The following is a 72,089-nucleotide window of genomic DNA, read 5'->3' as shown; positions in this document are numbered from 1 at the left end:
GCCGGCGGCAGAAAAGGAAAAAGATCACACAAACAGGGTATCCCTGTTTGAGGCCGAACCGGCACCTCGCCGGCTTCCCAAAAACACCGATGACCGGAGAATAAAAAGGAGAAGAGGAATACCTTATTCCGCCGTCCAAAGAAAGCTCCGACGACCCCCTTTCTTCTGATCAACCACCCACGGTAACCTTTGAGAAAATTTCTCAAATACCTCGATTTTCCTCAAAATTTTTGTTGTAATTTCCTAAGAGAGGACGGGGGATCTTTATACTGGAGGTTTCCTACCCTAGCCGGACTCTTTGAGTCCGATTTTGCCGGAATCGTGAAGGAAGAAGACTCCGGCTAGGAGTCTTCCTCCTCTGTTTTTTTTTTTTTTTTTATTGGCTGTGGCTGATTCTGGACCGGGGTGTTACATTCTCCCCCCCTTCAAATAATTTCGTCCTCGAAATTAAGTTATGTTGTTTGAGATACCTATTTCAAAGTATACATTCTTCATGTTATTCTCAAACTTACGATAATGTCATATATATTATTTATTTCTCATGATCTTGTTATAACAAAAATTATTTAAAATCTCAAACTCATCCCTTCTTATTGATTTCTTAACTTTTTGAAGAACTGTAATATTTTGGACTTGTATTAATATACTACCATTATTTGTCTAATATATTTCACTCGAAATTCATAATTATCTCAGACTACCCTTGATAGAAAGTAAATAAAGAAAGGTCGAACATTGGACACTCTTCACGATTATCGATTTCTTTCTTCTCTTGACCTTCCAATAAATTTTATATGTAGACTCTCATCTTAAGGGAAATCTCAATCTTCTATATTAGTTCAAGTAACAATATTAGATTTAAAAAAAATATGAGATCTATGTCAGGACATTCTAAGTTTGAACTAATATCAGAACTATCAAGTTATTAATAAACTTGAGATATCTAGACTTTCTTGGCATTATCTATAATGAAGCAACCTACTAACAAAAATTATCCGACTATGATCAGATAAAAAAATTATTTTTTATTAACAACTAATGTATTCCATAATATCTTCAGAATCAAAGAATTAATATTTCTAATCAATTTAACCCACCATGCTTTTGCTGCGCACTTTGATCTTAATTTATCAATTTATATAATTATATCAAAGATAAAAATATCTTTATATGTTAGATCAATCCAGAATAGATCCAACCTTCAAATTTCATATAAGACTTAGGGCAAAATTTTAAGTTTCTTTATCTTTACTACCTTTGAGTATATCATATAAAAATTAAATCTTGATCCACTTTCTATGTTTGAAATCATTGCATAAGTTTCATCACTCTTCAAGAATCTAACATATCTAGAATCAGTTGGAGTTAACCTTAGATTTATCTTACAATCATTTAGATAATTTCTAAATCAATCTTCCTTTTTAAAAGAATTAATTCTAACTTGACAAACTAGAAGAACTCAAGCCAGCATCCTTAAGTAGAATTAACTTGATTATTTCTTATAGAACTTCCTTCATCACAACCCTTAATATTAATCAATAAATCTATACAAAATCTTATCCCTTGTATAAGTCATTCAAAATTTAACATTAGCAAGATGTCTTAATTTAATTTAAAAATTCAAACTTTGACTTGAATAATTAATACACTTCACCATCTTCAATAATCACAAAAAAAATCTAATCCAAAGATAGTAATATGAATTATTAAAAAATTTCATCATAACCTGTATATCATTCTTTGACACAATAAATTTTCTTCTTTAATTTAACAATAATATCAAAATACTTTTGAACCACTTAGAAAAGTAAGTTTTTGACTTGAAATTCAATGCAACTTGAAAGATCAAAGAATCATATTCAGAATATGATATTTGAGTAACCAAATATTTCACCAAGTTGTGTATCTCATATTCTCATAATAAAATTCAAGTATATTTTTCATTTAAAAATTGAGTTTCATATATGACCTCTTATGGGTTCAGTGTTCAAAAATATTTCTCTCTCATATGATGTAATTTCTTCTTAGACCATACCCTAATTAACTCTCTTTGATAAGTCCAGAATTCATAATGCTAAGACAATTATCATCGAAATTAAAAAAATTTTCATGATCTTCAATCATATAAACTTTTACATTCCAAAATCCTCTAGTATACTCAACATAACTTATCAATACCTCCCACTTTATTCCAAGGTCAATTCCTTTCATACTTAGGTCAACCTTACTAATTGAAATCTAAGATATAACTCATCAATTCTATTATAGATATCATATGCCACTTATACATAAATTTTATCTTAATATCTATTGATTCGAAATCTAAATACTGAATCTTCTCTATCATGTTCCTCATGATCATAACCTAAGTTAAAATATCACTAAAGTCATAATTTCAAATAATTATAATCTTAAGCTTAAATACCGCTTAAATCATATTCTCTAATGATCATAACCTAAACTCTAATATCATTCTATCATACTTTTAATGATCAAAATCTTAAACTCCGATATTATCAATCATACTCTAGTGATTATAATCTCAAAGTTTTGATATCACTTATATGACAATCCCTAGTGACCTTAAACTTGGGCTCTAGTATTGTTCTGTCATATCCTAATCACTTGTATCATTGTCTCCGAATAAACGTAACCTAAGCTCTAAGCTCAAATGCCACTCTGTCACATCCTACTGATCTTATATAAAGTTTTGATATCACTTCAAAATCTTAGTGATCTCAAACCTAAGCTTTGATATTATTCTATTACATCCTAATCATTTATATCGTAATTTCCAATGATTATAACCTAAGCTCTGATATTACTCTGTAATATTCTAATCACTCATATCATAATCCCTAACGATCATATCCTATGCTCTGATACCATTCTGTCACGTCCCGAACCCAATACCTGGGTCGGATACGTGATGGCCGCACACTCCTTAGAGCAAGCCCTAAAGAATATGCAAGGCCAAAATAAATATTACAACCTTAACATCCATAACAATTAATTTCAACAATAATTCATAAAATTTTGTATAATTACAATTAACATTCCTTCAATCCTCTGATCAAGTATCAACGGTACTCTATCTATGCATCCGCTCACTCACAAATCCATTCCATAGCCAACCATGGACATCTTGTAACTCTGAGAAGAAAAGAAAGATGAAGGGGTGTGAGCTTTACAGCCCAGTAAGAATTCTCATATCACACTGATATAGTAATATAGTCTAAAAATAAGGATAAGCAATAAAATATAAAATCTCATGTTCAATGTCCAAAATAATGCAAACATTCATAAATTTTCTGTCTTGTCAAAATAGATGCATCATCATATGTTAACAGGTAAAATACTTTTGTTCAACAATTATTTCATGTCTTATCTTTCATTTCTCCTTTCATAATCACATGATTTTTTAACAGTTTCCTTCTGGCTCTGGACTATCCAAGTCTATACCTCAGTCATCATCCGGATCGAATCCATTTAAAAAGTCTTTCAAGACTGTCCCAGGATGAGCTCCTGGCCGGCTGTCCCACGTACCAAAGCCCGTGAGAGGCTGTCCCAAGCATAAGCTCCTGGCGGGCTGTCCCAGGCATGAGCTCCTGGCCGGCTGATCCACCTGTAAGCCAGTGGGGGCTGTCCCAGGCATAAGCTCCTGGCGGGCTGTCCCAGGCATAAGCTCCTGGCCGGCTGTTCCACATGACAAGGCTAGTCCATACCATATATCTCTTTCTTTTCATTTAATCATTATGTGTTGTATTCATCAATCAATTCTGTCTTCCATTATGATCAATTCAGATATGTCATATCCATATAATCATGCCATCAATCTCTGATACATATATATTAACATAACATACTCATGCTCAAAATCAAATAACAGTATCTCAGATATAATAATTTCATCAATCTCAAATCCGACGATGCAAAACCAATAATGCAAGACCAACAGTAAAATAGCATATATATAATGGTGATCATGTACAGGGATTCTTACCTTTACCGGTGACTGATCCAAACACAGAAATCAATGTTCTTCTTTGATTTATGAATTTCTTTAACAAAATATTCCACTCGATATCATATGCAGACAATCATCTCTTCATAACCCTGATCAAATATAAAAATCATATATAGAGAAAATTATCGATAATCGATCCTAATAACACAGATCGAGGACCTCTCTTAGAATTAATCAAAATTAGGATTTGTCTATGTATCAGGATCCTCCACTGATCCATAAGACTTCTAGAGAGAGAAAATCCATGAAGAGAGAGAAAATTCTAGAGAGAGAAAGTGGAGAGAGAATCTTCGTATCTTTTCGATGAGGCAATCATGGTCGAGACCATCAGAGGTCCTATCAGGATGACTCAATATGAATCAAGTGTTATAATTTTGAATAGAATCAGACTGGAATCAGATCTACCGCACGAATTTCGGAGCAATCTCAAATCATCTTATTTTCATCCTCAAGTTTATTCTAGGGTTCATGATGCAATCAGAGAGGAAGAAAAGATCCTAGAGAGACAAAATCCGTAAAGAGAGAGAAAAGTCTAGAGAGAGAATCTAGAGAGAGAAAATGTAGAGAGAGATGGTAGAGAGAGGAGAGAGAAAAGAGAGAGAAAGGAGGGAGAGGAGAGGAGAAAATTTCTCTCTCTTCTTCTTCTTCTTTTTCTATTTTTATTTTCTTTATTTTTATTTTTCTTTTTCTCTTTTTCTTCTTTCTCTTTTTCTTTCTTTTTTTCCTTTTTCTTTTCTTTTCTTTTTCCTTTTTCTTTTCTTTTCTTTTCTTCTTCTTCTTCCTTCTTCCCGCGGTCAAAAACAGAGAACCCGCGCTCTTTCCGAGCACCTCCCCCATATCCGACCAGGTGAGCCACCTCCGGCCACCCTTTCCGGCAACATCCCGACGCCGGCGGTGCTACCCTGTCGGTGGCAGTGCCACCGTCCCTGTTGCCGGCGGCAGAAAAGGAAAAAGATCACACAAACAGGGTATCCCTGTTTGAGGCCGAACCGGCACCTCGCCGGCTTCCCAAAAACACCGATGACCGGAGAATAAAAAGGAGAAGAGGAATACCTTGTTCCGCCGTCCAAAGAAAGCTCCGACGACCCCCTTTCTTCTGATCAACCACCCACGGTAACCTTTGAGAAAATTTCTCAAATACCTCGATTTTCCTCAAAATTTTTGTTGTAATTTCCTAAGAGAGGACGGGGGATCTTTATACTGGAGGTTTCCTACCCTAGCCGGACTCTTTGAGTCCGATTTTGCCGGAATCGTGAAGGAAGAAGACTCCGGCTAGGAGTCTTCCTCCTCTGTTTTTTTTTTTTTTTTTATTGGCTGTGGCTGATTCTGGACCGGGGTGTTACATTTTTCTTTCTCCATGATTCATTTGCAACTCCTCTCCCTGACTTGTGTAATATTCTAATTCGACACCCTTTAGATGGTGAGCAGCCCTGAACAAAGGCTGTTCATCTAGCTGTAAATAGTTTTTCTTTCAACAATAAATTTTGAGTGATTTTTGCCTCACTTCTATTTAAAAAAAAAAAAAAAAACTCCTCCTCGCTTGGCCTTGACCTTGTTCCCTCTTTAAATCGACCAAGATAATGTAGTTTCATAGAATTTGATAGGCAGTTCATTATAAGTATGTAATAATAGGCTATGGATTGCTCTTTCACCAAAAAAGGAAAGGAAAAAAAAAAGATGTGGGATAGCCTCTGATAAGAAAATATTGTCTTATATTGGACATTTACTTTATAATGTATGTCAATTACTGCAAGCCCATGAACAGACGGATATTCTATCATTTTATGTAATGATCAGAAAATTAATGAAGTGTAAAGGCGCTGAACATTTTGCTGTAACATAAATACGGACATCTTTATAAGATCATAATAGGAGGATGTGCTTACCATTATATGTCCATATTAAAAGATTCAGATATAGAAGCCCGGCCAAACTTAAGTCTCATGGATCAAAAACTCCAAACAAGACCTCAACTCCTATTACAGAAATCAATGCGGCCAAAGCTCACTCGAATCTCCATCAATGGATCCTCAAAAAAGATTATAAATCTGAAAAAACGATAGATGTTGGTGACAAAATTAAGCAATGTAAAAGATAGTTTTTCCTTGCCATTATTTATTTATTTTTTTCAGTGTGAATGGTATTTCAACAAGAATATACCTGCACTTGCGTTAAGCCAATCGAGCAGTTCTTCATATCTTGCATGCTGCTCAAAACCCGGACTGTATCCAGGAAATATAAAAGAATCTATACAAAACAAATATGAACCTAGCAGCCTTTGATCCTACTGGACAAAATAATTTCTTAACGTCTGTGAACTATGGCATTGAGTTTGGAGGACATTGATGCTTAGAACAAATAAACGGTCATGATATAATCCCACTTGGAGAACAGTGAATTATAAAATAATTATTAACCGTTAATCTTAGAGAATCCTTATCAAAAACACGTTCCAGGCTCTAATAAAGAACTTGTCGTCACAAGACTTGTGATGGCCGTCTTATTAGGCCCACCCTACAAAATAATATTAGTGTACGATCCATTGACCTCCCTCTGTTTTGTTTGTATTTCTTTTGGAAGGTTAGGTTGTTGCTTTGCCAGCCACGTAACCTTCTTTTATTCGTTCTTCCTTTTTTCAGAAGGAAAAAGCAAAAAAAAAAAAAGAGGACCTCTTGGCCCCTAAGTTAGAAGGCAATTATTTTATGAGAATGTCTTTTCTAGTGCATGGCACATCTCCAAGATCTGGATTTAATTACAAAGACAGACTTTGTCAAGGATACATCAAAACACAAGTTGGATTATTGACTACTTTGTCATCAAAGTAGTTGGGCCATGAACGTTCCCAGAATCTCAGTCTCTATATGATGAAGATGCCTCTACCTGACATTAAGAAGGTTCATGAGGACCGTATGCGTTCTCTCTACGTGCCAATTTTTTTCCTCCAATAATATCCTCCTACTTGCCAATTCTTTAGCTGATTGCACCTCACACGCTCATATTCTTCAATTGAAGGCTCTTTCAGGATGGAGCCCACCATATGCTTATGCGAAACTCACAACAGATGTTCATGGCCAACTCCTGTAAATCCAAAGTAGAAACACTGCCGGAAGTTCTCAAACTTCGATGGAGGAGTGTTGCAAGATTGATGGCCAAACACAAAAGTTCTCAAACTTTGATGGTACATACAATATTTGATTCATCAACCCACACTGATGGCATAAGACTGCTAGTAGGTTAAGTTAAAATTATAATATTAAGTGATGCTTTACTAGAAATTCAAAATTTATGTTAAATTCATCAAATAATCAGAAATTATTTCCGATCCCTGTTTTTTGTGTGTTCTAAGCTAATATCTGTTTAATTAAATTTTGAACTCCAATTTAATAAAGTCCTGCCGATGAGACTGCGAATACATATCGAAGAGAAAATAATTAAGAAGGGGGAAAAAAATGTAGGAGGAGATTGTGCTTAATTGATTATTCATATTATTTTTTGTGGCAATTTTTTCTCATCAAGTTTTTTGGGACACGCCACAAAATAGCATGTTTGCATAGCAAAATCATGTCTGATACTTACTCCTTTTTACCCCTCTCCATATATTAAAGCTTCTCATTTCACAAGACAAGGTCTAATTTGAGGATTCTTAGGCTTTGATTTTATGGTCTTAGGGATTTCTCATTGTGGACCCAAAATATGCACAGAATGACTTCTACATAATTGGACAAAGAGATGCAAGGCATATTGTTTCTTCTCTTGCAAGCCGGATGCAGGAATAAAGAAAGCTAATGAAGTTAATCACATATATCTGAAGGTATGCTCTTCATCATTGCTGGGCTCTGGAGGTTAGTTTTCTAAGACCTTGCTCACCTGCTTTAACAATAAATTTCACTGGAGTATGGTTTTGCAGGGCTTGACCCTTGGCAATGGATTAGTTGAACCAACAATCTACTACAAATCAGTTGTAGACTATATGTTTGTAATAACTCAGATTTAAAAAAAAAAAAAAATGGAATGAAGAAGACTCCCGTTGGGAGTCTTCTTCCACCCAAATCACCGGTGGAGAGGTCGAATCCGAGGCGGATTCAACCTCCCCTACACCCTATAAAACCCCCTCTCCTTCCCTCTAAGTTTGGTCACGACGAGCACCGGATTTTCCTTTTTATTTTTCTAAAAATTTTTCGTTGAAGCCGCGGATGTCCTCATCGTGTTCATCTCAAATACTCACCGGAGACCTCACCGGAGTCGGAGGTAAGCCCTTCTCCTCTTTTCCCTCTTCCTTCCCCTTCTTTCCGTGGCTCGCACACCCTTGCCGGTCATCGGGATCGTCGGAAAAACTCATGAAAAAGGTAAGACCCTATTTTTTTCCCTGTTCGGTCGAGCCCTTTCCTCCATCTTCCGACCGCCGGCACCGCCGTTTGCAGCGTCTTATCCCTAGGACAACACCGCCATCCCTCTATCTCTCTTCCTTGAGAGTTCTCGACCGCCGGCAATCGGCCAATGGCCGAAAATCATGAAGAAAGGGGACGGATCCCCTGTTTTTCGAAAAAAAAAAAAGGAAGAAAGCTCGCCGGCCAAACCTAGTCGCCGGCCAGCTTGCATGGTCGGCCGCCGTTGCTGGACCTCCGGCCAAGCTACCATCTCGCCGAAGCCTGGGCCACCAAGGGAGACCTCATCGGTCTTCCCCTGTTTCGGCTTAAGGGAGGCCGCGGGAAGAAAAGGAAAAAGAAAGAAGAAAAGGAAAAAGAAAAGAAAAAAAGAAAAGGAAAAAGAAAAAGAAAAGAAAAAGGAAAAAGAAAAAGAAAAGAAAAAAAAAGAAAAAAGAGAAACAGAAAAATAAAAATAAAATAAAATAAAATAAAAAGAAGAAGAAGAGAGAAAAATTTTCTCTCTCCTCTCTCTACCTTCTCTCTCCAGTTTCTCTCTCTAGATTTTCTCCCTCTAGACTTTTTCTCTCTCTTTATGAATTTTGTCTCTCTAGAGTCTTTCTCTCTCTCTGATTTCATCACAGACCCTAGGATAAATTTGAAATAAAAATATGATGATTTGAGATTGCTCCGAAATTCATGCGGTAGATCTGATCCCAGTCCGATCCTATACGAAATTGTAACATTTGATTCATATTGAGTCACCCTGATAGGACCTTTGATGATCTCGACCATGATTTTCTCATCTGAAGGATACGAAAATTTCTCTCTCCACTTTCTCTCTCTACTTTCTCTCTCTAGAATTTTCTCTCTCTTCATAGATTTTCTCTTTCTAGAAGTCTTATGGATCAGTGGAGGGTCTAGATACTTAGATAAATCTTAATTTTGATTAGTCCTAAGAGAGGTCCTCGATCTGTATTATTAGGATCAATTATCGATAATTTTCTTCATATATGATCTTTATATTTGATCAGGGTTATAAAGAGACGATTGTCTGCACATGATATCGAGTAAAATATTTTGTTAAAAAAATTCATAAATCAAAGAAGAACATTGATTTCTGTGCTTGGATCTGTCACCGATAAAGATAAGAATCTCTGTACATGATCATCATTATATATGTTATTTTACCATTGGTTTTATCTCCTTGATTTTGCATCGTTGGATTTGAGATCGATGAATTTGTTATATCTGAGACACTGTTATTTATTTATGTGATTTTGAGCATGAGTATGTTATATCAATACATATATATCAGCGATTGATAGCATGATTATATGGGTATGACATATTTATTACATTGTAAAATTTGAATTGATTAATGAAGTCAAATATTTTAATTTCATGAAAATGAAAAGAAAGAGAAATATGGTTTGGACTGACCTTGTCATGTGGAATAGCTTGCCAGGAGCTTATGTCTGGGACAGCCCCCACAGGCTTATGTGTGGAAGAATAATATGATCCGAGAAAGATCATGAAGAATCTGATCCGAGAAAGATCATGAATGATTTGATCCGAGAAAAATCATGGCCACTTCGATCCGAGAAAGATCATGAATATTTCGATCCGAGAAAAATCACAGAAATCGATCCGAATAAAAGATCGTCGCATGATCCTGGTAGTCCAAAGCCAAAGCCAAAGCCAAAGCCAAAAAGAAAGGATTAAAGATGATGTGATAATAGAAGACAATAGAAAGATAAGACATGAAACAATCGTTGAATAAAATTGTTTCACTTATTTAACATATGATGATGCATCTCTTTTGATAAAATAGATAATCTATAAATGTTTGCAGTATTCTGGACAGTGAACATCGACTTTTATGTGTTATTGCCTATCATTATTTTCAGATTATATTATTATATTGGTGTGATATGGGAATTCTTACTGGGCTGTAAAGCTCACACCCCTTCATTTTTTTTTCCTTCTCAGAGTTACAGGATGCTTATGATTGACTATAGCTTGGATTTACGGGTGAACAGGAGGATAAATAGAGTGTCATAGTATCTGATCAGAGAATTGAAGAAATTTAATTTGTAATTATGTAAGGTTTTATGAATTATTGTTGAAATTAATTATTATGGATGTTAAGATTTAATGATTTATTTTGGCCTTGCATATTCTTTAGGGCTTGCTCTAAGGAGTGTGCGGCCATCACGTATCCGACCCGAGTGTTGGATTCGGGGCGTGACAATGTTCGATAATGCATTAATTGAAAAACCTAGATCCAATCCCCAGGCTATGTACAGAAGATGTAGATATGCAATAAAAAAATGTAATTCTCTTTCTACTTCCAGGCTTTTGTAATCCTACACTACAATTTCCTGTTTAATTATCTCTCTGAGGGTTTCTACAGAGACATTCGATAAAATTGGGACAAATCTTATGCAAATTGTATTTGAACTTTCGATCATCATGATAATTAAACATCATAATGATGTTTTGTTTGCCATGTATTTGGACTCTTTCCTTGTTGTTGCATCATTCCTTTAACTAAAGTATGGCTTAGACATGTAGCAATGGTGGACCTTGACTCATTTCATGAGAATTATTGGTCTTTTCCAAACATTATTTAAACATGAATAATTAGAGCTGTGTTCATCCAAATTCTATTACATCTCAGCATAAATGCCTATTATTAAATAGCCTATAAAAAAATGAATTATTTTGCATGTCGCTTTATGTGTGCAGTATTACAACATTTTTCATGTTTATTTCCATATCAAATTCGAATAAAAACTTTCCATGACAATAAAGAGCAGTCCAATAATATGCTCATAAGAAAGCTGAACATAAAGCCCAGATTTTTCCCGCCATTCTACCCTGTTCTCAACAACTCCACAGTGGCTCTCCAATACATCCCTCATTAATCGAAAGACCCTCTTATAGAACAAGCCCATATTTGCTTATAAATCCTGCAACACCATCCAAATCTTCAAGAGCTATTTCCACACAATCATACGGCACAGTTATGCCTAACAGCAGGAGACTGATAAAGCAACACCAAATATTTTAGTCAGGTTGACATCTAACCTAGGGCTAACAATAGATTATAAGTTATAAGTCAGATTAGCCAATATCCATATCTACTCTGTAATTAAATACCTCATATCTATATCCATCCCATACCCGCATTGGGTCTGATCAAATGAAGTAGCGGGATGGATTGGGTTGGATCGGATTGATTTAGGAAATCATCATGTAAATATTACAAAATGATTATAATTTTGAAATAGAGATTCAAACTGAGATTATATCAAATCAGATTCAGGGCAAAGTATACTATTACATGTACCTTATCCGAATCCACTTTGGTTTTTTTTTTCTAGAGCACATACTCATCCTGGGTTCTAATCAAATTTGATAAAATCTATCCGATTCAAAGCAGGTTTGATCCGATATCCAATGGATCAGCTAAAATTACTGTCCCTAACCTAACCTGACTTATAAGAAATGTAGGCTCTCTCGACTTTAATCAAATCGCGACCTCCTTTTCTACCCTTACACCATCAGGCGAACAATGAGTGAAGCTAAACTCACACAGTGACAATAGAATGAATGACTTGGAAAAAAATAGTAAGAGAATTTTGGCGAGTGCTTCTAGCGTAGAGAAATCGGCTGAGATGGACCTCGATCAACCAACCCCAGAGAGGGCTTTTGCTCCAATGGGGTCCAAAGGGTCAAATTTGTTCATGAAAGGGGTGAAGGCTTCATCTTCATAAAGCTCTCCATTGAAGAATGGTGCAAAGGATGCCGACACAAAAAAGTTTTGGTCCCAGGTGGTTCAAGGCCCCTAGCCGATGCTTTCGTTGGGAGACTTACAAGGTGACGGATGAAGAAATTGTTGAAGCTAGATTCAAGAAGGTGGTTGTGTTCTCAGCTGAGGAGATTCAAAGATCTTTCAATCAGTAGAAAGCAGTGCTTCTAAGTAAGTTCTTTGGCAAAGGGTTTCCAGTTGATTTTGTCCGGCATAAATATGCAATGGATAGAATATTGAGGGAGAGCTTCATGTTTCCATCCTTTTTGAAGGGTTGCTATTCTTCGATTTTCCTTCAGAGGATGCCAAGGACGAGGCCTTAGCACAAGAACCACGGCCTCTTAAGGGGCAATTGTTGGCCCTTGAGAGTTGGAGGCCAAACTTCAAGCCAAGAAGGATATTGTTGAGCATGCGCTAGGGTATGAGTGCATCTTTTGAACTTACTACTTGAACTCTTAGAGAAGGATAAGGACTCCTTTATTCTTGGATGAATGGATGGAGATCTCGTTAGAATGGATTCCACAAGGGTCTGTGTGTTGCTGGATACCACTAAATCCATATGCTCGGGAGCTAGGATTAGGGTAGATGATAATGTCTTATGGCTACAATTTACATATGAGGAGCTCCTAAAGATATGTTATACTTGTGGGAGGCTTGATTATATGAATGAAGAAGGGAAATGTCAAACAATCTCATCTACCAATGACACACTAATCTACAGGTCTGGATTAGGGTAGCTAGGGTTCCAATCCTAAACTCTCAATCCTCTGTCGGTGGAAGACCAACAACACCACCCATAGTTAGCCAGCAACTTGGAGGGTGGATCAACCCAAAGAAAGTATCCAAGAGATCTCCACCAAAGACGAATCCTGAAAATACAACTTCAACTGTAGAGGTGTCAAGGTCAAGGTTTGTGTCCTTAGATCAGGATATTATGGAGGAAGTCAGGGATTTACACAACATGAAAATCATGGTGGCATTTGCAGTTTCAGCTATGATGGTGGACTCTATTACAACCAAGGAGAAGAGGAAGAGATCTCCAACTAAAGCTCCAAAGCTTGCTTCTTCCCCAGGCTCTAAGTCTCCCCCACAGACCAAGATTCTTCTGAAAGTGCTGGGAACACCAATGTTGGGTCTTTGGCATCATCCTTTCGAAAGAAGGATCTAGTAGCACCTGCACAAAAGGCCGTTTGGAAACCGATTGATGGATAGCTTCTTCTGAGACTAGATTGACAGAAAGGCTTAAACATCTTTTCTCGATTTTTTATACTATATAGTGCAACAACAACAACTATTGAGGGCTTATCAACTGGGCTGTAATGGTCCATTGATTTCACATATATTTTTTACAGATGATTGTTCTTAATCACAAGGGCAACTCTTAAAGATAGCATTTGCATATTTTCTCTTATTGATGCTCACCATCTGGTGAAGCCATTAATGTTAATAAATCCCATATTACCTTTCGCCCATCAACTCCTAATGCTATAAAATCTCAAATCAAGATGCTCTTTCATATGTCGGAACATGGGGATTTGGAAGTATCTTGGTATTTTTTTTTCATCTGTGTAATTAATTTTCTTGGATTTTAATTTCTTATTGGATAAGTTGATGGCTAGAATTGAGGATTGGAAGTGGAAGGCTTTATCCCTTGCGGGGCAAGCAATCCTGCTCCAATCTATGCTGCCATCCATTCCGATTTATTGTATGACTTCAGCCCCTGTGCTTTTGGGAGTTCTTACTAAATTGAAAAAGGAATTCTGGGCTTTCTTATGGGGACATGCTTCTGATCATAGGTGGTTATATCTTTTATCCTGGGAGAGGGTGTGCATGCCTAAAAATCATGGTAGCTTGGGGTTTGTGAAGTTAACTTTTAGAAGAAAAGCCTTTCTTTGTAAGCTTGTTGTTCAAGTGGTTCCCAACCCAAACTCCTTATGGGTGAAATTGGTACATGCTAAATATAATTTTTCAAGTGACTGGCTTAGTCATAGATAACCTCCAAAATGCTCCCCCATGTGGAGGAAGATTTGTAAACATGGACCACTGGTTCAACCTCATTTTATTTGGGTTATGGGTAATAGGGCTAGTGTTAATGTGTGAAAGGATCCTTGGATCTCATCTACTCCTCTTTTATTGTGGCCTACTCCAATGAATGTGAATGAATGCCAACGAGATATCTATATGCAGGACGTTATTGACCAAGACCACTGTTGGAATCTGAACATTTTAGGGTCTTCATTCCTGACTGAAATGATGAACTAGATCCGATGCATGCCTTTAGCGCAAGGTAGCTGGTCTGACCAGTTTTGTTGGGCCCCAACCAACTTCGCCAAGTCTCCACCAAAGATATGTATCAACTAGTCAGTGACAGTACCAGGTGGTGTACATTATGATTTTAAATATATTTGGCTATTGCAAGTCCCTACAAGGGTGAAGACTTTCTGGTAGAGGTTGTCATGAATAGGTTGCCAACCAAAGACATACTGCATAGACGGGGTATCGTTAATAATAGCTCGGCCCATTGTGATCTTTGTGTATCAATCTTGGAAGATTCTAAACATGTACTACTTTGCCCTTATGTGGCATGTTGGAACCAATTGGTTCAAATTGGTACTGGGCTTTCCTCTTCCTTACCTGACTTATTCCATTATATTCTTGCTGCTCAGAATAGTGAGGCTGATAGGGCCTTGGTTGCTTGTGTTGCTTGGTCGTTATGGATGAATTATAACGACAGAATCTTCAATCAGCTCTCCCTGATGCCAGGCCAGTTGATATGGCTACATACTTAGCGAAGGATTACAGTCAGCAACATATTAACTGGACTCCATTGGGGCACTGGGGCAGTTTTCAATCTCTTCTTGCAATTCCAAAAATATTTCAGTGTCGTCGTTGCCTCCACCCTCAGGAGTCCTCAAAATCAATTTGATGCTGCAATTACTGAATTCATCGGAGCCGCTGCCTTTATTATCCGAGATCATACTTGTTGGGTTATCAGAGCAGGGGATAAACAACTGAATCTTTCATCTGTTCCTCAAGCTGAACTCACGGCAGCATGGTACACTGCTATTTATGAGCTGCAGGCAGTTAATTAAATGGATTAATAACCCTTCTCTATGCAGGACTCATTACCATCCACTTCTCAATGACATTTGGTGCTGGAAGACATCCATGCACAGACGGACCATGTACCCATGCTTACCGGGAAGCCAATCAAGCTGCAGATAGGTTATCCAAGGCAGCTTTATATACGAACATTAATATTAATTATAGAAACAATTTGCCGGCTGCTTTAGCTGATACGATAGTGGCTGATTTCAGAAGTGTGCAATTCATTAGGAAAGCATGATGCTCTACATACTCTTTCTTCAGTTGTGTGTAATTTTTAACAGGTTTGACTCTTCTCTAAATGATCAGGGGGAGTATGTCAAAGGATTGACTTTATCAGGGGGCAGTCCCAATGTAACACCCGGCCCATTTGAGCTCTGGACCAAGCCCAAAAGCCCAAAGCCCATATAAAAAAAAAAAAAAAGAACGAAGAGACTTCCGCTGGGAATCTTCTTCCACCCAAATCACCGGAGGAGAAGTCGAATCCGAGGGAGATTCGACCTCTCCTCCACTTTATAAGACCCCCTCTCCCCCTCCTCAACAACCCATGATGATCACCGGTCTCTCTCTCTCTCTTTTCTCCTTATTTTTCTCTAATTGAAGTCGAGGCCTCCCGTACCCATGCTCGCCAGAATCGAAGCCGACGATGCTGCTGAAGCTTGAGGTAAACCCTTCTTCTCCTTCCTCTCTTCCTTCCTCTCCTTTCCCATGGCTTCGTGCACCCTCACCGACCTTCGGGATCACCGAAAAATCTATGAAAAGGGTGAATCCTGTTTTGCTCTATTTCAGCCGGGCCCTTTCCTCTCTTTTTCGACCACCGGCACCGTCAGTTGTTGTCACGCCTCGAACCCAACACCCGGGTCGGATACGTGATGGCCGCATACTCCTTAGAGCAAGTCCTAAAGAATATGCAAGGCCAAATTAAATCATTACAACCTTATCAACCATAATAATTTATTTCAACAATAATTCATAAAACCTTGCATAATTACAATTTAAATTTCTTCAATTCTCTGATCAGATATTATAACACTCTTATTTATCCTTCTGCTCACCCGTAAATCCAAGCCATAGCCAATTATAAGCATCCTGTAACTCTGAGAAGAAAAGAAAGATGAAAGGGTGTGAGCTTTACAGCCCAGTAAGAATTTTCATATCACACTGATATAGTAATATAATCTGAAAATAAGAATAAACAATAAAATATAAAATTTCATGTTCAATATCCAGAATAATGCAAACATCCATAAATTTTCTGTCTTATTAAAATAGATGCATCATCATATGTTAACAGGTGAAACACTTTTATTCAACAATTATTTCAAGTCTTATCTTTCATTTCTCCTTTCATAATCACATGATTCTTAATATTTTCTTTCTGGCTCTGGACTAACCAAGTCTATACCTCAGTCATCATCCGGATCGAATCCACTTAAAAAGCCTTTCAAGACTGTCCCAGGATGAGCTCCTGACCGACTGTCCCACGTACGGAAGCCCGGAGAGGCTGTTCCAGGCATAAGCTCCTGGCGGGCTGTCTCAGGCATGAGCTCCTGGCCGGCTGATCCACCTGTAAGCCAGTGGGGGCTGTCCCAGGCATAAGCTCCTGGTAGGCTGTCCCAGGCATGAGCTCCTGACCGGCTGTTTCACATGACAAGGCTAGTCCATACCATATATCTCTTTCTTTTCATTTAATCATTATGTGTTGATTTCATCAAATCAATTCCGACTTGCATTATGATCAATTCAGATATGTCATATCCATATAATCATGCCATCAATCTCTGATACATATATATTGACATAACATACTCATGCTCAAAATCAAATAACAGTATCTCAGGTATAATAAATTCATCGATCTCAAATCCGACAATGCAAAATCAATGATGCAAGACCAACAGTAAAATAGCATATATACAATAGTGATCATGTACAGGGATTCTTACCTTTACCGATGACTGACCCAAATACAGAAATAAATGTTCTTCTTTGATTTATGAATTTCTTTAACAAAATATTTCACTCGATATCATATGCAGACAATCATCTCTTCATGACCCTGATCAATATAAGAATCGCATATAAAGAAATTATCGATAATCGATCCTGATAACATAAATCAAGGACCTCTCTTAGGATTAATCAAAATTAAGATTTATCTAAGTATCTGGATCCTCCACTGATCCATAAGACTTCTAGAGAAAAAAAATCCATGAAGAGAGAGAAAATTTTAGAGAGAAAGTAGAGAGAGAAAGTGGAGAGAGAATCTTCGTATCCTTCAGATGAGGCAATCATGGTCGAGATCATCAGAGGTCCTATCAGGGTGACTTAATATGAATCAAATGTTATAAATTTCGAATAGGATCGGACTGGGATCAGATCTATCGTACGAATTTTGGAGCAATCTCAATCATCATATTTTTATTTCAAATTTATCCTAGGGTCTGTGATGCAATCAAAGAGAGGTAGAGAAAAATCTTAGAGAGACAAAATTCATAAAAAGAGAGAAAAAAAGTCTAGAGAGAGAATCTAGAGAGAGAAAATATAGAGAGAGAAGGTAGAGAGAGGAGAGAGGAAAGAGGAAGAGAAAGGAGAGAGAGGAGAGAGAAAAAATTTCTCTCTCTTTTTTTTTCTATTTTTTATTTTTGTTTTGTTTTTTTTTTTCTTTTTCTTTTTCTCTTTTTCCTTTTCTTTTTCTTTTTCTTTTTCTTTTTCTTTTTCTTCTTCCTTCTTCTTTTCTTTTCTTCCCGCGGCCTCCCTTGGCTGAAACAGGGGAAGACCGTGAGGTCCCCCCCCTCGTCGGTGGCCAAGCGCTCAAGGGAAGAGAGAGAGATATGAGGGTTCGATCTTGGGAATGAGACGCCACAACCGACGGCGTCGGTGGCGGAAAAGAGAGAAAAAGGTTCCGACCGAATAGAGGTTTCACGTTTCATGGAATTTTTGATGATCCTGACGGCCGGCGAGAAGTCTAAAGCCATGGGAAGAAAGAGAAGAGGGAGAGGAAGAAAATTTGGAGCCTTACCTGGGCTCCGGTGACCTCTTCGACCTTTGATTTTTTATGAACACGAGAAGAGGCTGCCGCTGCTTCCACAAAGAAAAGGGGAGGAATTAAGCTTGAAGATCGTCGGTGGATGTTCTTGAGAGAGGGAGAGGCTTATTTATAGAGGTCCCTAGGGCTCCGAAGGTCCTAGGATTTCCTTTCCATCCGAGATTCATCGGAGAAGAAGACTCCTATCGGGAGTCTTCTTCCCGTTCTGTTCCTTTTTCTTTTTTTTTTTTTAATGGGTTTGGGTTTTGGGCTTGATTCTGGGCCCAATTGGGGCCGGGATGTTACATTCTCCCTCCTTCAAATAATTTCATCCTCGAAATTAAGTTATGTCGTTCGAGATACCTATTTCAAAGTATACATTCTTCATGTCATTCACAAGCTTACGAAAATATCATATATATATTATTTATTTCTCATGATCTTGTTATAACAAAAATTATTTGAAATTTCAAATTCATCCCTTTTTTTTTTTAAAGAATAGTAACATTTTGATCTTGTATTAAAAATACCTTAGTTATTTATCTAATACATTCCACTCGAAGTTCATAATTGTCTCAGACTACCTATGATGTAAAAATAAAGAAAGGTCGAATATTGGACACTCTTCACGATTATCGATTTCTTTCTTCTCTTGATCTTCCAACAAATTTTATATGTAATCTCTCATCTTAAGAAAACCTCAATCTTCTATATCAGTCCAAGTAATAATATTAAATTTTAAAAAATATGAGATCTATGTCAGGACATTCTAAGTTTGAATTAATAACAGAACTATCAAGCTGTTAATAAACTTGAGATATCTAGGATTTCTTGGCATTATCTACAATGAAGCAACCTACTAACAAAAATTATCTGACTATGATCAGATTAAAATCATTCTTTATTTACAACTAATGTATTCCATAATATCTTCGGAATCAAAGAATTAATATTTCTAATCAATTTAACCCATCATGCTTTTGCTGCGTACTTTGATCTTAATTTATCAAATTATATAATTATATCAAAGATAAAAATATCCTTATATGTTAGATCGATCCAGGATAGATCCAACCTTCAAATTTCATATAAGACTTAGGGCAAAATTTTAAGTTTCTTTATCTTTACTACCTTTGGGCATAGCATATAAAAATTAAATATTGATCTACTTCCTATATTTGAAATCATTGTATAAGTTTCATCACTTTTCAAGAATTCAATATGTCTAGAATTAATTGGAGTTAATCTTAGATTTACCTTACAATCATTTAGATAATTTCTAAATCAATCTTCCTTTTTTAAAAGAATTAATTCTAACTTGACAAACTAGAAGACTCAAGCCAACATCCTTAAGTAGAATCAACTTGATTATTTCTTATAGAGCTCTCTTCATCACAACCCTTAATATTAATCGATAAATCCATACAAAATCTTGTCCCTTGTATAAGTCATTCAAAATGTAACACTAGCAAGATATCTTAGTTCAATTTAAAAAAAATCCAAACTTGACTTGAATAATTAATACACTTCACCATCTTCAACAATCACAAGAAAAATAAAAAAATCTAATCCAAAGATAGTAATACGAATTATTATAACCTGTATATCATACTCTGACAAAATAAATTTTCTTCTTTAATTTAACAACAATATCAAAATACTTTTGACCACTCATAAAGGTAAGCTTTTGACTTGAAATTCAATACAATTTGAAAGATCAAGGAATCATATTCAGAATATGATATTTTGAGTAACCAAAGATTTCACCAAGATGTGTATCTCATATTCTCATAATAAAATTCAAATATATTTTTCATCTAAGATTGAGTTTCATATATGACCTCTTATAGGTTCAGTGTTCAAAAATATTTCTCTCTCATATGATGTAATTTCTTCTTAGACCATACCCTAATTAACTTTCTTTGATAAGTCTAAAATTCATAATGTTCAGACAATTATCATTGAAATTAAAAAAAAATCATGATCTTCAATCATATAAGTTTTATATTCCAAAATCATCTAGTATACTCAACATAACTTATCAATACCTTCCACTTCATTCCAAGGTCAACTCTTTTCATACTTAGGTCAACCTTACTAATTAAAATCTAAGATATAACTCATCAATTCTATTATAGATATCATATACCACTTATACATAAATTTCATCTTAATATCTATTGATTCAAAATTTAAATATTGAATCTTCTCTTTTATATCTATCATGTTCCTCATGATCATAACCTAAGTTTAAATATCACTAAAGTCATAATTTCAAATAATTATAATCTTAAGCTTAAATATCACTTAAATCATATTCTCTAATAATCATAACCTAAATTGTAATATCATTCTATTACATCCTTAATGATTATAACCTTAAACTCTGATATTATCTATCATACTCTATCGATTATAATCTCAAAGTTTTGATATCATTTATATGACAATCCCTAGTGACCTTAAACTTGGGCTCTAGTACTGTTCTGTCATATCCTAATCACTTGTATCATTGTCTCCAAATAAACGTAACCTAACTTCTAAGCTCAGATGCCACTCTGTCACATCCTACTGATCTTTCATAAAGTTTTAATATCTCTTTATAATCTCTAGTGATCTTAAACCTAAGCTCTGATATTATTCTATCACATCCTAATCATTTATATCATAATCTCCAATGATCATAACCTAAGCTCTGATACCATTCTGTCACACCCCGAACCCAACACCCAGGTCGGATACGTGATGGCCGCATACTCCTTAGAGCAAGCCCTAAAGAATATGCAAGGCCAAATTAAATCATTACAACCTTATCAACCATAATAATTTATTTCAACAAGAATTCATAAAACCTTGCATAATTATAATTTAAATTTCTTCAATTCTCTGATCAGATACTATAACACTCTTATTTATCCTTCTGTTCACCCGTAAATCCAAGCCATAGCCAATTATAAGCATCCTGTAACTCTGAGAAGAAAAGAAAGATGAAAGGGTGTGAGCTTTACAGCCCAGTAAGAATTTTCATATCACACTGATATAGTAATATAATATGAAAATAAGAATAGGCAATAAAATATAAAATCTCATGTTCAATATCCAGAATAATGCAAACATCTATAAATTTTCTGTTTTATTAAAATAGATGCATCATCATATGTTAACAGGTGAAATACTTTTATTCAACAATTATTTTAAGTCTTATCTTTCATTTCTCCTTTCATAATCACATGATTCTTAATATTTTCTTTCTGGCTCTGGACTAATCAAGTCTATACCTCAGTCATCATCCGGATCGAATCCACTTAAAAAGCCTTTCAAGACTGTCCCATGATGAGCTCCTAGCCGACTGTCCCACGTACGGAAGCCCGTGAGAGGCTGTCCCAGGCATAAGCTCCTGACGGGCTGTCCCAGGCATGAGCTTCTGGCCGGCTGATCCACCTGTAAGCCAGTGAGGGCTGTCCCAGGCATAAGCTCCTGGCGGGCTGTCCCAGGCATGAGCTCCTGGCTGGCTGTTCCACATGACAAGGCTAGTCCATACCATATATCTCTTTCTTTTTATTTAATCATTATGTGTTGATTTCATCAAATCAATTCCGACTTGCATTATGATCAATTCAGATATGTCATATCCATATAATCATGCTATCAATCTCTGATACATATATATTGACATAACATACTCATGCTCAAAATCAAATAACAGTATCTCAGGTATAATAAATTCATCAATCTCAAATCCGATAATGCAAAACCAATGATACAAGACCAACGGTAAAATAGCATATATACAATAGTGATCATATACAGGGATTCTTACCTTTACCGATGACTGATCCAAACACAGAAATAAATGTTCTTCTTTGATTTATGAATTTCTTTAACAAAATATTCCACTCGATATCATATGCAGACAATCATCTCTTCATGATCCTGATCAATATAAGAATCGCATATAGAGAAATTATCGATAATCGATCCTGATAACACAAATCAAGGACCTCTCTTAGGATTAATCAAAATTAGGATTTATCTAAGTATCTGGATCCTCCACTGATCCATAAGACTTCTAGAAAAGGAAAATCCATGAAGAGAGAGAAAATTTTAGAGAGAGAAAGTAGAGAGAGAAAGTGGAGAGAGAATCTTCGTATCCTTCAGATGAGGCAATCATGGTCGAGATCATCAGAGGTCCTATCAGGGTGACTTAATATGAATCAAATGTTATAAATTTTGAATAGGATCGGATTGGGATCAGATCTACCGCACGAATTTTGAAGCAATCTCAATCATCATATTTTTATTTTAAATTTATCCTAGGGTCTGTGATGCAATCAAAAAGAGAGTAGAGAAAAATTTTAGAGAGACAAAATTCATAAAAAGAAAGAAAAAAGGTCTAGAGAGAGAATCTAGAGAGAGAAAAAGTAGAGAGAGAAGAGAGAGGAGAGAGGAAAGAGGGAGAGAAAGGAGAGAGAGGAGAGAGAAAAAATTTTTCTCTCTTTTTTTTCTATTTTTCTATTTTTATTTTGTTTTGTTTTCTTTTTTTTTTCTTTTTCTTTTTCTCTTTTTTCTTTTCTTTTTCTTTTTCCTTTTCTTCTTCCTTCTTCTTTTCTTTTCTTCCCGCGGCCTCCCTTGGCTGAAACAGGGGAAGACCGTGAGGTCCCCCCCCCTCGGTGGCTCGGGCTCCGATGAGGTGGCGGCTTGGCCGAAGATCCGGCAACGACGGCCGACCAAGCGAAGCCGGTCGGCGATGGGGTTCGGTTGGTGGCTTCTTTTTTTTTTTTCGAAAAACAGGAGATTCGTCCCATTTCTTCATGAATTTCGATCATTGGCCGGTCGTCGGTAGCCAAGCGCTCAAGAGAAGAGAGAGAGATATGAGGGTCCGATCTTGGAAATGAGACGCCGCAACCGGCGGCGTCGGTGGCCGAAAAAGAGAGAAAAAGGTTCCGGCCGAATAGGGGTTTCACGTTTCATGAAATTTTCGATGATCCCGACGGCCGACGAGAAGTCTAAAGCCATGGGAAGAAAGAGAAGAGGGAGAGGAAGAAAATTTGGAGCCTTACCTGAGCTCCGGTGACCTCTTCGACCTTCGATTTCCGATGAACACGAGAAGAGGCTGCCGCTGCTTCCACGGAGAAAATGGGAGGAATTAAGCTTGAAGATCGCCGGTGGAGGTTCTTGAGAGAGGGAGAGGCTTATTTATAGAGGTCCCTAGGGCTCCGAAGGTCCTAGGATTTCTTTTCCATCCGAGATTCACCGGAGAAGAAGACTCCTATCGGGAGTCTTCTTTCCGTTCTGTTCCTTTTTCTTTTTTTTTTTTTAATGGGTTTGGGTTTTGGGCTTGATTCTGGGCCCAATTGGGGCCGAGATGTTACAGTTGTGGCATCTCATCCCTAGGATAGGACTCTTATTCCTTTATATCTCTTTCCTGAAGGTATTGACCGTCGGTGACCGGTCAATGATCGAAAAAAAAAAGAAAAAATAGCGATCCCCTATTTTTTCGATCTCTTCTTGATTTCTCACCGGTCGAACCTTGCCGCCGGCCATCCCTTGCTCCACCGCCGCCTCCACCTGCTGTCGGACCTCCAACGAAGCCGTCGCCCTTGCCGGAGCCAAGCTGGAGCCCCCTCGTCCGTCCCCTGTTTCGGCCCAAGGGAGGCCGTGGGAAGAAAAGGAAAAAAAAAAGAAAGAAGAAGAAAGAAGAAAAAGAAAAGAAAAAGAGAAAAAGAAAAAGAAAAAGAGAAAGAAAAAAATAAAAAAAAAAGAAGAGAGAAAAATTTTTTCTCTCTCCTCTCTCTCCTTTCTCTCTCTTTCCTCTTTTCTCTCTCTACATTCTCTCTATATTTTCTCTCTCTAGATCTTTCTCTCTCTTTATGGATTTTATCTCTCTAGTGTCTTTCTCTCTCTGATTTCATCATGAATCCTAGGATAAAATTGATATAAAAATATGATGACTTGAGATTGCTTCAAAATTCATGCAGTAGATTAGATTTCGATCCGATCTTTATTCGAAATTGATAATATCAATCATGGTTAATCCATATTGAGTCATCCTGATATGACCTCTGATGATCTCGATCATGATTGCCTCATCGAAAGGATACGAAGATTCTCTCTTCACTTTCTCTCTACTTTCTCTCTCTATAATTTTTTTCTCTTCATAGATTTTCTCTCTCTAGAAGTCTTATAGATCAGTGGAGGATCTAGATACTTAGACAAATTTTAATTTTGGTTAATCCTGAGAGAGGTCCTAGATTTGTGTTATTAGGATTGATTATCGGATAATTTTTTTCGTATATGATTTTTATATTTGATTAGGATTATGAAGAGATGATTGTCTGCATATGATATCGAGTGGAATATTTTGTTAAAAAAATTTATAAATCAAAGAAGAATATTGATTTTTATGCTCGGATCAGTCATCGGTAAAAGTAAGAATCCCTGTACATGATCATCATTATATATGTTATTTTGCCGTTGGTTTTATCTCATTGATTTTACATCATTGGATTTGAGATCGATGAATTTGTTATATCTGAGACACTGTTATTTATTTATGTGATTTTGAGCATGAGTATGTTATATAAATACATATGTATCAGCGATTGATGGCATGATTATATGGATATGATATATTTATTACACTACAAAAATTTGAATTGATTAATAAAGTTAAATATTATAATTTTATGAAAATAAAAAAAAATATGATTTGGACTGACCTTATCATATAGAATAGCCTGTCAGGAGCTTATTCCTGGGACAGCCCCCACAGGCTTATGTGTGGAAGAATCTAATTCGAGAAAAATCATGAATGATTTGATCCGAGAAAGATCATGACCACTTTGATCCGAGAAAGATCATGAATATTTCGATCCGAAGAAGATCACAGAAATCGATCCGAATAAAAGATCGTCGCATGATCCTGGTAGTCCAAAGTCAAAGCTAAAAAGAAAAGGATTAAAGATGATGTGATAATAGAAGAAAATAGAAAGATAAGACATGAAACAATCGTTAAATAAAATTGTTTCACTTATTAATATATGATAATGCATCGTTTTTGATAAAATAGATAATATATAAATATTTACAGTATTCTGGACAGTGAACATCAGATTTTATGTGTTATTGCTTATCTTTATTTTCAAATTATATTATTATATTGGTGTGATATAGAAATTCTTACTGTGCTGTAAAGCTCACACCCCTTCATCTTTCTTTTCTTCTCAGAGTTACAAGATGTCCATGGTTGGCTATGGTATGGATTTGTGAGTGAGCGGATACATAGATAGAGTACCGTTGATACCTGATCAGAGGATTGAAGGAATATTAATTATAATTATGCAAGTTTTATGAATTATTATTGAAATTAAATATTATGGTTGATAAGGTTGTAATGATTTAATTTGGCCTTACATATTCTTTAGGACTTGCTCTAAGGAATGTGCGGCCATCATGTATCTGATCCGGATGTTGGATTCGGGGCGTGACAAAGTGGTATCAGAGCTCAGGTTATGATCATTAAGAATTATAATATAAGTGATTTAAATATTACAGAGTAATAACAGAGTTTAGGTTATGATCATTGAGGATTATGATATAAGTGATTAGGATTTGATAAAATGATATTAGAGCTTAAGTTTAAATCACTAGGGATTATGAAGTGATATCAAAACTTTATGTATGATCAATAGGATGTGACAGAGTGATATCAGAGAATATGATAGAATAGTACTAGAGCTCAGGTTTAAGGTCACTAGGGATTATCATATAAGTGATATCAAAACTTTGGGATTATAATCAATAGAGTATGATTGATAATATCAGAGTTTAAGATTATGATCATTAAAGGTATGATAGAATGATATTAGAGTTTAGGTTATGATCACTAGAAAATATGATTTAAGTGATATTTGAGTTTAATGTTATAATTATTCAGAATTATAATTTTAGTGATATCTGAACTTAGGTTATGATCATGAGGAACATGATAGATATAAAAGAGAAGATTCAATATTTAGATTTTGAATCAATAGATATTAAGATGAAATTTATGCATAAGTGGCATATGATATCTATAATAGAATTGATGAGTTATATCTTGGATTTCAATTAGTAGGATGGCCTGAATATAAGAAGAGTTGACCCTGGAAGGAAACGGGAGGTATTGATATATTATGTTGAGTATACTCGATGATTTTGGAATGCTAAACTTATATGGAAGGAAATCATGATAATCTTTCTGATTTTGATATTGATTATCTGAGCATTACAAATTTTAAATTTATTAGAAGGAAGTTAGGATATGGTCTAAGAAGAAATTTCATCATATGAGAGAGAAATATTTTTGAGCATTGAACCTATAAGAGGATCATATATGAAACTTAATTTTAGATGAAAAAATATACTTGAATTTTATTATGAGAATATGAGATACACATCTTGATAAAATTTTTGGTTACTTAAAATATCATATTCTGAATATGATTCCTTGATCTTTCAAGTTGCATTGAATTTCAAGTCAAAAATTTACTTTTCTAAGTAGATCAAAATATTTTGATATTGTTGTTAAATTAAAGAAGAAAATTTATTTTGTCAGAGTATGATATACAGGTTATGATGAAATCTTTAATAATTCGTATTACTATTTATGTATTATTATTATTTTTTTAATTTTTCTTGTGATTGTTGAAGATGGTGAAGTGTATTAATTATTCAAGTCAAAATTTAGATTTTTTTTTAAATTGAACTAAGACATTTTGCTAGTGTTAAATTTTGAATGACTTATACAAGGGACAAGATTTTGTATGGATTTATTGATTAATATTAAGGGTTGTGATGAAGGAAGCTCTATAAGAAATAATCAAGTTGCTTCTACTTAAGGATGTTGGCTTGAGTTCTTCTAATTTGTCAAGTTAGAATTAATTCTTTTAAAAAAAAAGATTGATTTAGAAATTATCTAAATGATTGTAAGATAAATCTAAGGTTAACTCCAATTGATTCTAGATATGTTGGATTCTTGAAGAGTGATGAAACTTATGCAATGATTTCAAATATAGGAAGTGGATCAAGATTTAATTTTTATATGCTATACCCAAAGATAGTAAAGATAAAGAAACTTAAAATTTTGCCTTAAGTCTTATATGAAATTTGAAAGTTGGATCTATTCTGGATTGATCTAACATATAAGGATATTTTTATCTTTGATAGACTTATATAATTTGATAAATTAAGATCAGAGTGCGCAGCAAAAGCGTGGTGGATTAAATTGATTAGAAATATTAATCTTTTAAATCAAAAGATATTATGATGAAATACATTAGTTGCAAATAAGGAAGGATTTTATTGATAATGAAAGGATGCTATAAATTTTGATCTAATCTGATCATAGCCGGATAATTTTTGTCAGTAGATTGCTTCATTGTAGATAATACCAAGAAATTCTAAATATCTCAAGTTTATTAACAGCTTGATAGTTCTGATATTAGTTCAAACTTAGAATGTCCTGACATAGATCTCATATTTTTTTAAAAAAATTTAATATTGTTACTTGGACTGATATAGAAGATTGAGGTTTTCTTAAGATGAGAGCCTACATATAAAATTTGTTGGAAGGTCAAGAGAAGAAAGAAATCGATGATTGTGAAGAGTGCCCGATGTTTGACCTTTATTTATTTTTCTATCAAGGGTAGTCTGAGATAATTATGAATTTCGAGTGGAATATATTAGACAAATAATGGTGGTATATTAATACAAGTCCAAAATGTTACAGTTCTTCAAAAAATTGAGAAATCAATAAGAGGAGATGAATTTGAAATTTCAAATAATTTTTGTTATAACAAGATCATGAGAAATAAATAATATATAAGACATTATCGTAAGCTTGAGAATGACATGAAAAAATGTATACTTTGAAATATGTATCTCGAATGACATAACTTAATTTCGAGGACGAAATTATTTGAAGGGGGGAGAATGTAATACCCGACCCATTTGGGCCCTGGACCAAGCCCAAAAACCCAAAGCCCATATATATATAAAAAAAAATGGAACGAAGAAGACTTCCGCTGGGAGTCTTCTTCCACCCAAATCAGCGGAGGAGAAGTCGAATACGAGGGGGATTCGACCTCCCCTCCACTTTATAAGACCCCCTCTCCCCTCCTCAACAACTCATGATGATCATCGATCTCTCTCTCTCTCCTTTCTCCTTATTTTTCTCTAATTGAAGTTGAGGCCTCCCGTACCCATGCTCGTCGGAAATCGGAGCCGATGATGCTGCTGAAGCTTGAGGTAAACCCTTCTTCTCCTTCCTCTCTTCCTTCCTCTCCTTTCCCATGGCTTCGTGCACCCTCGCCGGCCTTCGGGATCACCAAAAAATCTATGAAAAGGGTGAATCCTGTTTTGCTCTGTTTCAGCCGGACCCTTTCCTCTCTTTTCCGACCACCGGCACCGTCGGTTGTGGCATCTCATCCCTAGGATAGGACCCTCATTCCTTTATATCTCTTTCCTGAAGGTATTGGCTGTCGGTGACCGGTCAATGATCGAAAAATAAAAGAAAAAATAGCGATCCCCTGTTTTTCTGATTTCTTCTTGATTTCTCACCGGTCGAACCTTGCCGTCGGTCATCCCTTGCTCCACCGCCACCTCCACCTACTGTCGGATCTCCGACGAAGCCATCGCCCTCGTCGGAGCCAAGCTGGAGCCCCCTCGTCCGTCTCCTGTTTCGGCCCAAGGGAGGCCGTGGGAAGAAAAGGAAAAAAAAAGAAAGAAGAAGAAAAAAGAAAAAGAAAAGAAAAAGAGAAAAAGAAAAATAAAGAGAAAGAGAAAAATAAAAATAAAATAAAATAAAATAAAGAAGAGAGAGAAATTTTCTCTCTCTCCTCTCCCTCCTTTTATCTCTTTCCTCTCTCCTCTCTCTACATTCTCTCTAGATTCTCTCTCTAGATTCTCTCTCTAGACCTTTCTCTCTCTTTATGGATTTTATCTCTCTAGTGTCTTTCTCTCTCTGATTTCATCACAAATCCTAGGATAAAATTGATATGAAAATATGATGACCTGAGATTGCTTCAAAATTCGTGCAGTAGATTAGATTTCGATCCGATCTTTATTTGAAATTGATAACATCAATCATGGTTAATCCATATTGAGTCACCCTGATATGATCTCTGATGATCTTGATCATAATTGCCTCATCGGAAGGATACGAAGATTCTCTCCTCACTTTCTCTCTCTACTTTCTCTCTCTAAAATTTTTTCTCTCTTCATGAATTTTCTCTCTCTAGAAGTCTTATGGATCAGTAGAGGATCCAGATACTTAGACAAATCCTAATTTTGGTTAATCTTGAGAGAGGTCCTAGATTTGTGTTATTAGGATTGATTATCGGATAATTTTCTTCATATATGATTTTTATATTTGACTAGGGTTATGAAGAGATGATTGTCTGCATATGATATCGAGTAGAATATTTTATTAAAAAAATTCATAAATCAAAGAAGAATATTGATTTCTGTGCTTGGATCAGTCACCGATAAAAGTAAAAATCTCTGTACATGATCATCATTATATATGTTATTTTACCGTTGGTTTTATCTCATTAATTTTGTATTATTGGATTTGAGATCGATGAATTTGTTATATCTGAGACACTATTATTTATTTATGTGATTTTGAGCATGAGTATGTTATATCAAAACATATGTATCAGCGATTGATGGTATGATTATATGGGTATGACATATTTATTACACTGCAAAAATTTGAATTGATTAATGAAGTCAAATATTATAATTTTATGAAAATAAAAAGAAAGAGAAATATGGTTTGGACTGACCTTATCATGTGGAATAGCCTGTCAGGAGCTTATGCCTGGGACAGCCCCCACAGGCTTATGTGTGGAAGAATCTGATCCGAGAAAGATCATAAATGATTTGATCCGAGAAAGATCATGGCCACTTTGATCCGAGAAAGATCATGAATATTTCTATCCGAGGAAGATCACAGAAATCGATCCGAATAAAAGATTGTCGCATGATCCTGGTAGTCCAAAGCCAAAGCCAAAAAGAAAATGATTAAAGACGATGTGATAATAGAAGAAAATAGAAAGATAAGACATGAAACAATCGTTGAATAAAATTGTTTCACTTATTAATATATGATAATGCATCTCTTTTGATAAAACAGATAATCTATAAATGTTTGCAATATTCTGGACGGTGAACATCAGATTTTATGTGTTATTGTTTATCTTTATTTTCAGATTATATTATTATATTGGTGTGATATGGGAATTCTTACTGGGCTGTAAAGCTCACACCCCTTCATTTTTCTTTTCTTCTCAGAGTTACAAGATGTTCATGATTGGTTATGGTATGGATTTGTGAGTGAGCGGATACATAGATAGAGTACCGTTGATACCTGATCAGAAGATTGAAGGAATGTTAATTATAATTATATAAGTTTTATGAATTATTATTGAAATTAAATATTATGGTTGATAAGGTTGTAATGATTTAATTTGGCCTTGTATATTTTTTAGAGCTTGTTCTAAGGAGTGTGTGGCCATCACATATCTGATCCGGATGTTGGGTTCGGGGCGTGACACCCAGGACAAAGGGTTGCATATTGAGGGCTGTCGGGATGTGGGCTTTTCTTGGAGCAAATCTATAAGATACTGCTGGTCATGCTCTATGGCTGCTACATCGTCTTTAACCATTTATTTCTCTCAAGATTTATCTGATTTTGTCCTCATAGCAGATACTCCTCTTAAACTCTGGAATGGAGGGTGCATTGTTGTTAACATAAGCAGCTGGGTTGTCAAGGTCAGTGCTTGGTCTATCAGAGGCTTCAACTTTCTGTCTCATAACAGGATGGGTACTATGTGTGCCACTGCCTATGTGTTTTACTATAATCAGGGATCAATGGTGCCGGGCTGTAGGACTATGTCCTATTTTTTTTATTGGCTTCTGCATGATGCTCCTGTTATCATATCTTTATAGTCTCCATCAGACTCTCCAGATGCAACCTTGTTCTATTTTACAGGTGGATGAAGCTGGACCATTGTCATATAGGCATTAGGAGGTCAGAACAAGTACAGGATGAAGATAACGTTTATCCACAAATCTGTTGGCCCAAAACCCTTCTGTTTTGCTCCAAGGATCTTATTTGGTTTATGTACGGCACAGAAGCTTGCAGCCATATTCATATCTTATTAGGTCTGAATTATAGTTGTTCCCACTCCGATGAAGGCTACAGGCTGAGGTATATGTTCTCAATTTCCGGCAGCTTTCAATGTTCTCTACCAGTTGGCCCTATGCGTTGTTGCTGGAGTCTGTTCAAGTTTTTCCCCAACTATGTTTTGCCAAGCAGCTCTTGTGCTTTATTGTTTCACCTTAGTTTTACAAGCTCAAGGGACGTGTTGTTTATTAGCCAGGGAAATTCTTTGTACACCACCTACAGTATAGAAAATTTGATGTGGAGCACACTATTTGATTCTATTGAACTACGTAGTTGCCACTTTACAATACGTATTTAATATCCATTTAATATCTATAATTTTATTTTTTTGTTTGAAATTTTAAATGACAAAAATATCAATTTCATTTCGAAAAAATTATGACATTCTGTGCAAATATTATGACATCATGCATTGAAATTATGATTTTCTGCACAGAATGTCATAATTTTTTTACAGGATATCATAATTTTTTAATAATAAAAATATTCTTTCCTTTTTATGACATTCCGTGAAAAAATTATAATATTTCATATAGAAAATCATAATTTTAACGCAGGATACCATAATATCTGCACAGAATATTATAATTTTTTTGAAAAAAAAATAACATTTTCGTCATTCAAAATTTCAAACGAAAAAAAAAAAGAATTGCAGACATCAAATGCGTATTGAAAAGCGATAATTACATGATCCAATAGACCAAAGTGGAGCACTCTACGTCGGATTTTCTACACCGCAGCCGGTTTACAAAGAATTTCTCATATTAGCTATGGTTGCAGGCTCCAGTTAAGCACTTTTTATTTTTAGTTTTATCTCTAACTCATGGGGCCCTACTTCTCTTTGTAGCTTTGTCCTGTTCCAGTTGTGCAATATATATTGTATCCTTCAAACATTTGCACTCCTTGGTTTCTCATATACAAGCGGCAACTCATGTACCAAAAAAAAAAAAAAAAAAAAGAAAGAAAGAAAGAAGAGAAGAAGCCATCAGTCACCACCAATTCCACCCAAAGAAGTGAATATCCTTAGATTACCGACCGTAAGACAATATTTCAGAATGGAGCAAATGTATCAGATTCCATATGGTGGAAAAACTAAGTTAGTTTGCCACGATGGAAACCCTCACTAATGAGCCTGATCTCCAATAGAATTCAAAGATGACATGCTATTAAAAGTTTAAAAATTCCAATTCATCTAATGGAGATATATCATCATTTGTAATGTCCCAAATCGTGGCTGCCATCCATCAAATCTGGCGAGGCCAACGGGCCAAGAACCTCCCAGATGGGCATGCGCCACGTGACCCCGGCCTCCACAATTGTGGCAGATCATCACTGGGCGCATGCAGTCCCGGCTCATATGACCAGTCGCGGCAGACCACATGGTACCCATTGCGCCGATGAAGCCCACCATACCTTTCTCCAGGTATTTGTGCCTTGGGCACTTCCTGGCCGCGCTTAGATGTTGCTCAGGATGATCCCAAAGAAGCTCAAAATAATACACCACGGTCGAGGAGTAATCTTTATACACCACGTTCGGTATAAAAAAAATATATCATCCTATTTGATTGAGTCACGTAGCCTTAACTTTTCAATACATATTTAATTACCTATAAATCTATTTTTTTGATTAAAATTTTGAATGATGAAAATATTTATTTTTAAAAAAAATTATAACATTCTATGATCATATTATGACATACTATAATCAAATTAATAATCCTTACACACACAATATCATAAAAAAAAAAAATATTTTTATCATTTAAAAATTTTATAAATTTTTAATGATGTAATTATCGTTCTCTCTTTATAAATTCTGGAAGAAAAATTATGACATCATGTGTGTAGGAAGTTATAATTTAACTATTGGTATCATAATTTTTCAGAAGAATATAGATATTTTCGTCATTCAAAATTTTAAACGAAAAAATAAAATTGTAAGTATTAAATGTGCATTGAAAAATGATGATCAATTATGCTTCAATATGATTGGATGGTATACTGAACATCAATTTTATTGCACGCGATGTATAAAGACTTTTTCTTTTTCTAAATTGAAATTCAACCAATGTACCTGTTTGTAGAAACAAACTAAAAACCTCTTATTAACTGATTACAGCCTAAAAGAGCCCAGCCCATGAACACCTTACAAAAGCCTCCACATTTTAGCACCAGAAAATTTTTTGCGCACCAAAATTTTTTTAATTCTTTTTTAAATATTTTTTAATGATGATTAGCTTATGTACGAAATCAATGAAAAAAAAAATTTTTTTTTCTCACATACTGTCCCTCGGGCCCCACAAACCCAAAAAAAAAAAAAAAACAATATCCCTTTGATCCCCATCCAAACCCAAAAAAAAAAAAAAACAATATCCCTTTGATAACAGTTATTACACGAATTATTTCAAATTTAATTTGATTTTATTATTTGATAACGAAAGATACTTTTTACATAATATTTGAATCACTTTTTTCGAAACAAAAATAGATATACAAAGTGTCTTAAGGGACATCACTATTCATTGCTCATGCCTCATTCTCAGATATCATTCAACATACGTAATGCTTCTAAGCCTAATATCTATATTATGCATGAATTGAAAATGGCCACAAAATATTAAATTTTTAATTTTATAAATTTAATAAAAATAATAAATTTTTAGCCCCGAACCAGACACGGAAAATAGAGCGGCGACGGCCCCGACGGGGCCGCAAAGTGCTATGCGTACAAATACAGAAGGCAACTTTCGCTTCGCCCTCCGCAGTCTGATCTCGTCCCATGTAACCCAGGCGAGAAGGCGGAGAGGGCTCCGATGGAGGACGACAGGTGATTCTTCGTCCCCGGATCATTCCAATGTAAAATTTATGGATTGCATCCATTCCATCCGTCCGAGCTTTGGCGGATGTTGGTTAGTAATCCTAGGGCTTGTTCTTATTACGTTTCTTGAAACATTTGAGTCACACAAAATGCTGCCTGTTTTCTCGCAGAACAATTCTTTTCGCCTCTTTTGAATGATGCCGAGAACCGTTTGTTGACAACCCAGTCTCTTGATCATTGGTTTTCATTTTTTAGGGCTTGTTACAATAGGAGTACAGAGAGCAAGAATATCAATATTCTAAAGTCAAACGATATTTTTCACTTGTTCGTGATGTTTGTATCATCATATTCTCACGTAGCATAGAAATCTTATCAAGTTTTATCATTTGTTGCTGCACTTATGCATTTGGAGGTAATAATTGTACTTAGTGTAGCAAATAATCTTTTGTCCTAGTGAAACCTTCGGGTTATAATTTTTTTTTTTTTTTACTTCCGTAGCATTCATGACATGTTATATCTTTTTAGGTTGAATTCGCCAAGCACATCAGTTGTCACACTTGAAGTTCTAGGGCATCACCTGCGTTTATCTCAGGTATAAATTTGTGATAGATGTAGCTGATCGTTGTAATTTCTTCTGGAGAATTGATATCAGAAGTTCCTATATTGCAATATATTTTGTGACAGGTTTGCAAAAATAGTTTTTACTACCATGTTTGATTCCCGTTTAACCTTTTTTTTTTCCTGGTCAAGAACATGATTGGCTCAAAGAGACCAACTTGTTTTGCAGCACAATATGCTTGTAGTATAGCAGCATGTAACTCTAATGTTGCTGATCTTTGCAGTGCATCCATTATGAGACTATTCTGTGTAACTAGATTTTATCAGGACACAGAACTGGTTGCAACAGTCCCAAATTTACTCTTATATGGGAGGTGATGACCTTCAAATATGTCATTGTTACCACCTACCTTTCCTCAAATTATTATACTTACAGGAAAATAGAAACGGTTAGAATAACTTCTTTGAAACATTGTTCCTATGTAGCATCATCTACAAGCTGCAGGTCTTCAAATTTCATTTTTATAGTTTGTGTCTGGAAGCTGACTAACGTGGTCTATTTTTCCGAATTGCTGCAAAGTTGTGGTTGTCTAATCTATGGCGCCATGGCAGGATCCCAACTCCAGGCATCTAGGTACTACAGTTTGGGATGCATCAATGGTATTCGTCAAATTTCTGGTAATGACTATAAATCTTTTACAATTCTTCGTTTTGTTGATTCTATATTTCTTTAATGTTACACCTAAGGTCATGGTAGGTCGTATTATATAAAGTAAAGAATGTACAAGGGGGAGGTCGTGGGAAGGACCTAAAGCGTGAATTTTCCAGTATCTTGACTCTTGAAGTTTCTTGAATCATGATTTCAGCTCATAACAACATTTCGACATTCCTAAAGCTGATAAATTCTTGCTTTAAATAGAACCTATGGTCAGTTAAAAGTCATTAAAGGTTTGTATTGGTCTATAAAAGTTCTTGATTTAGTAGAGGGCATAAGGGTTAAGTAGGTATGTAGTTTCTTTTTTGAATTTTTTTGGATATTTTGAGAGCTATAATGGTGTTGATTTCAAAATCTTGTTTTTCATAGGATCAATAATTCTTTTAGATTAGGTCAAGAAGTCCAAGACTGATTATGTTTTAGTTTCAAATTGATTTTACTGTTTATGCGTGAGGCTTTGTATGAACCAAAATTTTCTAAGTTCTCTCTCTCTCTCTCTCAGAGACATTATCGTGCATGTGCATGTGCATGTGCACGCACACAAACATGCTCACTCACTCTCATAAGCACTTTCTCTTTATGTTCGTGTTCTTAAGGCTACAAGTATCCACTACATGCTTATATAACAACACCCTCCCTCCCCCCTTTTGTTGTCATCTTTTCTTTCAAATGCTAGGTATTTCTTTTTTTTCCTTTTTCAATTTATTCTTTTTTCCTTGAAACCATCCCATTAGTACTGTTGAAAGGCTTTTTAAGACTGGATTTTTGAAAACCAAACCTAAACCTGTCCTTTATGTACAAAATGATTATGTACAATTGCATCAAGTGTTTTAACATGTGGTGCATAATGCTGCATATGCATATGCATTCCTTGACTGCACTGCATTGCGTATATGCAGTTACTATATGTGGCCATACTTTATATGGATAGAAAATGCAGTCTACTTAGTATCGTGTGGCCATATAAATAGCTTGCTTAGTGTTGTATGACTGCATATGTGAGCCCACTTGGCATTTTGAAGCCACATATGTAGCCCACTCTTATGTGGGACATGCCAGTGAAGCAGGTTTAAGCTGATGATTAGATTTGAGGTGGGTCACATGGGGGCTAATACGGATATAAATAATATTAAAATATTGATTAATATTATAATTATTATTATTGGGTATTAGGTACTAAGCAATATGCACCAATTCTTAGTTGTTATTGTTATTATTTATCAAAAAAATATATTGAATATATTATGTTTATTTTAAAATAGTTAAAAAGGAGTAACTACATATGCACTGCATTTGTAGCTCGCATACCACATATGCTGCAACCACCTTTTAAAACACTGATGGCATTTAAAATAACTTTCTAACAAAAAAGAGATGTTTAGAAAACTCCACTAATTTAATTCCCTAAAAACCCCAAAAGAAACCTACTTCAAACACTAGAACCATCATCCCTCCTCTATAGGTGTAAGGCCTATATTCCCTATTCACATTTCTTTAGATACCCATTATAATTCAATCTATGTATTATGTCAAGTTTCAATAGAAATTCCAGCTAATCTTAAATATCCATGTCCACTGTCCTACACTATGAAGCTGAAGTGGTTATTTCCCACTCCAATGTTACATTAATTGAGTAACAATACTACTCAGAGTCCTTTCCATGCATGACTATTATTGATGCTATTATTTTGCTCTTGATCTGATTAATATTCTTTCTTTAACAACTCTGACAAATCTTAGGCTAAAAAAGAATTAAAAATTGCCTACAGTGGCTCCACTCAAAATTTTCTAATATATCATGTAGAAGACATGGGCTAAATGATGTACGCGTTGTGGTGATCTTATTTATTGTTCTCATTTTCAGGAAAAAAACTGCAGAAAAGGAAGGTTTAGCCTAACCAAGTTGAAAGGAAAACGTGTGCTTGAACTAGGAGCTGGTTGTGGCCTAGCTGGACTGGGTTAGTTTTTTTTTTTACTAGTTTCACATTCATGACAATCATCAAAATTTTTGTCCGTCTTGTTTAGTTGAAGCAGAATAATATCTTCTTCAGGAATGGCACTCCTTGGATGTGATGTAATTTCAACAGATCAAGCTGAGGTGTTACCACTGCTCATGAGAAATGTTGAGCGCAATACTTCTTGGATCATGCAGACAAATCCTGATTCAGGTTTGGTTTGAATTTTCAGTGATAATAGTATGAGGTTTAGTTAGCTGTGATTTTTAATTCATTTATTAGAAAAAAGATATTTGACTATTTTGAAATATAATATTACACCATCATATATGATTGCATCGTTATATGCTATTATATGCTATTCCTGGTGTTTTAATTTGGGTTTTGGCTTATAATTTGTGCATAAGAGAAGGAGAGGCAAGGATATGCGAGGAGAGGCAAGGATATGCGAAAGAGCAAGGCATGCATGCTTAAGGCATGAATGATACTAGTGGAAGTCTTGAGATGTTGAAAGAATTGTTTACATAGCTAGTGCAGTCTTTTGTTCAAACATGACTTTGATTCAAGGGTGCCCAATTGACCCTTTGTAGCTGTTATTCCATCCGCTTACTATTTGTAAGACTGTACGGCTGGTATTTGGCATTTGTATGTTTGCAAAGTATAGCTGCATGCCATACAAGTCCTAATCTGCTGGTAAAGGTACTGTAGCACCGGTACCTGTTATGGTTGATCCTAACGCTTATTAGCATGCAGACTTCGTCTGACAACAATAAACACTGTAACCAGTCTGTTAGGTAGGCCCAGTATGCCTTTGCATTCTTGAGACATGTCATGTTTACTCAGTGCCAACAATGAAGTGTACTGCTTTCCATGTTATTTGATGTGAAAAGAGAGTTATATGCATTCATGCATTCAATTAATGAATTTTCCTAGCATTTCTTTTTTCTAGTTCCTAATGTACACATTATCATATGCATCTGCTAACTTACAAGCTTCATATATATTACTGAACATGATGTTACATTCTCTTGATGCATGATAAAAGTTTGCATTGATGGAGTGCATTATCCTTGGAGTGCTTGGTATAGAATAAAATCCCAAGGCTTTTTTTTTCCTTCTTATGGTTACAGTGATGTAAAGCTGTTGTCAATCTGAAAATGTTTTAGGGATTCTTCTCTCTGCATTACTTAATGTACAAAAACATGCATGTCAAACAACTGTGGTTCATTTTGTGCTTATATTTGTTGCTCCGTATTCTCGGGTCTGTAGATTGTTGGATGTATTTATTAAGGAGTAGGAGTTTAAGCTTATATGGGCAGAAAAAACAATTATATTTCTTGCAATTATTGGTAAGCTTCTCTTATGTATGTGGCTATAATTTTCTTTTTGCAGCATCATTTGGTTCCATTAAGGTTGCAGACTTGGATTGGGGAAATAAAGAACACATTAAAGCTGTTAATCCTCCATTTGATTACATTATTGGCACTGACATTGTAAGTTCTCTCGATATTGCTTTCCACTACTACAGGCAAGCTATAAGACTGTTTAGAATTAGTAGGCTTTGAATGATATTTCCTCTTGTTTTCACATAGTTTTCAAATTTTATGATTTATGATTTTTCTGCTGAAAATTTTGTATTTCTGTGACATACAGTTGCTTGATTGTCAGGAGGGGCTGACTTAGTATTTAAAGTTGCGTCCCAACTAATGGAAAAATATTTGACTGAATCATTTGTACCAGTGTAAAACTTACAGCTCTAGGAATTGGTTAACTCAGAAATATTACTCTGTCAGATAACATGACTTTCAACTGGCAGAATTAGTCTCTCAGTAGACCATTAAATTGATGTTTTAAAACTGTTCATAATGGTGTGATTTGTTCTTCAATTGGTGTCAACAAATGCTGGAAAAGCATAAGCTCATCTAGAAAAATTGGGAACTTAAAAGCTGATGTAGTTTGTTCTTGGAGGGCATAAATTTGTGAACAAGTGCAGAAAGTTTGGCTATCCAAGGACCACCTGTGATATCTCCATGGAGTTACAATTTGTATGTTAAATATGCTCAAAATGTGTAATTTTTTAATACCAAAATAATTTGCATATCTTTATTTGAAAATAGATGGACATATTCTATCAACTTTTTGAACTATGTATACCTTGCTGATTTCAACATTTATCAGCAGTAGGAGTGGTTTTAGGTTTATAGGGCCTTTTTCATGTTAGTGCTTGTCAACTATCAAGTGTAACATATAAGAATTGGATGAAGTTGGTTGCTTCAGATCCATTTGTTGCTCGATATTTGCATTGTAAATTGAGATATGACAGCTTTTTCTCTATCACTGCCATCTTAGATTTATTTAACTAATGACTTGTTTGTTGAAGGTTTACTCAGAGCATCTATTGGAGCCACTACTGCAGACAATTTTGGCCCTATCAGGACCTAAAACGACCATATTGGTACACTTCATAGAATATTCTTTTGATCATCAAAATTGTTATTGTTGTGGATGCTAATACTAGTGTTCTCAAATCCAGATAGGCTATGAGATCCGCTCAATCACAATCCATGAAGAGATGATTCGCATGTGGAAGGACAATTTTCTAGTAAAAACCATCCCAAAAGCAAAGGTATCTGATATATGAATTCTTGTCAAAGATTGGAGAAGTTGCTGATTTGTTAACTGCTGATATTGAATAACTGTCTGTCATATTAATATAGTCTCATTATTTCGTTCTGATGTTTCAATAATCTGCTTTGTAAATTTAAAAGAGGATAATAGAGTTGCTGTTAAAAATTTGGACTTGGTTTGAATTAATGATGATAAAAGGAGCTGCAGATCCTCTGTTTAGGTGAAATTTGCTTGGATTTATCTGTTTACACTTTACATGTGTCGATCAAATTTCTGTCAAAATGCAGTCAGGTATTACAAGTTGAGATGGTCCAACGTTATATTTGAAACATCTATGTTTAAATAATTGGGACATCTATTTGGTTCTAGTAGTATTCTGTTATTTAGTATCCCTTTAATCCAGTTTAACTGAATTAAATTCAATATGTTAGTATTATCTATAGGCATAATACCATGAATCATTAGTCACTTCGATGCCACCATGTTTGCAAAATGGGAAAATCGTATTGTTGTTAACGTGTATCAAATAATACCGATTCCAGTGTAATTGTACAATCTTTCCATACTCTATAATATTTGCCTTGTACTCTGCAGTTTTTTTTATTATTTTTGATATATTTGTTCTTCGTAGTGTGGTTGTGTATCACCACATTTGCCAAAACATGGGTTAGTCTTGATATGAGTCATGGGTTGATATGTATAGATAGATCTTGTCATTTCTACGTGTTTTCAATTCATTCTTTTCTTGTGTGATGCAGATGGATAACAAGTTTCAACACCCCAGTATACAACTTTTCATGATGGAGTTAAAACCTCAATCTAGATGCGGGGATGACCTCTCCGTTGAAGCACAAATTTCTGAGTCTAGTCGAAGTGATGACGACAACGAGTCCTGTACAGTAGAAGAAAGTGAAGATACTGGGGAGAAGACTGGAGACAGTATTAATGCCGTGGAAGTGGAAAAGGGGAAAGTTGATGACTGGGAAATTAGAAGATATGGATCTATGGCTGCACGGCTTTTAAGAGATGTCAAAATAACTTGAAGTTGTAGGATTTCTTCGTGGTTCCTTATGGTAATGGTAATTATATGGAGCTAGTAATGCTGATCGGAGTTTAGGTAAATTCTTGCTATGAAATTAATTTATTGTTATGAATAGAATTTTTTTTTTTTTTTTTTTCCATTTTGCATAGAGTGAACGGGTCATGCTGAACCTTTGAGTTCGACCACTCTCTCTGTGCTCTGCACCAAAATCATGATTGTGAACTCAGGTTTCATGATTACCTTTGGGTCTTGCGATCTTTCCATGTCTTGAATTGAAGCCAAATAGTGAGATGAACACTGAAGAGTTGATGCATGCTGCAGTGAGAATTTGTAAGACGAGTGGCACTCCTGTCAAACGAAAGAGAGTAATGCATAGCAAATTGAGGAAAGGGAAATGTTCTTTGGTTAGTGTGGTTGTTTGCACTTTGTGGGGATTGAGCTGTACCATGCAAGTCACAGTGGCCTCGGTATTGTTCTTTGGCCTCACGATGCTTGAGTATGGGTTTCCCATTTAATTAAAATCATACTTCAAAATTATCCATGGAAAGATTGCATCCTCGGTAAGATTACTTTAAGGGATGTTTGGTTGGGAGAAGTGGGGTTTGGAATCAGAATGGGTGACTTTCATTTCAATCATTTCGTTAGGAACAGTCTTATTCTGATTCGACGATGGAATGAGAATGGTTCAATCTATATAGAATTCAATCTTTACTCTTTTCTATGGATTTAAATTTTCATTTCAATTTCGATTCTGATTTTAATTTCGTTCACGAATCAAATATTTCGGAGGATTTGATTATTTCGATTTCAAACTATTTCAATATTTATTTTCATTCCGATTTTGATTACAAATCAAATATTTTTTAAATGTCATGCTTACAAGTCTCAAACATCTTGGTGACAAATCTATGAAGGGTCGCGCAAGTTGCAAGGGGATAACACTCGTCTTTACTGTGGTTACACATTTGCTATGCTGAGCCCATTTTCACGTGTTGCTGTTAGCTGCGGTTGGGGTGTTGCTTTCTTTACCAAGCATACACTTGTCCATCTCTTTTCAACATTCCCAATTAGTGAATGTAAACTGGCCTTCTTTTTTGGGATAAAGGGAGGGTTAAACCTACCCATAAGCTTTCATCGAGTCAGGGAAAAGCGGGAAGTAGTAGTGATAAGTTTTGAAATGGCGAATGCAGAACTTGTTATTCTCCGGTTGGCTTGGCTGTTCAAATAAATGATGGTGCTGACAATGCTGTGCGTTTGGCCAATTGTGCTTCTCATAATGTGATTGTCACATTCTTTCCGAACGGACCAAAGCAATGTGAAGGCTACCGCAGAATACCCGAGACAGCTTTTTGAACTGCGACGTCTTTTAGACCGTCCCACCTTAAACACAGCCTACGTGTCTAAATCCATTCTGGATCCTGTTATGGTAAAATAGACCTGACAAAAAGAGCTTCTCTTTGTCCCTGGCTACTTACCTGCCTAATTGCAATTAGCTTCGACCAAATCAAACAGAACTTCACCTTCTCGAACCCAAACAAGCCCAGGTAGCTTGGGGAGCCAGGTTTCGACCATCCAATTTGGAAACCATGCCAACATATTTTTGGTTCCCAGAACCGAAGGGGTATGCACCGAACCGGACAGGCGGGAGCGATGCATTGAACCGGGGTAGGTCCGGTATAGGCGCGGATAGGCTAGACCTTGAATTCCAGGTTCGGAGCTAGGCTCGGAATGCCGTTGCGCATCCGAACCTCTTTCAAACCCCTCTTTTCTTCCCTCCCGACCGACCACGCTCTCTTTCTAGCTTTCTCTCCGTCCACCATTTTGAGGTGATTCGTCTCCGCATCTCTGCGAACCTCTTCGGAGCCCCTCTGGAAGGGGAGAAGAGACTTGGAGCGAAGAAGAGAAGCAGGAAAATTGGTTCTTTTTTCCTGGAAATCTTTCTTCTTGGTCTTCCATGGAAGGTGGCGGCCTTCGGAGCGCGGCCGTCCACAGCGACGGAAGCGGCATCGGTAATCTTTACTGCTAGGATTTCTTAATCTTGTGTAGGGTTCGTTGTTCTGGGCCTTCTAGGCTTGCTGGTGGGATGGGGGTTTGGGATCTAGGGTTAGGGTTTCTTTCGTTGGACGGTGATGATGGTAGATTCAATTGGATGGCAGGAGTGAATCATAGATGGGAGAAGAATCACAAGGTGGGTTTGATGGGGGCCACAATTAGGAGGAATAGGCTCTCCGACATCACCAACACCGTGAGTTCGGGGAGGCCTGGCGGACTCAGCATGGAAGGCGATCAAGAAAATTCCAATACGATGCCTTGTCCCAGCACCAAGGACTACGTTGCCCAGCTGATGAAGGTACTTCAGTTATCCATCTCAAAATTTCATCTTTTAATTTTTCCCTGCTTTTCTTGAACTTCTGTTTCTCGGGAAAAAAAAAAAAGGAATTTTTTAGTGTTTCTTTCTTAAAAATTTGGTCCTGCTTTCAGGAGAATACTGCTCTTTTGAAGCTTGTTGGGGAGAGAAAGTACGTGTGTTCTCTAAAGATTGATTGCCATTTTCTATTCCGAGTAATTCGTTCAGGCTCTTGGTTTCAGTCATGACTTTTTGGTAATTTTATTGGTTTTGTCGGTCTCTTGGTTTGGCAGTAAAATCATAGAAATGACCGGCATTGAGATGCAGAGGCTTCGATTTGAATTGCAGAAAGTTAGACAACAGAATTGGCAGTTAGCTCAGGCCAACTCTCAGATGCAAGCGGTTTGCTCCTTATCTTTTGACCATCCTGCCTTGTTTTCTGGACTGCAAGTTTTCATCTTTTTTCCCCTAATCTATCTTTTATCTTGATTCGTAGGAGCTCAACTTAGGCAAAGATAGAGTAAGTCTCTAATCCTTATGAGTGGACTGTTCCTGGTTTGTTTCTTGTCTAGGGAACGGAAGTTAACCAACTGGAATCTATGAAATTTTACTCCAAAAGCAGAAAGTTTTTGGGGTTGATCAAAATTTCTGATCTGGTATGCTTTTTGATGCAGCTAAAAGCATCACAACATGAACTTAGATGCATGAAAGCTGTCCTTAAAGTAAAGACTTTAGAAGTTGAGGTACATCAGTCATCATAAGTATATTTTTGTAGCTCTTTTTCTTTTTTGTGGATTATATGAGCAAGAACTTTCTTAATTCTAGGAGAAGGAGAAATTAAACAAACAAATGTGCGATAATATTGGATGCGAGGTAGTCAACAAATCCTTTTTGAAATCTTTCTGATGAAATTTATTCATAGTCACACCCTCAATTTTCCTTCTTGCTGATGTTGTTTGTTTTTTATCTGCAATTTAAGGAGGAACACAAGAAGTGCACTGTGGTTGCAGTAGATGCGTCTCATCAAGCTAATGACATGAAGACCAGCAATGCCAACAGGAAGCGCACATCAAAAGAACATTGTAATTTCCTCAAAAACCTAATGTTTATAGATTAATGGCAACCTTGGTTCATACATCACTTGCTTTCTTTCTTCTTTAATCCTCAATTATGCTGCAGCTCAAGGCTCTACTGCTATGACCCATGAAGAAGTAGCACCAAAAGAAAAGGTTGAGAGAAGGTATTGCATGCTTTAATTAAGCTGTGGGATGCCTTTCCACGTATTTCTCTTACCATTACTTAGGCTAATTCTAATACACCTAGTAATTCTTTTGAAGCAGAAGGTCTTTAAGAAGGAGATCTGGTGACTTGAAATCTGAATCATGCGAACCAATGGTGGACTTGATCAAGATAGAGGATGCCAAAGTTCCAGTTCACTCACTTGTTAGTGAACCCTTGCATGAGGGCACTTCTGTTCAGGCTGACATTCCAGCTCAGGGTTCTACTGCTATGACGCATGAAGAAGTAGCACCAAAAGAAAAGGTTGACAGAAGGTATTGCATGTGGGATGTCTTTCCACCTATTTCTCTTACCATTACTTAGGCTAATTCTAATACACCTAGTAATTCTTTTGAAGCAGAAGGTCTTTAAGAAGGAGATCTGGTAACTTGAAATCTGAATCATGCGAACCAATGGTGGACTTGATCAAGATAGAGGATGCCAAAGTTCCAGTTCACTCACTTGTTAGTGAACCCTTGCACGAGGACACTTCTGTTCAGCCTGACATTCCAGCTCCTTCCTGTTCAGATGCTTCTATGAAACAGGGAAAGAATGAGGAGCAGAATGGTAGGAGTGAATTCTCAGAGTCTTGCAATCATGAGGTGCGGAGATCTTCAGTTGGAAGGCCATCACGCAAGGCAGCTGAGAAGGTCACTTCTTACAAGGAAAGACCTATCAATGTCAAATTGCGAAGAGTTGAGTGACTGCTTGTGGATCCTACTACCATGACCGAACTTCAGATGATGCCGACTGAGAGCCAGTGACTTCAACCTTTTTGTGTTCTGCGCATTTTGTGATGTATGCTGGTGTTAATTGTATCACTGCACTGCAAGTTCCTGAAAGTCCATTTTTAGGAGCTTTTTCTTTCTCGTCATTCGTGGGTGATGTACCAGAGTAATGGAAACTTTATGGTTGTTTGTTTTGCAGCCATATTTTCTCACTCCAATAACCTGGTGAATTTGATAAATTCAAGTAAACTTTTATTCTCTTTCCCCCTCCCCCAATCACCCCCACCCCTGATCCCCAGCTAAGAGAAAAATACTGAGGAAAGATGGTGATCATCCTCGAAGCTCAGCTCTGTTCATAGGAGCATCAGTTGGCAGCAGTAAATTGGAGGAGGATCAGCAAGGTGAAGTCTATACAGCCCGCATGTCATTAACATCCGTTTTCTGCAAGGAAGGGGTTTTGTCATCCCTACAGAAAATTCAAGGAGTTTCAGAACTTTCACATTCATGTCCGCCAAACCGTAAAATGCCATGTGCCTGATTCGGAGAATGGGAAAAGCTGCTTCTTGTTCCAGCCTTTTCCACAATAAACTTTCTTTTCAAGTTAGCGTCAAGCCCAATAAACTGGACTCGGGCTTGGGAATGCATATCATGCCTGATCGATGCAGTAGATAAATTGTTTAGACTTCAGAAAACGAGCTTGAAGAAATATTGATCATGAATGTGCATCTGATATATTGTTTAGGAACTCAGCTTGATGCAATCCACTCGGAGACAGCCTTCATAATTGTACTTGTATTGTGCTCGGTCCACACGTATTTCCGTGAGATTTTTTATGTAGTTGTTCCAGATGATTGGTTTGGAAGTATAATGTCCATGGACTTGTTTGGGTGTGAAAATTTTAGGCACTTTGAGCATAAAAATTAAAAGCCAGAATAGTTAGGATGGCAGTAAAAAGATTGTCTTTCAGGTTTCTGGCCATATAATCTTTCTATAGGTTTCTTTATTTTGTTAACATCACCTAAATATTTTCTGGTTCAACTATCCCTATCTACCAAAACTCAAAGTTAAAATACGTCTTGAGATTCGATCGATAAGGAGCCTACAACGAGATCCAAGATGATGAATGGAGTCCAACGAGCTTAAGAACAGTCCAAATAGAGTCCAGATGAAGAAAATACGCACGAAAGAAAGCGAAGAGGTTGGCTGGTAGGGCCCATGAACGGCAGACTGGCGTGCGGCCCAGCAGGCGCACGGCCTAGCACGTAGGAGCGTGCAGGCAGGGTGCATAGGCAGGCCCAGTAGGTACGTGCGAGGCGCTGTCCATCTTCGCGCTGTCCATCTTCACGCAGTCTACGCATGGTGTGTCGACTGACAGCCATTTCACCCTCGATTTCGTACAGTCCAAGGTGGACCGATGACATTTCAAGGTGGTTTCTCACAGCTCACAGGCTGTTTTTTGTGGACCGAATGCTCGATCGTGAGGTTGCGGGTGCTCGCGGTCATGATCGGATGGATCAGACGAGATCAGAGACGAGTAGGGTCGTGATGGGGCACAATCCAACGGTCAGTTTTTGATCTAAGGCTCGATCGGATGGTAGAGAAGCTACAGAAGTACTATCGAGAGTCTGATTCCGATCTGAACTGGATTTTAGGATCGAGGTCCTATGGGCGAAACAATAGAACCATGAGAGGATGCTGTGTGCAGCTGTGTGCTATTAGTAAAGGCATCAGTGTGTAGGAGGCTCATGCAGCTGTCGGGAGGAGTCCGACAGAGCACCAAGTGTATGCAGCAAACAGAGCAGACACAGGAAGATCGTAGTAAGTCCCCCCAAGTAGCTGTGAAGAAGCACGATACAGCGGTTCGCTCCATAGGAAGCATCCCGGGACATCGAAGATCCTGGTACTGGCAGTCCTATAAGAGTGTCTCTTGGGGGGACTTTTAAGATAGCTTTTGTGAGGGTAGTTTCTAGTTAAGAGAGGTGTATATACAGAGAGTTGAGAGTGGGTGTTCTTTTCTTGTATTGTTTCTTTCTCTTAGTGAAGCTTGCATATCCCGTGGAGGCAGCACTTGGACTGTTCCACGTACCTGATTGTGTGTTTCCTATTTTATTTCTTCTTTCTTCCTGCTGTAACATGAGTAATATTGAAAAGCTCTGTGGTGGTAGTGTTCTGGCCAGACATCCCCAATAAGTGGTATCAGAGCGAGGCGATACCAGTACGAGGTTGCGGCGGTGGTGAGCAAGATTGAAGATGGAGAAGACAAACGCAATCAAGGTGGAGATCGATCGTGAAGGGTTGATCAATGCCATCTACATAGAGGATGCCAGCGGGAGCTCAGTGCGAAGTGGAGCTCCAGATATTAGAGATGGATTAGGCACGGAATGAGAGACTCGGGAGAAGGATAAGTGACGTCACCAGGAGGTTACTACCCCGAGCAGATCTCAGGTCAGGAGGTGCTGTGAGATGCACAGCATATAACGAAAATGGGATCAAGCGGCCTAACTCGACTCTCATATTCGTCTATGTATGAGTAGCAGACGATTCTCCCAAGATATGGGGTCAAAAAGATCCAAAAGCTCTCAAAGTCAGGTAGAGGCCGAATATCGAGTCGAGATGGAGATTGTTAGAAAATACGTCTCAAGATTTGATCTACAAGGAGCCCACAATGAGGTCAGAACGACGAATGAAATCTAATGAGTACAAGAACAGTCCAAACGGAGTTCAGATGGAAAAGATACGTACGAAAGAAGATGAGGAGATGAGCTGGTAGGGCCCACAGATGGCAGACGGGCTCATAGGGCATGCGAGCCCACAGACGCGAGGGCCAGCCACACATGGGCTTGAGGCCCAACGGGCGTGCGGCCCAGCATGCAAGAGCGCATGGGCAGGATGCACAGGTCAGCCCAGCAGGCATGCGCGGGGCGTTGCCCATGTTCATGTGGTCCACGCACGGTGCGTGGACCAGCAACCATGTCACCCCTGGTTTCGCATGGTCTATGGTGGACCGGCAACATTTCAAGGTGGTTTCTCATGTCTCATAGGCTATTTCATGGATCGGATGTGCGATAGTGTGGCTGCGGGTGCTCGCGGCCATGATCGGATGGATCAAAGGAGATCAGAGACGAGTAGGGTCACGATGGGGTGCGATCCAACGGTCAGTTTTCGATCTGAGGCTCTATCAGATGGTAGAGAAGCTACAGATATCCTAACAAGAGTCTAATTCCGATATGAGCTGAGTTTTAGGGTCGAGGTCCTGTGGGCGAAACAACAGAACCATGAGAAGATGCTGTGTGCAGCCGTGAGGAGTCTGGCTATCAGCAGAGGCATCAATGCATGGGAGGCTCGTGCAGCCGCCGAGAGGAGTCTGGCAGAGCGCTGAGTGTACGCAGCAGGCAGAGCAAATACAGGGAGAGCCTAGTAGAGCATCAGACAGAGTAGCTGCAGAGAGGCACGATGTAGCAGTTCGCTCCACAGAAAGCGTCTAGGGGCATCGAGGATTTTGATACTGGCAGGCCTGTGAGAGAGTCTCTTGGGGAGACTTTTGAGAGAGCTTTTGTGAGGATAGCTTCTAGTTGAGAGAGATGTGTATATAGAGAGTTGAGAGTAGGTGTTCTCCTCTTGTATTGTTTCTTTCTCCTAGTGAAGCTTGCATGCCCTGTGGAGGTAGCACTTGGACTGTTCCACGTACCCGATTGTGTGTTCCTGCTTTATTTCTTCTTTTTTCCTGCTGTAATATGAGTAGTATCGAAAAGATCCTATAGTGGTATTCTAGCCAGACATCCCCAATAGGTTCACAGCTGGTACACATCAGCTTTCAACACCCAGTTCCAATTAGATGTCTAACATAGGTACACTTCTATAACAGAAGAAACAGTGCGATATACAACTCAAATTTACAGATTCATGACTTTATTTAAGTGTATGTACATGTGCATGCAGAGTGATCACCATGAACGAGGTTGCGAGCTAAACTTCCACAGCTTCTAGCGCTTGGAATACATCGCTACGGGTAACCATTCCTGTAAACATATTTAAGCAGTTAAGCTAATCTATTAACCATATTCAAATGCTTTTCAACGCGAGGGAGAAAATTGCAAGATTTGGTTTCCATCAGTATGAACGAATCTCACCTATCACCTGTCCTTCCTCATTTAGGATTGGTATCCTGTGGATCTTCATTCTAAGCATTAAGGCTGCAGCATCTGCATTATTAAGTGACAAATAATGACCATCTTCTTAATTTTGGATCGTCAAGTTGATCAATTGGAGACTCCAGATTTATGTGAAGCATTACCCTTGACTGTCTTACGAGGTGACAACGTAATGGCAGGTGATGACATGACTTCACCAACCTTCGTCTTTAGCTGTGTAACCAATATCACAATATTAGAAAATTTAGCATAAAGAGTAATTTCTTGCATACGTACTCCAATCTACACACTGACCAGGCTCCTCATAAGTTTAAACTCAAAACTAATCAGATGCTTTTGGAAAGATACAGGCAGCAACTTCTACAACGAAAATGACGAGCATATAATAGTAACGCATCAAGATTGCATAAGACAACCAAAATTTGGTGAAACAGCTTGCCCACCATGCAGGATTTGCTTTATTTGTGAATTTGCCATAACCCGCATCAAATTGGTATAATCCCCAAATAGATGCCTCGCTAATTGGATTGAAATTTTCATCGTTTCGGACAACTTGCCAAAGAGGTTAATAACCAGCTGGTTTGGAAGGATATATATGTAATTTCCTTTAGATAGTATTGGTTTGTCTCCGATCTGATCAAGAAAGAACTTCTTCACAGTTTTAAAAGTGAATAGCTTTCAGATCTCCATGCAGAAATTGTCCAAAGATGAATCTGAAAGCAAACTACTAATCTACAGCGATATAACCATGCATACTCCACGGCAGAGAAAATAATGAAGATCCAACTCACCCCATTTGAAGCTCTGGCCCTGTCATTCTTGGAAACCATCCCAACACATCTGAGCTCACTGTCGACCACCGGAAGCCCCGAGACGAGCTCAAAATGGTGGTCTATCTCTTCCAGCATCTGGTCAGCCATCGCCACCCGTAACGGCGTGGACATGACTTCCCCAAGAAGCGAGGATGGCCACAACTGCCACCCCAGAAAATCAAAATCCAATCAGAGCAAAGAGAAGAACCGAACTCTTCATTGAGCTAATTTATATATTGAAAAAGATAACAACCAAAATCTGGTCTTCTTCAAAGCCAAGCAGGCTTCCTCCCTCCAATTAATGTCCAAATTAGATTTTATGAAAGAAGAAGAAGCCCAATAAAAGCCTTTGTTGTAAAAAAAATAAAAATAAAAATCATTCACTTTAAGCTTGTATAAATTTGATCCCATGGTACTAGAATCTACGATGCAGCCCCCGCACCACAAAATGTTTTCATCGGAAGATAAACGGCCATCAAAAAGGTGCAACAGGAGCATCAACGGTATCATATATTATTTGATGGCCATGCATCATCTGATGGCGGTCCACGAACGTTGCAGCCCATTTAACCGCAAAGGATCCATAAAACTTAGACGACCAAACGGCTCCTGTAAAAAGTGTGGGAAGGATGGAAATTAAGACCTTGCGTTTGTGAGTAATTGCTTGAGAGTCGAGATAAGCACGGAAGTCATCATAGACGAGGAGGGAGAAGTTGTCAGGCCATTCTCCAGATATGATTCGCTCCGGGTTCTCATCCAGCTCCGGCCGGAGGTCTCCAGTCGAAGCCCGGCTCTTTAAGCATCCTCTGCCGCTGCCGCTTCTTTCACCATATGAGGTAGCAAGACCGGCAGCGTTGTGCTCAAAGATGGAGGTGGTCCGGGAGGTGAAGCCTTTTGCACAACCGGAGTGGAGAGGGAGAAGAAGGCCACCTTGGATGGAGCTACAAACCATTGTGATCACTTCGATCGGCACTCAAAACTCCGCCTGGCAGCACTAATGGAGGGGGGGTGGATTTTATGGGACGAAGGACCCACTAGATTTGGTGGTTCTCTTCGGCAACGTTTACAGAAGCTCGATGCAAGAGGAGATGGTTTGGTCCCACCGATGTTGTCCTCGACTAACTGGAAGGATTTTGATCTTGACTGGTTCCATCAGTCAGGACTTGGGATCCATGTTGGGCCGCATTGTGTCTTGGTTCTCCGATTCTGGCTCGAACGTGGCAGTTTCTGATTGGGCATGTTAATTCTTCGGAGGGTCCACAAAGGGAGAGGATAAGGTGGGGGTCCACATTGATCTGATGTCTTTGTTTTCCTCCACTGTCCATGCTCTCGATCTGATTTCTGGGGAATTTTCCTTTTCAAACTGTGTTTAGGTGTCCATGTGGAGCTTTCATGGGCAGCTCCATTTTTGGATTTAGTGTTTTGAAATTGGGAAAAAAAAAAATGTGTGTAGAAAACTCGACAACCCATGAAAAGTACATGATGCATATCCTTCCCAATTCTATAGTTTGACGAGAATGGGTTTGAAATACTGGAAACTAAGGACCTCATCATTTTTTCCTTTTTTTTTTTTGAGTAAATATGGAGAAAGTGAGAAATTTCCTTCAGAATTTTATGAAAAGAAAAGATTACAGAGGAGTTTACAGAGGAGTAAGATTACATAGAAAGAGAAGAAAGTCTAACAGCAATAGCTCTGTGACCATCCAAAGCTTTTCCGGCACATAAGTTGCCCTATAAAGAAAAGGAGTGTATGATCTTATAAGAAATAGATGAAACCAATGTCTTTTGCTTTAAAAGATCCCTACATTTCTTTTCCGCCATATGTGCCACATTGATGTCATAACTAGATCCTAGCCTTTTCCATAGCTTGCTCACACCTTCCCTCCTCTTTAGAAAGATGCATGTGATAAAAATATGGGATGACATAAGGGACAAACCAAATTGACTCTCCATCTTTCATTGCTAAAACTTCATTTGTATATGAATTATTTTTCAAAGCCAACCACATGAACACCTTAACTTTTTCTTGTTAGATAATTTTAATTTCTGTTATATTTGGATCATGCTCTTATATTTATACAAAAATCAAATCATAAATAAATCATATCTTGCACCATCATTTATCCAATGCAACGGTCACATAGCCTATATGACGTCTGATCTTTCCACGTGGGGTGTCTGATCTTCTCTCTCCTCATCCCTCTTTAACGTAGGCGATTGATGGAAATCGTTCACATCTTTTTGAGAGTTAGAGAAGATGATCAGGGCACTTCTATTTATACCTGCACTTGTCTTATCCTATCAGAAGACTTACTTTTAATTAAAATCAAACTTTCAGTACAAATTTTATTAAGAATAGATCTTTTTAATTAATTAAGCTCACCGTAATTGATTCAGTATATTTGGCTAATCTAAAAAATTAAATCTGACTAAGTGATAATTAAACTATATATTAGACCTCTGTTGTTGAGGACTAGTAGTATGAAGTTACATCGAATGGGCCATGACTATTAGGTTTTCAAATCGGAGTTGTCTCAACTGCTCATCATTTGCCAAGAAAAAAGGGCCATACACTCTAATAGTCCAACTCCGTGTTCTTTGGCACCGAAAAATATTAACAGGTGTGTCATGCTTAACTACATGAGAATAAAAGGACTCAAAGGGGGAAGCGAAGGGAATAGAACTTAACAAAAAATTCTCTCAAAATCTAATCCGGTCACCATTACCGACTTCAAAAAAGTACAACACCAAAATGCATCGAGGTCCTTACAAATGGAGGAAGCTTTGGAAGGTCTTTGCCTAACCCTTATGCTAAACCTACATCTCAAATAGTAGGCAGAGATAACTTGATTCTAGAAATGGCAATAGATAAAATTTGGGTTGGGTATTGTACTACTCATCTCCAAATCCGAACTTAATATCTTATATCCAAATCCTATTCGATACCCGATCGGATAGAAAAAGAGATACTCATCCTCATACCCAATGGGTTCAAAGATATCCATGGGTAACTCATTTTCCCATATCCAATTCATATCCATCCCATACCTATTCCATACCAAAAAAAAATAAACAACCAAAATAATTTTATACATATTATCAATCAAAATAAATTTATCAATTTAATATAGAACATAATTTTTAAATTCAAATTTATAGAAATCAAACATAGAAACAGAATTACAATTCAACATAGAATATATAAATAACCAAAATAATTTTATGCATATTATCAACCAAAATAAAATTATCAAAACAAAATTATAAACATATATATTTGGGTATGGGTTCGGATATTACCCATACCCGTAGGTTTGGATCGGATTCGAATTTAAGTAGAAAACAGTACTACCCATATCCTACGCATGAATTTTACCCAAATCCGTACTCAAATCCAGTCAAACTCTATTTTTTGGATTTGATCGGGTTTGGGTAGGGTGCATATCCATCAGATCGGATCGATTTTGCCATTTCTACTGGATTCTTCCACAAAGCTACTACATTGTCAAGTCTATCTGAGGTCTCCAATATTTTTTATGCCTATTTGGCCAGCAATGGGATCACTCTTTATTTTTTCATTTTGCATAAAATGAATAAGTTGTTTTATTTACATATCTTTTTTTGGCCAAAATATTTAACTTAAATTTCATAAATAGTACTACAGTGATTTGACTGAATAACTATTTGTTATGTGGTATGATGAATATTTTAAAATATCTCAAAATTAATTATATATAGTTACATAAAAAAATGCAGCTTAATATTGTTTTTTTTCTATTAATCATTTGTTAATTTTTTTTTCTCCCTATGGTCTTAGCCATATAGTTTCATGATTAAAAACCCTCCATATCACAAAGTCAGCTTGATTTTGATTGTTGTTCTTTGTTTTCGTTTGTCAATGCTCTCTTTCAAAGTACATTATTTTTTATGCCCAGCCTTAACAAAATTTTCCTCCACGCACCTAACTATAGATTTCCTTTTGTTACCTTTTTTGCGTCAATCATCTACATCCTTAATCCTTGTCATTGATATACTTTGTTATGTGTTTTATTTGCATATTTTAAGAAATTAATTCAAAGCGGACTTCACTGCTCTTCGGACTTAAAATGATTACTTTCCCTATTTATTATTTACTTTTTGTCATTCTCCTGGCATGTCTGATACACTAGCACAACACTCTTTCAACTGTTCTCACTACGGCAGAAAAAAAATATTTATGATACAAAAAAAAATATTATAAATATTAATTTTTTATCATAAATATTTATTTGTAATGTAAATTTTATCGTTAATATTTAGTTGCTAAAAATAGAATCGTAGATAATATTTTACGATGAAAAAAAAATTCATCACTAATAATATATTTTTTATGACATAAAATTTATATTTTAAAATATTTTATTTTTCTTAAATTATTTGTGATGAAAAAAATTTTATCACAAATAGATGGTTTTCATCGTAAATAAAATTATTTATGATAAAACTTTTTGTCATAAATAATTTAATAAATAAATTTAATATTTTAAAAAAAATAAAATTAATTAATTTTTTATGATGAAATATTTGCATCATAAATATTTTCATTGTAAAAAAAAATATTTCTAATAAAAATTTTTTGTTGCAAATAACTTTAAAAAATATTTTTATATTTAAAAAATATATTATTTGTGACGTAAATCATATGTCGCAAATGATTATATTTGCGATGGATATTTCATCATAAATAATTTCATTACTAATTAAAATATAATATTTTTTTTAAAAATAATTTATAAATATATATTTTTTAAATATATATTTTTAATATTTTATATTTATAATCTATAAAATTGAAATAAAAAATTTACACAATAAACCCATAAATAAATTTGAACATTTCATTATATTAAAATATAATTATAAAAAAATAAATTTAATAATTATAAAAGTTCAAAATAAAAATATAAAAATATAAAAACAAGCCGCTGGCCATCTAGCATCAGCATCTGAAGAAGGATAATGGGTGGAGCATGATGGACCAGCCTGCTGTTGTCTCATCTGCTCCATCTGCATCATCCACTCCATCATTTGTGTCTGAAATAACTGTTAGGAATTGATGCATGCAGCAACTCATCAGTTCGCTGTCGATCCTCAGTAGTCTATCTCTATACCTCCACCAATCGAACATCGCAGGTAGTATGGATGTCAGCCCTAGACGACCATGAAGATAGGGGAGCTCTAATCCCATACCCTAACCCTCTAATATAACAAGATGTCGTACCAAGCATCTGATCACAAATCTTCTCATTTGTGGGTGTGATCGAGCCCTCAAGGATAGGCTGGATTCTCATCTGTATCATACGATCTTAAAAATTAAAGTTATAGCTATTCTAAGTTTATACTGAAAATCAAAATGTTAATGAAAAATAATTGAAAAAACTTACATAAAGCTCATGGCTCCCCACCGTCCACTCTTCTGACCATCATTGGTGGGTCTATTGATAGATCTTGATCCTACTAGGAAGCTCACCACTCTCTACATCTCTCTGTAATTTGAGAATAATTATTTAAAAAAATTTTAAATAGTTAAAAAGTTAAAATATACTAAATAAAAATTACTTATCATCTATTCTATATGACAAACGAACGGCCTCGAACCCCCACAGTGCGAGACGGTCTATCTCATCCGATTGGCGGTATTTCGAGCATATCGATCCTGTACCATTAACAGTCAAATAAGTAAGTAACTAACTAAATTTAAGAAAAAATAATTCAATTATTAAACTCTAAAAAAAATTAGATGCTTAACTTGATATGCCAAATCCTCATATCTGCGGCATATGATAGCCCAGTCCTCGATACTAATACTGTCATATAACCACTGCCGCACTGTCTCCACCTTCTAATCTTGCACTACAGTGTACCAGTGGTGATGAATGCGATGCTGATAATTTTTGATATACGAGCATAGATGATCATCCACAGCTTGCCGCACGTAATCGTGCTCAAAATCAACAATATCAAATATAGCCTGTCAAAAATAAATTTTATAAAAATATAGTGCTAATTAAATATTTTATTAAATATTATTTTACCTATAAGCGACTATAGAAGACCTTTCTCTGAGCTGGTGTAACATGACGCTAATCAGAAAGCGTCACAGGGGCATAACTGTGGCATATGATGCCCAGCTCAGTCTATCATGGCTCACACCATCCCCTAATAGGCATGGTAAAGCCGGACGAAATCTCGATATGGAGATGCTGTCCCTCGTGCTTGCATCTCCAACGCTCCAAGATGAGGTTCTTCGACGGACCTCATCCTCACCTCACCACCTGCATCGAATGGTCTGAAATAATAATGAATAAATCATTTGTATGATAGATATCTATAAACCTAACTGATATAATTAAAATTAAATTTTATTATATAAAAAATATTAAAATACTACTCGGATCTACCTTTGCAGCACCCTCTGGTAGCTCCAATGGTGCGACAGTGGAAATGGAGGAAGGCTCATCTTTAGGAGGAGGCTGGGAACTCAATGTGGTCGTCTCCCTCCTGACGCCATATCTACGATGCTTAAACCATGCATATAACTAAATTGATATATAAATAAATATAATAATGAATAATAATAGTGAAAATACATAAATGCTAATGAATAGAATTGTATTGCATACCATTATTTCAAGAGAAGATTCAATAAAGAATATAGATCTATTCATCAATATCCGTATCCTTCTTGATTTGTAGGTCCTCCTCCAAATCACAATAATTAACTAATGTATCGTCTTTTATCTCATCATTATTTATGAACCGATCGTCACCCTTCGAATCATCAAAATTAAATACAAAATCAGCTTCAACTTCGGAGGACGGCAGATCAGGCCTATTCAAAGAAGTTGTCACAAGTTTTTCGTCAATAAGGAGCTCGATCAATATTTGCTTTTTCTTTTAAAAAGCTTTCTCTTTATGTAGATCTGAATTTTCGTTCATCTCTAGTCGGGTTGGTATGTCATATACGCCTCTAGGTATTATTCTTTGTACGACATGCTAATCACCTCGATACTTCAGATCCTTCAAATATATTATTTGTTTCGCTTGAGTTGCTAAATTATATGGTTCATTTTGGTATTATATTCATGCAAAATTTATACTGATAAAGTGTGGATCCCCACCTTGATCCAACTCGAATCCCGATCCAAATTCGGACCGGATCCCGACCTAGATCTCGAACCAGATCTGAGTCAATCTGGATATGATCTCGATTCGGATCCGACTCAAATAGGATCCAAGTCGATCCGATTTGGATCCCAGACCGAACAATTTATATGTATAAAAAATTTATTATTTTTATTAATAAATTATTAATTTTTTAAAAATAATTATTTTATTTTATTAATAAATTATTAATAAATCATCCCCCCACCCCCCCTCTCGGCCCCTGTGGCTGTCCGCAGGAGCACCACCCCCCTCCCCCAGCCACCGCTGGCCGTCCGCGGGAATACACGTCCCCCCCTCGCGTCCTCTGCCCCCCCTCGCTTTCTCCACCCCTCGGCCACCGCAGGCCATCTGCGAGAACAAACCCCCCCTCTCCACCCTGCATCCTCCACCCCCCGACCACCACAGGCCATCCGCAGGAACAACCGCCCCTCCATCCCCATCCTCCACCCCGCACCTGCCGACCCATGGTCCCCCACGAAACCGCCCCCCCCTCCTCCAGCCCTTATGAAACCCCCCTCCTCCGGCCCCAACATGACCCACCCTCGCTAAACATCCCCCCTCCCACTCCTTCCTGCCTGAGCACCCCCCCGTCCTTCTCTTTCCAGCAGAGCCAAAAAAAATTGTTTATCTTAAAAGTCGGTGACGACAGCATCAGCAAAGGGGGAGCGTTTTCCGATAAGGAAGCCCGAGAGGGTTTCGATGGGTAAGAGGGAGGGAGAGAGCCGAGAGAGTGGGGAGGGAGACAGAGCAGGGAGGGTTCCACAAGAACCAAGAAAGTGACTTAGAATTTTTATAGATTTTTTAGCAACATAATTATTAGCGATGAAAAATTTACGTCGCTACAAATAATTATTAGTGATGAAACTAAAATTTTTATCACTAATAATTTTTATTAAATATTTTTCTCTAAAAATTTTTGTTTCTAAAAAAATTTAATTAAAAAAATTCTCAAAAAATTTAATTTACGATGAAAACAAAATATGCATTGCTAATAATTATTATTACTGATGTAAATAAATTTTTCATCGCTAATAATTTTCATCAAAAAAAATTTTTGCTCTAAAAATTTTTCACTCTAAAAAAATTTAACAAACAAATTCCAAAAAAAATTACAACGATAATTCCAATTAGTTGCGACTCTTATTTTCCATTGCAAAAATCTGTTATTTATTTTTTTAAAAAATTTTGAATTTTCACAGATTATTTGTGACTAAAATTTTGTATCACAAATACAAATATTTACAATATAAATTTTTTTTATGTTGTAAATATTAAATTATTTGTGACGTAAATTTTTCGTCACAAATTATTTATTTTTTTAAAAAATTAATTTTTTATCAATTAGTTGCGATAAAAATTTTTCATCATAAATAATTTAATATTTACAATGTAACTAAAATTTTTATTGTAACTAATTTAAAAATTTTATATTATCTAAATAATTATTGTTAGAGTATCGTTACAAAAGATGTCTCCATCCGATAGCCCTACTATATCAATCAATGAAATTCGATTTCGATGGTCACAAACAACCGTATGATGATCTGATAGATAGAGATCAACGATGGGTCTGAAAATTTATAGCGATGATCTCAATGATATTTTTAGCATACTATCAAAATTTTACTTCAATCAGATATAATTATCATGGTCAATTTAGTATGGGATAATTTGAACTGTTAAATAAAAAATGAGTGATCAAAAGATCAAACGGTGTCCGATTATAAGATAATTTTTTGTAGATAAATGATCTTTACTACTACTTTGATCGTTTGTATGGTGTGATCATAAAATTCAAACTACACGTATATAAACCATCCAAGACTCTATGTTTCTTGATACTCATTTTTAAAGTCCTGAAATAATTATACTTGTACTTTTATAAGATCTACTTAACATGGATAGTTCATATATGCACTGTTTGGTTTTTACGATCACCACCGTATAGATGATTAAAATAGTAGTAAAGATCATTTATTTAAAAAATTACCTTATAATCGGATGTCATTTGGCTTTTTGATCACTCATTTTTCATTTAACGATCCAAATCATCTCATCTTAAATTGACCATGATAATGATATTCGATTGAAGTAAATTTTTGATAATGTATTACAAATGTCATCGAGATTATCGTTGTAAATTTTTGGATCCATCGATGGACTCTATCTATTAGATTATTATGCGATCATTCATGACCATCGAAATCGAATTTTATTGATTAACATAGCTAAGGCTACCAGATCGAGGCGGTCTTTTGTAATAATACTCTAACAATAATTATTTAGATAATAAACGATGAAGATAGTCTTTAAATTCTAAAATTATACCATATTCAAAAAAATTGAAAAAAAATTATATTCGATTGTAAAAAATATTTACGACTGATTTTTTGGTTATAAAATATTAAAAAAATTATGACCAAAAAATCGATCATAAAGTATTTGAATTATTTTTTTAATTTATAAAATATTTTCATCATAAATCATCTGCTATTTATTTTTTTAAAATTTTTGATTTTTCATCGATTATTTACGATGCAAAATTTCATCATAAATAATATACTATTTGCGACATAATTTTTTTTAGTCACAAATATGATTACTTGTGACATAAATTTTCTATCACAAATAATCTGCTATTTATTTTTTAAAAAATTTTAATTTTTTTAATTATTTTTGATGTAAAATTTACGTCATAAATAATGTAATATTTACGATAGAACTTAAATTTTCATCGCAAATATCTTTGTTCATGACACAAATTTTGTCGTATATAGTTCTACTATTTATTTTTTTAAAAAAATTAATTTTTTAATGATTATTTATGATAAAAAATTTACATCATAAATAATTAAATATTCGTAACGTAAATTTATGTTGCATCGCAAATATCTTCATTTGCGACGAAAACTTTCAGTTGTAACTAATCTGTTATTTATTTTTAAAAAAAAAAAATAATTTTTCTTCATTTACGATGAAAAATATGCATTGTAAATAAGTTTATATTTACAATGTAAATAAAATTTATGGCACAAATATTATTTAGTTGCAATGTAAATTTTTCATCCCAAACAATCTACTATTTATTTATTTTTAAAATTTTTTATTTTTTATCGATTGTTTATGACATAAATTTTACATCATCAATAATTTTATATTTACGACGTAAATTTTTGGTACGTCGCAAATACCTTTGTTTGCGACTCAAATTTTTCATCATAAATGGTCTAGTATTTATTTATTTTAAAATTTTTTAATTTTTAATCGATTATTAACGATACAAAATTTGAATCGTAAATAATTTACTATTTACGTTTACGATGTAAATTTTTCATCGTAAATTATCTATTATTTATTTTTTAAAAAAAATTAAATTTTTTATTGATTATTTACAATGCAAAATTTTATATATATCGTAAATAATATGTTATTTACGATGAAAAGATTTTTACATTGTAAATAGTTAGTTATTTATGACGTAAAATTCTTTCATCACAAATAGTTGTAATTACGACAAAAATATTTTTATCATAAATAATTACATCGTAAAAATTCTATTTTCTTATAGTATCTATGCTATCTTGATCTAATGATTTGAGATCCCGTTCTATATGAAAAAAATGAAGAAGAATATATCTACATATTCGAACCCATCAGTAAGTTCGACAGAAAAAGTCATTGAAACAGGAAAGCAAAGCTAACAGATGTACATTGATCAAGAAAGTTCACACTGCTCACAGTTCATTTTTTTCCCTTCCAAGACTAACAGAGCAGGACGGTTGCAGACATTAGCTACATTTAACCAGCATAACTACGTTCTATATACCTGTCATATCCGCATACCCTTTTTCTCTATTCATCCATGCAAATAATGCACCGTAGGCTTTCACCATTCAGCAAATAATCGAACGCCTTGTTAATTTCAGAGAATGGAATCCTGTATGTGATGAACTTCTCCACTTCCAATTCCTGCACATGCAGCAAATGTTCATGAGCATTATGACATCTTGTCATCTGGCCATACATACATACATACACACACATACGCATACATATACATATATGTATGCATAACAGGCAGCAGCGCAGTCTAAACAACCACCTTCTTCATGTACATGTCGACGACTGCAGGGAGATCGGACCGAGGTTTGTAATTCCCGAAGCATGTTCCTTTCAGAGTCCTCTCATCCAAGAAATTTGTAGGCTTGGTCACGAATGCTGCATCTTTACTGGGCACTCCTACCAGTACTGCAACACCCCAACCCCGCAAACCATTATGTAGAAAGTTCGCTCATAGATCAAATTAGCATTCAAAGAAGGGTTCACTTTGAAGCAATAGACCAAGAGATAGAAAGTCTCAGTTAAATTGCATACGTCATGAACACATTCAAAAGCAGATATCATGGCATTAAAGTGCACTCCACACTCCTATCAACTCCGCCATCAGTCATTTCTACAATCACCTGTGAAAGATCATAGGAATTGTTTTAGTTGGTGCATAAGCTATTCATGAACTAATATCATATATATATATATATATATGTGTGTGTGTGTGTGTGTGTGTGTGTGTGTGTGTGTGTAACAAAAACGGACCTGCTGCACTGGCTTGTCATGGTCCTTGGGATTTATGAACTCATTAACACGAAACTTCCTAGCTGCACAGACAAGCAGAACGAAAACACACTTGGTAACATGAATTGATGGACACAGCAACAAAATAACGTGCCAGCACCCAGAGCCAAAACAATAACTTTCAAGCATTTAAAAATCAGGGAGGATTTCAATATACCTTCCTCAAATCTGTTGGGATTTATATCAACCCCAATAATTCGGGATGCCCCGGCAATCCTTGCACCTTCAGCAGCCTACAAAGCCAAATAAGATGATGACATCTGAGAACTAACCGAGGTATGCACTGCACACATGAAGATTATAAATTCTGCTGTAAGCCACCTACCGCAAGGCCTACAGCTCCCAACCCAAATACGGCAACTGATGAGCCCCTTTTCGGTTTAGCAACGTTCAATGTGGCTCCCAGACCTGAGCAGCATGAGAAAATATTGATGCCAGCATTTAACCATACAAAAACACTAGTTTCAAGACAGACTGATTTTTTAAAAATCAGAGATGTTTGGTTTCGTATTCCTATTTGTTGTTGAGTACATCGTATATGCTACTTTATGACCACAGCTTAATCATGTTACACTGGTGTGAATTATCCTTCACATGTTCAAAACAACTGATGTTAGACATCCTGCATGTTGAGCAATTAATGATGCAAGTTTCAGCTGCCTATATATCCAATCTCCTTTTGTTTTCTGATACCTAATAGGAATCTGCATATTCTCTTCATCTTCTTCCTCTTATCAGCTTTATCATTGTAAATATTTCAGTTTCAATAAAATTTAGTGTGGCCAAGCCTCCCTTCTCATAAAAAATGATATATAATTCGATCTCCACATATCAAAAAGAATCGATATTCCTGAGTAGAAGTGTTATCAACAAAGTCCACGGACGAACGTACCGACAAAATTAAGGCACAGAGGTACCACCTGTTGATGTGCCACAACTGAGAACACAGACCTCGTCAAGAGGTGCAGATGGATCGATCTTGGCAACACAAGCCAGAGCGGATGACCGTGTATTCACTGAAGGTGGATGTGATAGATGGGAGTCCCTGTTTAGAGAAGCGTGTTTTCCCATCACTAAGCATGACACCTCGTTCTGTATTAAGCCTTAGCACGTCACACATGTTGCTCTCCTCAGACTTGCAGTGCGCACACTCCTTGCATTCTCCTGTGAACACAGGAAGTACATGGTCTCCCACTTGAAGGTCTGTCACACCTTCGCCGATGCTCTCGACGATCCTGCCAACCACATTTTATGTGCCCAAAAATTATGAACGACAACAGATTGTTTTCGAGAGAAACATAAAAATGGCAAGATCTGTGAGCGGAACAGGACCTACCCTGCTGCTTCATGGCCGAAAATGCGAAGAAATAATGGATGTTGACCCTGAAAAGTCATTCAATTAAATTAGAACGAAGAAGAATTTAAGGATATGAAATCATTGAACATTTCATGATAAAAAAATGTTATGGACGATAATAATTGGAGGTGTTACTGTCATTGTGCTTCTTTTCCATTCCTGATCGAAAGGGAGGTTTAATACCACCCAAAATTTATTAAGAAAATAAAACTTATATCAAGCAATGATAAAACCCACAAGAGGTAAAATCATGTTGAGCTAATTTGAGGGCTCTCTTGATTGCATAGCACAGACCGGTGATTAATAACACCTGGGCAGTTTTTTCTGACGCAGTCTTGTTGAGGAACAATCTATCCTTCCTCTCCTTCCAGCAAGCCCAGAGGACAGATCACTCAATTATTGGGCTGAGACTTGATTATTAATAATGTATAGTTCTATCCAAATGAATCGCCACAAAGACATGCCATCATTAACATTCAAGAGAATCAAAATGGCACCGTCATCAACACATGGTAGACGAAGTGAATAGAAGGTATACTATAAGGTCATGTAACATTTGGGATGGTGTAATTAATTGTTCTAGAAGTACAAGGCTTATGCAATAAGTACTAGCATGTAATCAGAACACGCGCATGTAATTTTTGCCATCATATTTGACTTATAAAAAGCAATCTTGAGAGCAGATTCTTAACTCCAGAGTTTCTCGGTGAGGATTTAGTTTTTAATTTTTACAAGCGGATTAATACAACCAAAGCAAAGAGGCCTTCATCGAGGGTCCTGTGAATCTTCATGCAGTTTCTAGTAGTTTTATCAACGGCCAAATTTCTTTCCTTTAATCAAACTAAATCAAGATATATATATATAGAGGAAACGTATCGAGTGAGAGGAATGATTTAATATGAGAGATTAAAGATGAAAGGACATAATAATAATCTTGGATCCATATCAACGGTTCAGATGAGTACCGCGATTATCTAAACTATTCAAATATCTTTAAAATTTATTCATTCTTTTTTTTTTTTTTTTTAACACATGCGATGCTTATCTAAACACGTAGATTCAAAGATTATTATTAGGTCCTCATTTCTCTCATCCCCCCCCCTCTCTCTCTCTCTCTCTCTCTCTCTCTCTATATATATATATATATATATATATATATATATCTTTGGCCCGTCTGCTTTCCTCTTAGACAAATCTAAGCATTTCCCGTTTGTCATTTATATAAGTACTAATAACTTTTGTTACTGGTTCATCGATCTAAGTGCGGACACATGCAGGTAGCAAATGGAGCAGGTCTTTTTCTGATATGAAGAAATATGAGGTGATATTATTACCGGAAAATACTGCCATGTGCTGTACAAGGCAGAAGGTATCAGAGAGAGAGAGAGAGAGCGAAGAGTGAGCATGCCTTGGCCTCCCAGAAGTAGACATCAGTGTGGCAGAGGGAGGTGTACTTGATGTTGATTCTGACCTCCATGGCTTTTGGTGGCGCCACCTCCACCTGCTCTATCGCTAGTGGCTTCCCTTCCTCCCACGCCACTGCAGCTGTCTCCAGAAAACACTCTACTTATGAGCCGGAGATGGATAAATCAAAGAAGTTGGACATCAAACGAACTAGGAAAGAAACTGATCGGTGGCTAATTACCCTTGCAAGACACAACATGACCAGCAGTAGTGCTGGACGCCATGGTGTCGGATGATGAAGAAAAGATAAAATTTAGGAAGAAGAAGAAGATCGATGATGATGATGATGAGGTGATGAGAAGAAGAAGAAGAAGAAGAACAAGAGCAGAGTGGGGGTGATGGTGCCCAAAAAGGTTGGGGAGGGGGGACTTTTTTTTTTATTTTGGTTGTGAGGTGGCGTTACGCGCGTATCACTCAGTTCCGCTGCACGTGGCCATAAACATGAGAGGATGCGCCACGCGTTCCTCGGTGAGAGATGAGGATGGACGCAATTAATCTTACACCTGCGTGCGCTGCCTTGGGAAGAAGACACACAGGTTACAAGTTTATCAGTTTCTTCTATCGGTCCACCGCTTGCTATCAGTTCTCTCTCTCGGTCCACCATTTCTTCATGCGTGATCAGTCTTTCTTTTCTTTTCTTTTCATTTAATTCATGGCTTTAACAGCTCTACTATGTGCTAATTTAATTTCACCTTCTTGTTCCTTATAGTAGTATCCAAAATCGTGAAAAAATTGCATACAAATTTTTATTTAGATATTTCATTATCTTTTTATAATAATAAATTTTGATATCATATAGATATATCACGCATGAAGAAAAATTGTGATGTTTTTATGTAGTAAGTAGACTAGAGCGGCATGCAGGATGTAGAACGTCCGCTGGCCGCGTTTTTTTCCTAAATATAATTTTAACTAAAAGTTTTAAAATTGATATTTAATATAATTTTTTAATTCAAAATCATATGTCAAGATATTGACATCGATGTCCATTCAAAAATACCAAACATGATCTCGAAAAATCTTGAATCCTTCCAAATTTTCCCTTTTTCTCATATCAATTAAGACAAACATACATGTTAATCCATCTTGCTCTCGGTCATGCACAAATCGACAACCGAACGAAGATCAGTCGTTGGTTTGAAATTCCCAAAAGGATTTTCCTTTCAAAGTCTTTTTATTAAGAAAATTTTACTAGTTACAACATAAATGGCTATTAACGATATTTTTAAGTATCCCTATAAATAAGATTATAAATAGATCGGGTTGATTCATGATCTAACTTGATCCGACTCATCTAGACTTGATCCTTCATATTTTAAAGGACCTATGAGGTCAAATCAAGTTCTAAAATTTGATCAACTCTATTTTACAAATCAGATTTAGGTTTATTCAATTTAGATCCAATCTGACTCAACTCGATATACGTAAAAATTCAAATCCATTTAAGCCTCTAAGCTATAATTTAAAATTTATATGAGCAATATTTTTAATATAAATATAGGTTCAAAATTATTTTTATATTCTAATTTATTTGGAAAACAATATTGTTTATTATCTATTTTGTGTGGTTAATAATAATTGGCTATATTTGATTTAAACCTGATCTAAATCCAAATTTTTCAAATTAGGGTTAGATTATGTATAGACTCGATCAAATCCGAATGACCTATTAGGTCAAAAATTTTGACCATGGATCCAACTCAATCTTCTATAGGGTTGGATCTAGATCCAACATTAGGACCCAATCAAAGAATTTTATTGGATTGGGATCACTTATGACCTAATTCTATCCAATCCATTTGCACCCCTAGTCGATAGAACATGCTTATGCCAAAAAGAATGCAAATATTTATCAATATTTTTATGATATTTTCTTTTATACCATCTTAAAACAGTGTTAATAATTAATTATATATATTTTTATAAAAAAATATCTATAAAAAATTTTATTTTAGCAGCACATGTAAATGCTTTTAAAGTTTCAATCCCGATATTTTATATATATCAATACAAAATTATCAAAAATAAATCATATATTCCAAAATTTGAACTAACGATATCTCATTTGAATGGCTAGCTCTTAATCACTAATCTACAACTTGTATTTATTATTATAAAATTAAAAATGAAGTTAATTTTATTTAATTATTTATTTTCAAAGTTTTATTGTTGAAAATATTTAAAAATTAAGTTTTGTGCATCACCATATTTATATATAATTTTTTCACAAACTCTTTAAGAATAGTTAATTCAAATATACATTTGTTTATGCTATAATAAAAATAATAATGTATTTTTATAAAAAATATTAATATTCTTATATTATATTTTATCTTGCATAATTTTATTTTTAATATTTTAATATGTATACGATAACATATTTGATAGGATTTGGCATAACCAAATCAAGCTCCATATGAAAATTAATAATTTAAAATTATTAAAAATATTTCAAAATCTTATAAATTATAATATCATTTATCTATATATTAGTTAAATAATATTATAATAGTAAATTGTGGTTTTCAACACTTCAAGTTATATACCATAAAATATAAATTTATGGTGATATTTATAATAAAATATTATTAATTAAAAAATATTTATTGAAAGAAGCGGTATTTTTACTATAATACAACAACAAAAAAAAATTAATGATGTATAATAAAAAAATGTCACAAATAATTTGCCACAGAAAATTAATTTTATTTATCGGTGTGGTCACGAGCTTGGCATGCTTGCTAGGTGCTCCAACCAGCACCGCAACGCCCCAGCCCTGCATTCCATTGTCGAGGAAGTTCTACCACGGATTAGAGGAATATTTGAACAACATCTTTCAGCTTGAACAAACGAAACCGAGAGAATGTTCTCGTTATGTTACATGCATCATGAACACATTCGAAAGCAGATATCATGCCATTAATGTTGCCAGTGCACTCCACAATCCTACCCACTCCGCTGCCGGTCATTTCCGCAATCACCTGTGGATGAAGTGGCTTTTCTTGGGAACAAGCCAATCATAAAGACTTTTTTGTTTTTTTTTTTTGGAATGAAAGAGAGACGGAGATAGCCACCCGGCTTTTTTTAAAGATTAAGGGGGAAAATTGCAGGAGCGAGGATGGAAGATTTGAAGAAGTTATACTACAATTAGCATATATAGAACAAGATTTAAAAAAAAAAATTGATAAGAAAGAACCACACACCTAAACCTATAGTTTAATGTCGAAACAAAATATGCCTCTTGCACTGGTTCATCTTGATCCTTAAGACTAACGAACAAGGTGAAGCCAAATTTGTTAGCTAGATGGACAGAATCAGAACAGAAACAAATACAGTAACTTGAATGCATGCTAATGTAAGAGGAGATGGCTCGGTAACTTATCAGCAGTAAACAACAGGAAGGATTTAATTGATCCATCTTCATTAAATTTGCTGGAAGATTCTGAAAAGTCCCATTCCGACTTCAGAATAAAATGAAAATGGTTCAATACCCTTAAAATACAATCCCGACTCTCTCCTACGACTTTGTTTATACTATTGTTGTGCTTGTTTGATAACGATGCATAGTCTCTACTTTTGAATGATTCGATTTGCCCAGCATGCAAACATGCGGCTGCTTCAACAAACTATTGAAGAACAAATTTTGGAAAAATGTCAATCTCTATTTTCTGTTTGCATAGATTTCGCATGAAAGATAACCATTCTTTCCTACGAAAGATCCAACTTGAACCCCTTCGGGATTGGGAAAAAATATTAAAATTTTACCTTTTCAGAAAATAGTTGTTTTTAACCTCTTTCCTATTCTTCTTCACATCTTAGCATCCCAGTTGCCGCATGCATACATACATACATTTAGGTTGATTTATTTCCTGATTTCTCTCAATGCTCTTTTGTTCATCTCATTCATCAAAATACAATGGATGGAGACCTATTTCCCCAAAATGAACACGTCCTAACTACCTCCTACCAAGAAACAAACAACAAAGCGATTTGGATGCGTGGGGGTGTTCCAATCCTTTCTATGAGCCAGATCCCATCTCATCACATTAAAATTGAGGACTTGTTTGGTTTATAGAAAAAATTGTCTCTCATTAAAATATTTTTTATGTGAAGCTAATGTCTCAGTATATAATCTTTAGGAAAATAATTTTTACATATTTGATTGACCACGAAAAAGTAGCACATTTCAAAATGACTTATAAAAAGCGAAAAAATCTTATCCCACTCTATCTAAAAGCTTAAGGTACCTTTTGAAGGAAAGAAATTATCCCAATTTCCAACCAATGGGAATTAGACTTTCCAATATCCCATAAGAATTTTGATGATGAGGTGAATGCCAAATAACATGACAATCTAAAGGATCCAAGCATAATGAAAAAGAAAAACTTATCAAAGAACATCTTTTGATGAATGGAAACAATAATTGTTGCGAAAAAGCAGCAGGTAGGATTTTCTGTCACCTGCCACAACGGCCACGCTGCAGACAGTCTTTTCCACCAAAAAATGCATCAATCTATGCTTTTATGGTCCCACAAATTACAGTGGACTTCTGTTACTTCAGAACAATAGAACTCACAATAGGATAAAAATCCACATAGGTCCGTGAAACAAACTCAAGATAAAATGGCTACATTTTTTTTCTGAATCAGATCTTCATATCACACAAAATTAATTATTTTTCCTCAAAAAATCCTTTGGCCTATGCCAGACCTGTTTTGGAAAGAGCAAGGAACACACACAAAAAAAAAAAAAGGAGAGCCTGACATCGTACTTCACCCTAGCATAACAAGGAGGACATGGAACTCCTCGCTGTTGAGAGAAAGGTTGAATTAATTGACTAATTCCAACTCTTACCAGAAGAACATTGTCTTCCATAACTCACCCAGGATGACACATAAAGATCCAATTATGAGAAGGCTGAATAGATATATATACTGAACGCCTTGTGATGCACATTGATTTGATGAAGAGCATTGAGGAGAAGAGTAAGAACTGTTGGAGAAACATAATAGGTTATATCCAATTTCATGCAACATCTCCAATTATCAGGAAGCATTGTTCTGAAAATGAATTGTTGGTTATGTTGTAAGAGGATCAAAACGATTTGAAGCATAGAAACCAATCATCAACCATAATCTTGATTAGTATTACCTCAAAAAGGAAATATGTTAACTTAGAAAACTTTAAAAATACAGTTACTCAAAATTTATTATATCTTCCATGAGAAATTTTATTAAAACCTATATCATATAATCTAAATACTGCTATGTACCAAGAAATTTCAAATCACATATAAGTACTGATAAAATCATAAGACAGATAATTGAGAAATTCCTAGGATGTATAAAGCTCCATTATGCCTTGCTCACTTCAGATAAAAGAAAAGCATAGTAACAATAACCAGCCAAAGCCTTATAATGCTTTTGTATTGGGTGAACTGTATTTACTTCAATGATCTGTCTACAGTACAAAGCATTTTGCTTATATTTTTATCAAAAAAAGTTTGGTTTTGGTTTGAGATCTTGATAACAGAGATTACAGTGTGGTGTCATTAAACTTGCAATAACAAATTCAAAACACTTAACAACCTCTAAATAAGATGCTTCCATTCAAGGCAATACATGCTTTACAGACACGAGGGACTGTAAAGCAATTGTGAGACAGCCATTGCAATAAGGTGAGGGAGTCAGGAGAGAGTGGAAACCATTAATTTTATATAATAATCTTATGACAATTCTGTAAACTTATAATGATTCTGTAACAAGTCAATGCAACATATCGAGCTGGACATAAACTATCCCTTCAAATGATATCATTAAAAGTTATGTGACAATTAAACAATCTGAATATTTATCTGCTTATATGAATTTGAATGGTTTTCCAATTTCTTACTATATGGAATTATTTAGACTGCGCCCTAGGTATTCATTAATCATTACAAGAATCTGATCACCTCACCATGTTCTGGGAGTAACATCTCCAATGTTCATCAAGCAAAGTTCAGGTTGTCGTACGATGTATATTTGATCTCCGCTGCTGTTTTCTCCATAAATATCCTGATTACGATGCCATGTCCACAAGGCATATGTCGAATTGATAACCTGTGCAAGGAAACAAAAATAAATTAAAGTGGACAAAAGCTGATCTAACATCAGAATGTAATGTCAGGACTGCTGACTGCCCTAGGTTGTCAAAGGTCGAGCAACAACAGCAGCATCAGGAAGATTGCTGAAAGTTGAACTATAGCATATGTGCAAATTGTTTTAACTTGAGGGTAGGAATATGGCCTATATCACACTTGAGTACGAAAACGCACTGCAATGAATGTTACAATTCTACCAAGTATGAGATTAAACCTCTAGGATTCCATGTCCAAAGCTGCTTTCTCTAAATGCACTCCACTCTGGTTGTTGCTCCCAGCAAAATTTTCCCTTTGCAGGGCCTGAAGAGAAATTTAAATGGCAGACACCTCCAAATTCGGGAATATTGGCACTTTTTGAAGGACACTTTCCGGGATCATCTGCATGATCAATATCAATTTGCTCAATATTTCCACCATCTCCAACAGTTATGTAAACTGGTCCACAACGATCCAATGTATAATTAAACACTCTGTTCATCCGTTCATAAGCATGGACCTGTTAACAGAAAGCATATCAAACCATTGGCAATTGTAAGAACTAGTTGCGTCAAACAGTATTAAATGAATAAAAAATATAATAAATATAGTCTCAAAATTCAGCAGCTTGTTTTCTCAAGCTAGACTTCTCAGCAACTAATAAGCATTTTTTGTCATTCTGAACATATCTCCATTCAATATAATATT

The 72,089-nt window shown here is 36.0% G+C and overlaps 4 protein-coding genes and 1 pseudogene across 12 annotated transcripts in view; 2 read left to right on the top strand and 3 right to left on the bottom strand.

The window, feature by feature from the left end:
- Positions 1-34,248: 34,248 nt before the first annotated feature.
- Positions 34,249-41,396, top strand: LOC105055558 (uncharacterized). Of its 2 annotated transcripts, none has more exons than XM_010937396.3 (9): positions 34,249-34,399; positions 34,916-34,982; positions 35,561-35,626; positions 37,528-37,621; positions 37,715-37,831; positions 39,011-39,111; positions 39,999-40,073; positions 40,152-40,244; positions 41,005-41,396. In XM_010937396.3, the coding sequence occupies exons 1-9, from the start codon at positions 34,386-34,388 to the stop codon at positions 41,287-41,289; spliced, it is 912 nt and encodes a 303-aa protein (XP_010935698.1). In that variant the 5' UTR covers positions 34,249-34,385; the 3' UTR covers positions 41,290-41,396. The 2 variants fall into 2 exon arrangements, with proteins under 2 accessions (XP_010935698.1, XP_019709453.1); XM_019853894.3 differs by having other exon boundaries at positions 34,271-34,481.
- Positions 41,397-42,228: 832 nt separating this feature from the next.
- Positions 42,229-45,890, top strand: LOC105055557 (shugoshin-1). Its single transcript, XM_010937394.3, has 11 exons — positions 42,229-43,297; positions 43,445-43,638; positions 43,770-43,807; positions 43,929-44,037; positions 44,132-44,155; positions 44,310-44,378; positions 44,461-44,508; positions 44,615-44,717; positions 44,815-44,875; positions 44,976-45,188; positions 45,275-45,890. The coding sequence occupies exons 1-11, from the start codon at positions 43,243-43,245 to the stop codon at positions 45,615-45,617; spliced, it is 1,257 nt and encodes a 418-aa protein (XP_010935696.1). The 5' UTR covers positions 42,229-43,242; the 3' UTR covers positions 45,618-45,890.
- A 3,558-nt stretch (positions 45,891-49,448) lies between these two features.
- On the bottom strand, positions 49,449-51,559 carry LOC105055556 (uncharacterized). 4 transcript variants are annotated; one of them, XM_029267719.2, is made up of 6 exons: positions 51,248-51,559; positions 50,584-50,766; positions 50,087-50,152; positions 49,936-50,005; positions 49,772-49,843; positions 49,449-49,660 (listed from the first exon to the last, which is right to left on the bottom strand). In XM_029267719.2, the coding sequence occupies exons 1-6, from the start codon at positions 51,554-51,556 to the stop codon at positions 49,608-49,610; spliced, it is 753 nt and encodes a 250-aa protein (XP_029123552.1). In that variant the 5' UTR covers positions 51,557-51,559; the 3' UTR covers positions 49,449-49,607. The 4 variants fall into 4 exon arrangements, 3 of the variants coding, with proteins under 3 accessions (XP_029123552.1, XP_010935695.1, XP_073102762.1); XR_012135833.1 differs by lacking the exon at positions 49,449-49,660 and adding an exon at positions 50,236-50,425 and having other exon boundaries at positions 49,799-49,843; XM_010937393.4 differs by lacking the exon at positions 50,087-50,152.
- A 252-nt stretch (positions 51,560-51,811) lies between these two features.
- On the bottom strand, positions 51,812-65,617 carry LOC105055555 (alcohol dehydrogenase 1-like; annotated as a pseudogene).
- Positions 65,618-69,691: 4,074 nt separating this feature from the next.
- Positions 69,692-72,089, bottom strand: part of LOC105055553 (purple acid phosphatase 23) — a 12,470-nt gene continuing 10,072 nt past the window's right edge. For 2 of the 5 annotated variants that reach the window (XM_010937385.4, XM_073246922.1), the window contains exons 6-8: positions 71,620-71,901; positions 71,222-71,364; positions 69,695-70,255 (exon numbers count right to left, since the gene is read on the bottom strand). In XM_010937385.4, coding sequence (XP_010935687.1) covers positions 70,114-70,255; positions 71,222-71,364; positions 71,620-71,901 — 567 coding nt within the window. In that variant the 3' untranslated portion in view covers positions 69,695-70,113. Of the gene's footprint in view, positions 70,324-70,957; positions 71,365-71,619; positions 71,902-72,089 lie in introns of those variants that run through there. The other 3 variants (XM_010937389.4, XM_073246923.1, XM_073246921.1) reach the window with 3 other exon arrangements.

The sequence above is a fragment of the Elaeis guineensis genome, chromosome 12, assembly GCF_000442705.2.
Source record: "Elaeis guineensis isolate ETL-2024a chromosome 12, EG11, whole genome shotgun sequence".
Lineage (NCBI taxonomy): Eukaryota > Viridiplantae > Streptophyta > Magnoliopsida > Arecales > Arecaceae > Elaeis > Elaeis guineensis.
This window is presented reverse-complemented; position numbering and strand designations above follow the sequence as displayed.

Excerpts from the sequence above, each read along its gene's own strand:
- LOC105055556 (XM_029267719.2), bottom strand. The coding sequence starts at position 51,556 with ATGGTTTGTAGCTCCATCCAAGGTGGCCTTCTTCTCCCTCTCCACTCC. Across the intron at positions 50,153-50,583 it reads GGGCCAGAGCTTCAAATGGG|AAGTTGCTGCCTGTATCTTT; the intron begins GTGAGTTGGATC and ends TTTTCGTTGTAG. Across the intron at positions 49,661-49,771 it reads TGAGGAAGGACAGGTGATAG|GAATGGTTACCCGTAGCGAT; the intron begins GTGAGATTCGTT and ends ATATGTTTACAG.
- LOC105055557 (XM_010937394.3), top strand. The coding sequence starts at position 43,243 with ATGGAAGGTGGCGGCCTTCGGAGCGCGGCCGTCCACAGCGACGGAAGC. Across the intron at positions 43,639-43,769 it reads ACGTTGCCCAGCTGATGAAG|GAGAATACTGCTCTTTTGAA; the intron begins GTACTTCAGTTA and ends TCCTGCTTTCAG. Across the intron at positions 44,156-44,309 it reads TCAACTTAGGCAAAGATAGA|CTAAAAGCATCACAACATGA; the intron begins GTAAGTCTCTAA and ends TTTTTGATGCAG.
- LOC105055558 (XM_019853894.3), top strand. The coding sequence starts at position 34,294 with ATGCGTACAAATACAGAAGGCAACTTTCGCTTCGCCCTCCGCAGTCTG. Across the intron at positions 34,983-35,560 it reads ATCACCTGCGTTTATCTCAG|GATCCCAACTCCAGGCATCT; the intron begins GTATAAATTTGT and ends GCGCCATGGCAG. Across the intron at positions 39,112-39,998 it reads ACATTATTGGCACTGACATT|GTTTACTCAGAGCATCTATT; the intron begins GTAAGTTCTCTC and ends TGTTTGTTGAAG.